Raw genomic sequence first — 72,089 nt, 5'->3', positions numbered from 1 at the left:
CGAACGAAGGGAGAGGGATTAGACATCCTGGTGGGGAATGGAGGTATAGAGGGATTGGACATCCGTGTGCGGAATGGAGGTATAAAGGGATTGGACATCCTAGTGGGGAATGGGGGTATAGCGGGATTGGAAAACCCGGTGGGGAATGGAGGGAGAGGGATTGGACATCCTGGTGGGAAATGGAGGGAGAGTGATTGGACATCCGGGTGGGGAATGGAAGGAGAGGGATTGGACACCCTGGTGGGGAACGGAGGTAGAGGGATTGGACATCCTGGAGGGGAATGGAGAGAGAGGGATTGGACATCCTGGAGGGGAATGGAGGGAGAGGGATTGGACATCCTGGTGGGGAATGGAGGGAGAGGGACTGGACATACTGGAGGGGAATGGAGGTAGAGAGGGATTGGAAATCCTGGAGGGGAATGGAGGGAGAGTGATGGACATCCTGGTGGGGAATGGAGGTATAGAGGGATTGGACATCCTGGAGGGGAATGGAGGGAGAGGGATTGGACATCCTGGTAGGGAATCGTGGTATAGAGGGATTGGACATACTGGAGGGGAATAGAGGGAGAGGGATTGGACACCCTGGAAGGCAATGGAGAAAGAGGGATTGGACATCCTGGTGGGGAACGGAGTGAAAGGGATTGGACATCCTGGTGAGCAATGGGGATGTAGAGGGATTGGACATCCTGGTGGGGGATGGAGGGAGAGGGATTGGACACCCTGGAAGTCAATGGAGGGAGAGGGATTGGACATCCTGGTGGGGAATGGGGGTATTGCGGGATTGGAAATCCTGGTGGGGAATGGAGTGAGAGAGACTGGACATATTGGTGGGGAATGGAGGTAGAGAGGGATTGGACATCCTGGAGGGGAATGGAGGGAGAGTGATTGGACATCCTGGTGGGGAATGGAGGTATAGAGGGATTGGACATACTGGAGGGGAATGTGGGTATAGAGGGTTTGGACATCCTGGAGGGGAATGGAGGGAGAGGGATTGGACATCCTGGTGGGGAATGGTGGTATAGAGGGATTGGACATCCTGGAGGGGAATGGAGGGAGAGGGATTGGACATCCTTGTGGGGAATGGAGGGAGAGGGACTGGACATCCTGGTGGGGAATGGAGGTATAGAGGGATTGGACATCCTGGTGGGGAATGGAGGTATAGAGGGATTGGACATCCTGTTGGGGAAAGGAGGGAGAGGGATTTGACATCCTGGTGGGGAATGGAGGGAGAGGGATTGGGCACCCTGGTGTGGAATGGAGGTGTCGAGGGATTGGACATCCTGGTGGGGAATGGAGGGAGAGTGATTGGACATCCTGGTGGGGAATGGAGGTATAGAGGGACTGGACATCCCGTTGGGTAATGGAGGGAGAGGGATTGGACCTCCTGGAGGGGAATGGAGGTACAGAGGGATTGGACATCCTGATGGGGAATGGGGGTATAGATGGATTTGACATCCTGGTGGGGAATGGGGGTATAGCGGCATTGGACATCGCGGTGGGGAATGGAGGGAGAGGGATAGGACATCCTGGTGGACAATGGAGGGAGGGGGATTCGACATCCTGGTGGGGAATGGAGGGTGAGGAATTGGACATCCTGGTGGGGAATGGAAGGAGAGGGATTGGACACCCTGGTGGGGAATGGAGGGAGAGGGACTGGACATCCGGGTGGGGAATGGAGGGAGAGGGAGTGGACATCCGGGTGGGGAATGGAGGGAGAGGGAGTGGACATCTGGGTGGGGAATGGAGGAAGAGGGATTGGACAGCCTGGTGGGGAATCGGGGTATGGAGGGATTGAATTTCCTGGTGGGGAATGGAGGGAGAGGGATTGGACATCCTGGTGGGGAATGGAAGGAGAGGGATTGGACATCCTGGTGGGGAATGGAGGTAAAGAGGGACTGGACATCCCGTTGGGTAATTGAGCGAGATGGATTGGACTTCCTGGTTTGGAATGGAGCTGTAGAGGGATTGGACATCCTGGTGGGGAATGGAGGGAGAGGGATTGGACACCCTGGAAGTCAATGGAGGGAGAGGGATTGGACATCCTGGTGGGCAATGGAGGGTGAGGGATTGGACATCCTGGTGGGGAATGGAGGGAGAGGGATTGGACATCCTGGTAGGGAATGGAGGGAGAGGGATTGGACATCCGGGTGGGGAATGGAGGGAGAGGGATTGGACATCCTGGTGGGCAATGGAGGGTGAGGGATTGGACATCCTGGTAGGGAATGGAGCGAGAGGGATTGGACATCCGGGTGGGGAATGGCAGGAGAGGGATTGGACATCCTGGTGGGCAATGGAGGGTGAGGGATTGGACATCCTGGTGGGGAATGGAGGGTGAGGGATTGGACATCCTGGTGGGGAATGGAGGTATAGAGGGATTGGACATCCTGGAGGGGAATGTGGGTATAGAGGGTTTGGACATCCTGGAGGGGAATGAAGGGAGGGGGATTGGACATCCTGGTGGGGAATGGAGGGAGAGGGATTGGATATCCTTGTGGGGAATGGAGGGAGAGGGACTGGACATCCTGGTGGGGAATGGAGGTATAGAGGGATTGGACATCCTGGAGGGGAATGGAGGGAGAGGGATTGGATATCCTTGTGGGGAATGGAGGGAGAGGGACTGGACATCCTGGTGGGGAATGGAGGTATAGAGGGATTGGACATCCTGTTGGGGAAAGGAGGGAGAGGGATTTGACATCCTGGTGGGGAATGGAGGGAGAGGGATTGGGCACCCTGGTGTGTAATGGAGGTGTCGAGGGATTGGACATCCTGGTGGGGATTGGAGGGAGAGTGATTGGACATACTGGTGGGGAATGGAGGGAGAGGGATTTGACATCCTGGTGGGGAATGGAGGGTGAGGGATTGGACATCCTGGTGGGGAATGGAGGGAGAGGGATTGGACATCCTGGTGGGGAACGGAGTTATAAAGGGATTGGACATCCTAGTGGGGAATGGAGGGAGAGGGATTGGACATCCTGGTGGGGAATGGAGGGTGAGGGATTGGACATCCTGGTGGGGAATGGAGGGAGAGGGATTGGACATCCTGGTGGGGAATGGAGGGAGAGGGATTGGACATCCTGGTGAGCAATGGGGATGTAGAGGGATTGGACATCCTGGTGGGGAATGGAGGTACAGAGGGATTGGACATTCTGGTGGGGAATGGAGCTTTAGAGGGATTGGACATCCTGGGGGGGGGGGGGGGGTGTGGAGGTATAGAGGGTTTGGACATGCTGGTGGGGAATGGAGGCATAGAGGAATTGGACATCCTGGTGGGGAATGGATGTATAGAGGGATTGGACATCCTGTTGGAGAAAGGAGGGAGAGGGATTTGACATCCTGGTGTGGAATGGAGGTGTCGAGGGATTGGACATCCTGGTGGGGAATGGAGGGAGAGTGATTGGACATCCTGGTGGGGAATGGAGGTATAGAGGGGCTGGACATCCCGTTGGGTAATGGAGCGAGATGGATTGGACATCCTGGTTTGGAATGGAACTGTAGAGGGATTGGACATCCTGGTGGGGAATGAAGGCATAGAGGGATTGTACATCCTGGTGGGGATTGGAGATACAGAGGAATTGGACATCCTTTGGGGTAATGGAGGGATAGAGGGATTGGACATCCTGGTGGCGAATGAAGGGAGAGGGATTAGACATCCTGGTGTGGAATGGAGGTTTAGAGGAATTTGACATCCGGGTGGGGAATGGAGGGAGAATTATTGGACATCCTGGAGGAGAATGGAGCTATAAAGGGATTGGACATCCTAGTGGGGAATGGGGGTATGGACGAATAGGACATCCTGGTGGGGAATGGAGGTAGAAGGATTGGGCATCCTGGTGGGGAACGGAGTTATAAAGGGATTGGACATCCTGGTGGGGAATGGAGGGAGAGGGATTGGACATCCTGGTGGGGAATGGAGGGAGAGGGATTGGACATCCTGGTGGGGAATGGAGGGAGAGTGATTGGACACCCTGGTGGGGAATGGAGGGAGAGGGATTGGACATCCTGGTGGGGAATGGAGGGAGAGGGATTGGACATCCTGGTGAGCAATGGGGATGTAGAGGGATTGGACATCCTGGTGGGGAATGGAGGTACAGAGGGATTGGACATCCTGGTGGGGATTGGAAGTATAGAGGGATTGGATATCCCGGGGGGGGGGGGGGGGGTGTATGGAGGTATAGAGGGATTGGACATGCTGGTGGGGAATGGAGGCATAGAGGAATTGGACATCCTGGTGGGGAATGGAGGGAGAAAGATTGGCCATCCTGGTGGGGAATGGAGGTATAAAGGGATTGGACATCCTGGAGGGGAATGTGGGTATGGAGGAATTGGACATTCTGGTGGGGAATGGAGGGAGAAGGATTGGACATCCTGGTGGGGAACGGAGTTATAAAGGGATTGAACATCCTTGTGGGGAATGGGGGTATAGAGGGATTGGACATCCTGGTGGGGGATGGAGGGAGAGGGATTGGACCTCCTGGAGGGGAATGGAGGTACAGAGGGATTGGACATCCTTGTGGGGAATGGGGCTATAGGGGGATTGGACATCATGGTGGAGGATGGAGGGAGAGGGATTGGACCTCCTGGAGGGGAATGGAGGTACAGAGGGATTGGACATCCTGATGGGGAATGGGGGTATAGCGGCATTGGACATTCCGGTGGTGAATGGAGGGAGTGGGATTGGACATCCTGGTGGGCAATGGAGGGAGGGGGATTCGACATCCTGGTGGGGAATGGAGGGTGAGGGATTGGACATCCTGGTGTGGAATGGAGGGAGAGGGACTGGACATCCGGGTGGGGAATGGAGGGAGAGGGATTGGACATCCGCGTGGGGAATGGAGGGAGAGGGAGTGGACATCTGGGTGGGGAATGGAGGAAGAGGGATTGGACAGCCTGGTGGGGAATGGGGGTATGAAGGGATTGAATATCCTGGTGGAGAATGGAGGGAGAGGGATTGGACATCCTGGTGGGGAATGGAGGAGAGGGATTGGACATCCGGGTGGGGAATGGAGGGAGAAGCATTGGACACCCTGGTGGAGAATGGAGGGAGCGGGATTGGTCATTCGGGTGCGGATTACAGGGTGAGGGATTGGACATGCTGGTGGGGAATGAAGTGAGAGGGATTAGACATCCTGGTGGGGAATGGAGGTATAGAGGGTATGGACATCCTGGTGGGGAATGGAGGGAGAGGGATTAGACATCCTGGTGGGGAATGGAGGGAGAGGGATTCGACATCCTGGTGGGGAATGGAGGTAAAGAGTGATTGGACATACTGGTGGGGAATGGGGGGTATAGAAGAATTGGACATCCTGGTGGGGAATGGATGGAGAAGGTTTGGACATCCTGGTGGGGAATGGAGGTATAGAGGGATTGGGCACCCTGGTGTGGAATGGAGGGATCGAGGGATTGGACATCCTGATGGGGAATGGAGGGAGAGTGATTGGACATACTGGTGGGGAATGGAGGGAGAGGGATTTGACATCCTGGTGGGGAATGGAGGTATAGAGGGACTGGACATCCCGTTGGGTAATGGAGCGAGATGGATTGGACATCCTGGTTTGGAATGGAACTGTAGAGGGATTGGACATCCTGGTGGGGAATGAAGGCATAGAGGGATTGTACATCCTGGTGGGGAATGGAGATACAGAGGAATTGGACATCCTTTGGGGTAATGGAGGGATAGAGGGATTGGACATCCTGGTGGCGAATGAAGGGAGAGGGATTAGACATCCTGGTGTGGAATGGAGGTTTAGAGGAATTGGACATCCGGGTGGGGAATGGAGGGAGAATTATTGGACATCCTGGAGGAGAATGGAGCTATAAAGGGATTGGACATCCTAGTGGGGAATGGGGGTATGGACGAATAGGACATCCTGGTGGGGAATGGAGGTAGAAGGATCGGACATCTTGGTGGGGAACGGAGTTATAAAGGGATTGGACATCCTGGTGTGGAATGGAGGGAGAGGAATTAGACATCCTGGTGGGGAATGGAGGGTGAGGGATTGGACATCCCGGTGAGCAATGGGGATGTAGAGGGTTTGGACATCCTGGTGGGGAATGGAGGTACAGAGGGATTGGACATCCTGGTGGGGATTGGAAGTATAGAGGGAGTGGACATCCTGGTGGGGAATGGGGCTATAGAAGGATTGGACATCCTGGGGGGGGTGGGGGTGTATGGAGGTATAGAGGGATTGGACATGCTGGTGGGGAATGGAGGCATAGAGGAATTGGACATCCTGGTGGGGAATGGAGGGAGAAAGATTGGACATCCTGGTGGGCAATGGAGGTATAAAGGGATTGGACATCCTGGAGGGGAATGTGGGTATGGAGGAATTGGACATTCTGGTGGGGAATGGAGGGAGAAGGATTGGACATCCTGGTGGGGAACGGAGTTATAAAGGGATTGAACAACCTTGTGGGGAATGGGGGTATAGAGGGATTGGACATCCTGGTGGGGGATGGAGGGAGAGGGATTGGACCTCCTGGAGGGGAATGGAGGTACAGAGGGATTGGACATCCTTGTGGGGAATGGGGCTATAGGGGGATTGGACATCCTGGTTGGGGATGGAGGTATAGAGGGTTTGGACATCCTGGTGGGGAATGGAGGGAGAGGGATTAGACATCCTGGTGGGGAATGGAGGGAGAGGGATTAGACATCCGGGTGGGGAATGGAGGGTGAGGGATTCGACATCCTGGTGGGGAATGGAGGTAAAGAGTGATTGGACATACTGGTGGGGAATGGGGGGTATAGAAGAATTGGACATCCTGGTGGGGAATGGAGGGTGAGGGATTGGACATCCTGGTGGGGAATGAAGTGAGAGGGGTTAGACATCCTGGTGGGGAATGGAGGGAGAGGGTTTGGACATCCTGGTGGGGAATGGAGGTGTCGAGGGATTGGACATCCTGGTGGGGAATGGAGGGAGAGTGATTGGACATACTGGTGGGGAATGGAGGGAGAGGGATTTGACATCCTGGTGGGGAATGGAGGTATAGAGGGACTGGACATCCCGTTGGGTAATGGAGCGAGATGGATTGGACATCCTGGTTTGGAATGGAACTGTAGAGGGATTGGACATCCTGGTGGGGAATGAAGGCATAGAGGGATTGTACATCCTGGTGGGGAATGGAGATACAGAGGAATTGTACATCCTTTGGGGTAATGGAGGGATAGAGGGATTGGACATCCTGGTGGCGAATGAAGGGAGAGGGATTAGACATCCTGGTGTGGAATGGAGGTTTAGAGGAATTGGACATCCGGGTGGGGAATGGAGGGAGAATTATTGGACATCCTGGAGGAGAATGGAGCTATAAAGGGATTGGACATCCAAGTGGGGAATGGGGGTATGGACGAATAGGACATCCTGGTGGGGAATGGAGGTAGAAGGATTGGACATCCTGGTGGGGAACGGAGTTATAAAGGGATTGGACATCCTGGTGGGGAATGGAGGGAGAGGGATTGGACATCCTGGTGGGGAATGGAGGGTGAGGGATTGGACACCCTGGTGGGGAATGGAGGGAGAGGGATTGGACACCCTGGTGGGGAATGGAGGGAGAGTGATTCGACATCCTGGTGGGGAATGGAGGGAGAGGGATTGGACATCCTGGTGGGGAATGGAGGGAGAGTGATTGGACACCCTGGTGGGGAATGGAGGGAGAGGGATTGGACATCCTGGTGGGGAATGGAGGGAGAGGGATTGGACATCCCGGTGAGCAATGGGGATGTAGAGGGATTGGACATCCTGGTGGGGAATGGAGGTACTGAGGGATTGGACATCCGGGTGGGGATTGGAAGTATAGAGGGATTGGACATCCTGGGGGGGGGGGGGGTGTATGGAGGTATAGAGGGATTGGACATGCTGGTGGGGAATGGAGGCATAGAGGAATTGGACATCCTGGTGGGGAATGGAGGGAGAAAGATTGGACATCCTGGTGGGGAATGGAGGTATAAAGGGATTGGACATCCTGGAGGGGAATGTGGGTATGGAGGAATTGGACATTCTGGTGGGGAATGGAGGGAGAAGGATTGGACATCCTGGTGGGGAACGGAGTTATAAAGGGATTGAACATCCTTGTGGGGAATGGGGGTATAGAGGGATTGGACATCCTGGTGGGGGATGGAGGGAGAGGGATTGGACCTCCTGGAGGGGAATGGAGGTACAGAGGGATTTGACATCCTTGTGGGGAATGGGGCTATAGGGGGATTGGACATCAAGGTGGGGGATGGAGGGAGACGGATTGGACCTCCTGGAGGGGTATGGAGGTACAGAGTGATTGGACATCCTGATGGGGAATGGGGGTATAGCGGCATTGGACATCCCGGTGGTGAATGGAGGGAGTGGGATTGGACATCCTGGTGGGCAATGGAGGGAGGGGCTTCGACATCCTGGTGGGGAATGGAGGGTGAGGGATTGGACATCCTGGTGTGGAATGGAGGGAGAGGGACTGGACATCCGGGTAGGGAATGGAGGGAGAGGGAGTGGACATCTGGGTGGGGAATGGAGGAAGAGGGATTGGACAGCCTGGTGAGGAATGGGGGTATGAAGGGATTGAATATCCTGTTGGAGAATGGAGGGAGAGGGATTGGACATCCCGGTGGGGAATGGAGGAGAGGGATTGGACATCCGGGTGGGGAATGGAGGGTGAGGGATTCGACATCCTGGTGGGGAATGGAGGTAAAGAGTGATTGGACATACTGGTGGGGAATGGGGGGTATAGAAGAATTGGACATCCTGGTGGGGAATGGAGGGAGAAGCATTGGACACCCTGGTGGAGAATGGAGGGAGCGGGATTGGTCATTCGGGTGCGGATTACAGGGTGAGGGATTGGACATCCTGGTGGGGAATGAAGTGAGAGGGATTGGACATCCTGGTGGGGAATGGAGGTATAGAGGGTTTGGACATCCTGGTGGTGAATGGAGAGAGAGGGATTAGACATCCTGGTGGGGAATGGAGGGAGAGGGATTAGACATCCTGGTGGGGAATGGGGGGAGAGGAATTAGACATCCGGGTGGGGAATGGAGGGTGAGGGATTCGACATCCTGGTGGGGAATGGAGGTAAAGAGTGATTGGACATACTGGTGGGGAATGGGGGGTATAGAAGAATTGGACATCCTGGTGGGGAATGGAGGGAGAGGGATTGGACATCCGGGTGGGGAATGAAGTGAGAGGGTTTGGACATCCTAGTGGGGAATGGAGGTATAGAGGGATTGGGCACCCTGGTGTGGAATGGAGGTGTCGAGGGATTGGACATTCTGGTGGGGAATGGAGGGAGAGTGATTGGACATACTGGTGGGGAATGGAGGTACAGAGGGACTGGACATCCCGTTGGGTAATGGAGCGAGATGGATTGGACATCCTGGTTTGGAATGGAACTGTAGAGGGATTGGACATCCTGGTGGCGAATGAAGGCATAGAGGGATTGGACATCCTGGTGGCGAATGGAGATACAGAGGAATTGGATATCATTTTGGGTAATGGAGGGATAGAGGGATTGGACATCCTGGTGGCGAATGAAGGGAGAGGGATTAGACATCCTGGTGTGGAATGGAGGTTTAGAGGAATTGGCATCCGGGTGGGGAATGGGGGGAGAATTATTGGACATCCTGGAGGAGAATGGAGCTATAAAGGGATTGGACATCCTTGTGGGGAATGGAGGTATGGACGAATAGGACATCCTGGTGGGGAATGGAGGTAGAAGGATTGGACATCCTGGTGGGGAATGGAGGGAGAGGGATTGGACATCCTGGTGGGGAATGGAGGGTGAGGGATTGGACATCCTGGTGGGGAATGGAGGGAGAGGGATTGGACATCCTGGTGAGCAATGGGGATGTAGAGGGATTGGACATCCTGGTGGGGAATGGAGGTACAGAGGGATTGGACATCCTGGTGGGGATTGGAAGTATAGAGGGAGTGGACATCCTGGGGGGGGGGGGGGGGGGGGTTTATGGAGGTATAGAGGGATTGGACATGCTGGTGGTGAATGGAGGCATAGAGGAATTGGACATCCTGGTGGGGAATGGAGGGAGAAAGATTGGACATCCTGGTGGGGAATGGAGGTATAAAGGGATTGGACATCCTGGAGGGGAATGTGGGTATGGAGGAATTGGACATTCTGGTGGGGAATGGAGGGAGAAGGATTGGACATCCTGGTGGGGAACGGAGTTATAAAGGGATTGAACATCCTTGTGGGGAATGAGGGTATAGAGGGATTGGACATCCTGGTGGGGGATGGAGGGAGAGGGATTGGACCTCCTGGAGGGGAATGGAGGTACAGATGGATTGGACATCCTTGTGGGGAATGGGGCTATAGGGGGATTGGACATCATGGTGGGGGAAGGAGGGAGAGGGATTGGACCTCCTGGAGGGGAATGGAGGTACAGAGGGATTGGACATCCTGATGGGGAATGGAGGTACAGAGGGATTGGACATCCTGGTGGGGATTGGAAGTATAGAGGGAGTGGACATTCTGGTGGGGAATGGAGCTATAGAGGGATTGGACATCCTGGGGCGGGGGGGGGGGTGTATGGGGGTATAGAGGGATTGGACATGCTGGTGGGGAATGGAGGCATAGAGGAATTGGACATCCTGGTGGGGAATGGAGGGAGAAAGATTGGACATCCTGGTGGGGAATGGAGGTATAAAGGGATTGGACATCCTGGAGGGGAATGTGGGTATGGAGGAATTGGACATTCTGGTGGGGAATGGAGGGAGAAGGATTGGACATCCTGGTGGGGAACGGAGTTATAAAGGGATTGAACATCCTTGTGGGGAATGGGGGTATAGAGGGATTGGACATCCTGGTGGGGGATGGAGGGAGAGGGATTGAACCTCCTGGAGGGGAATGGAGGTACAGAGGGATTGGACATCCTCGTGGGGAATGGGGCTATAGGGGGATTGGACATCATGGTGGGGGATGGAGGGAGAGGGATTGGACCTCCTGGAGGGGAATGGAGGTACAGAGGGATTGGACATCCTGATGGGGAATGGGGGTATAGCGGCATTGGACATCCCGGTGGTGAATGGAGGGAGGGGGATTCGACATCCTGGTGGGGAATGGAGGGTGAGGGACTGGACATCCTGGTGTGGAATGGAGGGAGAGGGATTGGACATCCGCGTGGGGAATGGAGGGAGAGGGAGTGGACATCTGGGTGGGGAATGGTGGAAGAGGGATTGGACAGCCTGGTGGGGAATGGAGGGAGAGTGATTGGACATCCCGGTGAGCAATGGGGATGTAGAGGGATTGGACATCCTGGTGGGGAATGGAGGTACAGAGGGATTGGACATCCTTGTGGGGAATGGGGCTATAGGGTGATTGGACATCCTGGTGGGGGATGGAGGGAGAGGGATTGGACCTCCTGGAGGGGAATGGAGGTACAGAGGGATTGGACATCCTGATGGGGAATGGGGGTATAGATGGATTTGACATCCCGGTGGGGAATGGGGGTATAGCGGCATTGGACATCGCGGTGGGGAATGGAGGGAGAGGGATTAGACATCCGGGTGGGGAATGGAGGGTGAGGGATTCGACATCCTGGTGGGGAATGGAGGGAGAGGGATTAGACATCCTGGTGGGGAATGGAGGGAGAGGGATTAGACATCCGGGTGGGGAAGGGAGGGTGAGGGATTCGACATCCTGGTGGGGAATGGAGGTAAAGAGTGATTGGACATACTGGTGGGGAATGGGGGGTATAGAAGAATTGGACATCCTGGTGGGGAATGGAGGTAAAGAGTGATTGGACATACTGGTGGGGAATGGGGGGTATAGAAGAATTGGACATCCTGGTGGGGAATGGAGGGAGAGGGATTGGACATCCTGGTGGGGAATGAAGTGAGAGGGGTTAGACATCCTGGTGGGGAATGGAGGGAGAGGGTTTGGACATCCTGGTGGGGAATGGAGGTATAGAGGGATTGGGCACCCTGGTGTGGAATGGAGGTGTCGAGGGATTGGACATCCTGGTGGGGAATGGAGGGAGAGTGATTGGACATACTGGTGGGGAATGGAGGGAGAGGGATTTGACATCCTGGTGGGGAATGGAGGTATAGAGGGACTGGTCATCCCGTTGGGTAATGGAGCGAGATGGATTGGACATCCTGGTTTGGAATGGAACTGTAGAGGGATTGGACATCCTGGTGGGGAATGAAGGCATAGGGGGATTGCACATCCTGGTGGGGAATGGAGATACAGAGGAATTGGACATCCTTTTGGGTAATGGAGGGATAGAGGGATTGGACATCCTGGTGGCGAATGAAGGGAGAGGGATTAGACATCCTGGTGTGGAATGGAGGTTTAGAGGAATTGGACATCCGGGTGGGGAATGGAGGGAGAATTATTGGACATCCTGGAGGAGAATGGAGCTATAAAGGGATTGAACATCCTAGTGGGGAATGGGGGTATGGACGAATAGGACATCCTGGTGGGGAATGGAGGTAGAAGGATTGGACATCCTGGTGGGGAACGGAGTTATAAAGGGATTGGACATCCTGGTGGGGAATGGAGGGAGAGGGATTGGACATCCTGGTGGGGAATGGAGGGTGAGGGATTGGACATCCTGGTGGGGAATGGAGGGAGAGGGATTGGACATCCTGGTGGGGAATGGAGGGAGAGTGATTGGACATCCTGGTGGGGAATGGAGGGAGAGGGATTGGACATCCTGGTGAGCAATGGGGATGTAGAGGGATTGGTCATCCTGGTGGGGAATGGAGGGAGAGGGATTGGACATCCTGGTGGGGAATGGAGGGAGAGGGATTGGACATCCTGGTGAGCAATGGGGATGTAGAGGGATTGGACATCCTGGTGGGGAATGGAGGTACAGAGGGATTGGACATCCTGGTGGGGAATGGAGCTATAGAGGGATTGGACATCCTGGGGCGGGGGGGGGGGGGTGTATGGAGGTATAGAGGGATTGGACATGCTGATGGGGAATGGAGGGAGAGGAATTGGACATCCTGGTGGGGAATGGAGGGAGAAAGATTGGACATCCTGGTGGGGAATGGAGGAATAAAGGGATTGGACATCCTGGAGGGGAATGTGGGTATGGAGGAATTGGACATTCTGGTGGGGAATGGAGGGAGAAGGATTGGACATCCTGGTGGGGAACGGAGTTATAAAGGGATTGAACATCATGTGGGGAATGGGGGTATAGAGGGATTGGACATCCTGGTGGGGGATGGAGGGAGAGGGATTGGACCTCCTGGAGGGGAATGGAGGTACAGAGGGATTGGACATCCTCGTGGGGAATGGGGCTATAGGGGGATTGGACATCATGGTGGGGGATGGAGGGAGAGGGATTGGACCTCCTGGAGGGGAATGGAGGTACAGAGGGATTGGACATCCTGATGGGGAATGGGGGTATAGCGGCATTGGACATCCCAGTGGTGAATGGAGGGAGGGGTATTCGACATCCTGGTGGGGAATGGAGGGTGAGGGATTGGACATCCTGGTGTGGAATGGAGGGAGAGGGATTGGACATCCGCGTGGGGAATGGAGGGAGAGGGAGTGGACATCTGGGTGGGGAATGGTGGAAGAGGGATTGGACAGCCTTGTGGGTAATGGGGGTATGAAGGGATTGAATATCCTGGTGGAGAATGGAGGGAGAGGGATTGGACATCCTGGTGGGGAATGGAGGAGAGGGATTGGACATCCGGGTGCGGAATGGAGGGTGAGGGATTCGACATCCTGGTGGGGAATGGAGGTAAAGAGTGATTGGACATACTGGTGGGGAATGGGGGGTATAGAAGAATTGGACATCCTGGTGGGGAATGGAGGGAGAAGCATTGGACACCCTGGTGGAGAATGGAGGGAGCGGGATTGGTCATTCGGGTGGGGAATGGAGGGAGAGGGATTGGACATCCTGGTGGGGAATGGAGGGAGAGTGATTAGACATCCTGGTGGCGAATGGAGGGAGAGGGATTAGACATCCGGGTGGGGAATGGAGGGTGAGGGATTCGACATCCTGGTGGGGAATGGAGGTAAAGAGTTATTGGACATACTGGTGGGCAATGGGGTTATAGAACAATTGGACATCCTGGTGGGGAATGGAGGGAGAGGGTTTGGACATCCTGGTGGGGAATGGAGGGAGAGGGATTGGACATCCTGGTGGGGAATGGAGGTACAGAGGGATTGGACATCCTGGTGGGGAATGGAGGTATAGAGGAATTCGACATCCTGGTGGGGAATGGAGGGAGAAAGATTGGACAACCTGGTGGGGAATGGAGGAATAAAGGGATTGGACAACCTGGAGGGGAATGTGGGTATGGAGGAATTGGACATTCTGGTGGGGAATGGAGGGAGAAGGATTGGACATCCTGGTGGGGAACGGAGTTATAAAGGGATTGGACATCCTTGTGGGGAATGGGGGTATAGAGGGATTGGACATCCTGGTGGGGGATGGAGGGAGAGGGATTGGACCTCCTGGACGGGAATGGAGGTACAGAGGGATTGGACATCCTTGTGGGGAATGGGGCTATAGGGGGATTGGACATCCTGGTGGGGGATGGAGGGAGAGGGATTGGACCTCCTGGAGGGGAATGGAGGTACAGAGGGATTGGACATCCTGATGGGGAATGGGGGTATAGATGGATTTGACATCCTGGTGGGGAATGGAGGTATAGCGGCATTGGACAGCGCGGTGGGGAATGGAGGGAGAGGGATTGCACATCCTGGTGGGCAATGGAGGGAGAGGGATTCGACATCCTGGTGGGGAATGGAGGGTGAGGAATTGGACATCCTGGTGGGGAATGGAGAGAGAGGGTTTGGACATCCTGGTGGGGAATGGAAGGAGAGGGATTGGACACCCTGGTGGGGAATGGAGGGAGAGGGACTGGACATCCGGGTGGGGAATGGAGGGAGAGGGAGTGGACATCCGGGTGGGGAATGGATGGAGAGGGAGTGGACATCTGGGTGGGGAATGGAGGAAAAGGGATTGGACAGCCTGGTGGGGAATCGGGGTATGGAGGGATTGAATATCCTGGTGGGGAATGGAGGGAGAGGGATTGGACATCCTGGTGGGGAATGGAGGGAGAGGGTTTGGACATCCGGGTGGGGAATGGAGCGTGAGGGATTGGACAACCTGGTGGGGAACGGAGGTAAAGAGGGACTGGACATCCCGTTGGGTAATTGAGCGAGATGGATTGGACTTCCCGGTTTGGAATGGAGCTGTAGAGGGATTGGACATCCAGGTGGGGAATGTGGGAATAGAGGGATTGGACATCCCGGTGGGGAATGAAGGGAGATGGATTGGACATCCTGGTGGGGAATGGAGGTGAGGGATTGGACATCCTGGTGGGGAATGGAGGGAGAAGGATTGGACATCCTGGTGAGCAATGGGGATGTAGAGGGATTGGACATCCTGGTGGGGAATGGAGGGAGAGGGATTGGACATCCTTGTGGGGAATGGAGGGAGAGGGACTGGACATCCTGGTGGGGAATGGAGATATAGAGGGATTGGACACCCTGGAAGGCAATGGAGGGAGAGGGATTGGACATCCTGGTGGGGAATGGAGGTGAGGGATTGGACATCCTGGTGGGGAATGGGGGTATAGAGGGATTGGACATCCTGGTGGGGGATGGAGGGAGAGGGATTGGACCTCCTGGAGGGGAATGGAGGTACAGAGGGATTGGACATCCTTGTGGGGAATGGGGCTATAGGGGGATTGGACATCCTGGTGGGGGATGGAGGGAGAGGGATTGGACCTCCTGGAGGGGAATGGAGGTACAGAGGGATTGGACATCCTGATGGGGAATGGGGGTATAGATGGATTTGACATCCTGGTGGGGAATGGAGGTATAGCGGCATTGGACATCGCGGAGGGGAATGGAGGGAGAGGGATTGCACATCCTGGTGGGCAATGGAGGGAGGGGGATTCGACATCCTGGTGGGGAATGGAGGGTGAGGAATTGGACATCCTGGTGGGGAATGGAGAGAGAGGGTTTGGACATCCTGGTGGGGAATGGAAGGAGAGGGATTGGACACCCTGGTGGGGAATGGAGGGAGAGGGACTGGACATCCGGGTGGGGAATGGAGGGAGAGGGAGTGGACATCCGGGTGGGGAATGGATGGAGAGGGAGTGGACATCTGGGTGGGGAATGGAGGAAAAGGGATTGGACAGCCTGGTGGGGAATCGGGGTATGGAGGGATTGAATATCCTGGTGGGGAATGGAGGGAGAGGGATTGGACATCCTGGTGGGGAATGGAGGGAGAGGGTTTGGACATCCGGGTGGGGAATGGAGCGTGAGGGATTGGACAACCTGGTGGGGAACGGAGGTAAAGAGGGACTGGACATCCCGTTGGGTAATTGAGCGAGATGGATTGGACTTCCTGGTTTGGAATGGAGCTGTAGAGGGATTGGACATCCAGGTGGGGGATGTGGGAATAGAGGGATTGGACATCCCGGTGGGGAATGAAGGGAGATGGATTGGACATCCTGGTGGGGAATGGAGGTGAGGGATTGGACATCCTGGTGGGTAATGGAGGGAGAGGGATTGGACATCCTGGTGAGCAATGGCGATGTAGAGGGATTGGACATCCTGGTGGGGAATGGAGGTAGAGGGATTGGACATCCTGGTGGGGAATGGAGGTGAGGGATTGGACATCCTGGTGGGGAATGGAGGGAGAGGGATTGGACATCCTGGTGACCAATGGGGATGTAGAGGGATTGGACATCCTGGTGGGGAATGGAGGTACAGAGGGATTGGACATCCTGGTGGGGAATGGAGGTATAGAGGAATTCGACATCCTGGTGGGGAATGGAGGAATAAAGGGATTGGACAACCTGGAAGGGAATGTGGGTATGGATGAATTGGACATTCTGGTGGGGAATGGAGGGAGAAGGATTGGACATCCTGGTGGGGAACGGAGTGATAAAGGGATTGGACAGCCTTGTGGGGAATGGGGGTATAGAGGGATTGGACATCCTGGTGGGGGATGGAGGGAGAGGGATTGGACCTCCTGGAGGGGAATGGAGGTACAGAGGGATTGGACATCCTTGTGGGGAATGGGGCTATAGGGGGATTGGACATCCTGGTGGGGGATGGAGGGAGAGGGATTGGACCTCCTGGAGGGGAATGGAGGTACAGAGGGATTGGACATCCTGATGGGGAATGGGGGTATAGATGGATTTGACATCCTGGTGGGGAATGGAGGTATAGCGGCATTGGACATCGCGGTGGGGAATGGAGGGAGAGGGATTGCACATCCTGGTGGGCAATGGAGGGAGGGGGATTCGACATCCTGGTGGGGAATGGAGGGTGAGGAATTGGACATCCTGGTGGGGAATGGAGGGAGAGGGTTTGGACATCCTGGTGGGGAATGAAAGGAGAGGGATTGGACACCCTGGTGGGGAATGGAGGGAGAGGGACTGGACATCCGGGTGGGGAATGGAGGGAGAGGGAGTGGACATCCGGGTGGGGAATGGAGGGTGAGGGATTGGACAACCTGGTGGGGAACGGAGGTAAAGAGGGACTGGACATCCCGTTCGGTAATTGAGCGAGATGGATTGGACTTCCTGGTTTGGAATGGAGCTGTAGAGGGATTGGACATCCAGGTGGGGAATGTGGGAATAGAGGGATTGGACATCCCGGTGGGGAATGAAGGGAGGAGGATTGGACATCCTGGTGGGGAATGGAGGTGAGGGATTGGACATCCTGGTGGGGAATGGAGGTACAGAGGGATTGGACATCCTGTTGAGGATTGGAAGTATAGAGGGATTGGACATCCTGGGGTGGAATGGAGCTATAGAGGGATTGGACATCCTGGGGGGCGGGGGGGGGGGGTTGTATGGAGGTATAGAGGGGTTGGACATGCTGGTGGGGAATGGAGGGAGAAAGATTGGACATCCTGGTGGGGAATGGAGGTATAAAGGGATTGGACATCCTGGAGGGGAATGTGTGTATGGAGGAATTGGACATTCTGGTGGGGAATGGAGGGAGAAGGATTGGACATCCTGGTGGGGAACGGAGTTATAAAGGGATTGGACATCCTTGTGGGGGATGGAGGGAGAGGGATTGGACCTCCTGGAGGGGAATGGAGGTACAGAGGGATTGGACATCCTTGTGGGGAATGGGGCTATAGGGGGATTGGACAGCCTGGTGGGGGATGGAGGGAGAGGGATTGGACCTCCTGGAGGGGAATGGAGGTACAGAGGGATTGGACATCCTGATGGGGAATGGGGGTATAGATGGATTTGACATCCTGGTGGGGAATGGAGGTAAAGCGGCATTGGACATCGCGGTGGGGAATGGAGGGAGAGGGATTGCACATCCTGGTGGGCAATGGAGGGAGGGGGATACGACATCCTGGTGGGGAATGGAGGGTGAGGAATTGGACATCCTGGTGGGGAATGGAGGGAGAGGGTTTGGACATCCTGGTGGGGAATGGAAGGAGAGGGATTGGACACCCTGGTGGGGAATGGAGGGAGAGGGACTGGACATCCGGGTGGGGAATGGAGGGAGAGGGAGTGGACATCCGGGTGGGGAATGGATGGAGAGGGAGTGGACATCTGGGTGGGGAATGGAGAAAAAGGGATTGGACAGCCTGGTGGGGAATCGGGGTATGGAGGGATTGAATATCCTGGTGGGGAATGGAGGGAGAGGGATTGGACATCCTGGTGGGGAATGGAGGGAGAGGGTTTGGACATCCGGGTGGGGAATGGAGGGTGAGGGATTGGACAACCTGGTGGGGAACGGAGGTAAAGAGGGACTGGACATCCCGTTGGGTAATTGAGCGAGATGGATTGGACTTCCTGGTTTGGAATGGAGCTGTAGAGGGATTGGACATCCAGGTGGGGAATGTGGGAATAGAGGGATTGGACATCCCGGTGGGGAATGAAGGGAGAGAGATTGGACATCCTGGTGGGGAATGGAGGTGAGGGATTGGACATCCTGGTGGGGAATGGAGGGAGAGGGATTGGACATCCTGGTGAGCAATGGGGATGTAGAGGGATTGGACATCCTGGTGGGGAATGGAGGGAGAGGGATTGGACATCCTTGTGGGGAATGGAGGGAGAGGGACTGGACATCCTGGTGGGGAATGGAGATATAGAGGGATTGGACACCCTGGAAGGCAATGGAGGGAGAGGAATTGGACATCCTGGTGGGGAATGGAGGTGAGGGATTGGACATCCTGGTGGGGAATGGAGGTACAGAGGGATTCGACATCCTGGTGGGGGATGGAGGGAGAAAGATTGTACATCCTGGTGGGGAATGGAGGAATAAAGGGATTGGACAACCTGGAAGGGAATGTGGGTATGGAGGAATTGGACATTCTTGTGGGGAATGGAGGGAGAAGGATTGGACATCCTGGTGGGGAAAGGAGTTATAAAGAGATTGGACATCCTTGTGGGGAATGGGGGTATAGAGGGATTGGACATCCTGGTGGGGGATGGAGGGAGAGGGATTGGACCTCCTGGAGGGGAATGGAGGTACAGAGGGATTGGACATCCTTGTGGGGAATGGGGCTATAGGGGGATTGGACATCCTGGTGGGGGATGGAGGGAGAGGGATTGGACCTCCTGGAGGGGAATGGAGGTACAGAGGGATTGGACATCCTGATGGGGAATGGGGGTATAGATGGATTTGACATCCTGGTGGGGAATGGAGGTATAGCGGCATTGGACATCGCGGTGGGGAATGGAGGGATAGGGATTGCACATCCTGGTGGGCAATGGAGGGAGGGGGATTCGACATCCTGGTGGGGAATGGAGGGTGAGGAATTGGACATCCTGGTGGGGAATGGAAAGAGAGGGTTTGGACATCCTGGTGGGGAATGGAAGGAGAGGGATTGGACACCCTGGTGGGGAGTGGAGGGAGAGGGACTGGACATCCGGGTGGGGAATGGAGGGAGAGGGAGTGGACATCCGGGTGGGGAATGGAGGGAGAGGGTTTGGACATCCGGGTGGGGAATGGAGGGTGAGGGATTGGACAACCTGGTGGGGAACGGAGGTAAAGAGGGACTGGACATCCCGTTCGGTAATTGAGCGAGATGGAATGGACTTCCTGGTTTGGAATGGAGCTGTAGAGGGATTGGACATCTAGGTGGGGAATTTAGGAATAGAGGGATTGGACATCCCGGTGGGGAATGAAGGGAGAGGGATTGGACCTCCTGGTGGGGAATGGAGGTGAGGGATTGGGCATCCTGGTGGGGAATGGAGCTATAGAGGGATTGGACATCCTGGGGGGGGGGGGGGGGGTTGTATGGAGGTATAGAGGGATTGGACATGCTGGTGGGGAATGGAGGTATAGAGGAATTGGACATGCTGGTGGGGAATGGAGGGAGAAAGATTGGACATCCTGGTGGGGAATGGAGGTATAAAGGGATTGGACATCCTGGAGGGGAATGTGTGTATGGAGGAATTGGACATTCTGGTGGGGAATGGAGGGAGAAGGATTGGACATCCTGGTGGGGAACGGAGTTATAAAGGGATTGGACATTCTTGTGGGGGATGGAGGGAGAGGGATTGGACCTCCTGGAGGGGAATGGAGGTACAGAGGGATTGGACATCCTTGTGGGGAATGGGGCTATAGGGGGATTGGACATCCTGGTGGGGGATGGAGGGAGAGGGATTGGACCTCCTGGAGGGGAATGGAGGTACAGAGGGATTGGACATCCTGATGGGGAATGGGGGTATAGATGGATTTGACTTCCTGGTGGGGAATGGGGGTATCGCGGCATTGGACATCCCCGTGGGGAATGGAGTGAGTGGGATTGGACATCCTGGTGGGGAATGGAGGGAGAGGGATTGGACATCCGGGTGGGAATGGAGGGTGAGGGATTGGACATCCTGGTGGGGAATGGAGGTAAAGAGGGACTGGACATCCCTTGGGTAATGGAGCGAGATGGATTGGACTTCCTGGTTTGGAATGGAGCTGCAGAGGGATTGGACATCCAGGTGGGGAATGTGGGAATAGAGGGATTGGACATCCCGGTGGGGAATGGAGGGAGAGGGATTGGACATCCTGGTAGGGAATGGAGGTGAGGGATTGGACATCCTGGTGGGGAATGGTGGGAGAGGGATTAGACATCCGGGTGGGGAATGGAGGGGGAGGGATTCGACATCCTGGTGGGGAATGGAGGTAAAGACTGATTGGACATACTGGTGGGGAATGGGGGGTATAGAAGAATTGGACATCCTGGTGGGGAATGGAGGGAGAGGGATTGGACATCCTGGTGGGGAATGGAGGGTGAGGGATTAGACATCCTGGTGGGGAATGGAGGGAGAGGGTTTGGACATCCTGGTGGGGAATGGAGGTACAGAGGGATTGGACATCCAGGTGAGGAATGGAGGGAGAGGGATTGGACGTCCTTGTGGGGAATGGAGGGATAGAGGGATAGGACATCCTGGTTGGGAATGTAGGGAGAGGGATTGGACATCCTGGTGGTGAATGGAGGTGAGGGATTTGACATCCTGGTGGGGAATGGAGGTATAGCGGCATTGGACATCGCGGTGGGGAATGGAGGGATAGGGATTGCACATCCTGGTGGGCAATGGAGGGAGGGGGATTCGACATCCTGGTGGGGAATGGAGGGTGAGGAATTGGACATCCTGGTGGGGAATGGAGGGAGAGGGTTTGGACATCCTGGTGGGGAATGGAAGGAGAGGGATTGGACACCCTGGTGGGGAATGGAGGGAGAGGGACTGGACATCCGGGTGGGGAATGGAGGGAGAGGGAGTGGACATCCGGGTGGGGAATGGAGGGAGAGGGTTTGGACATCCGGGTGGGGAATGGAGGGTGAGGGATTGGACAACCTGGTGGGGAACGGAGGTAAAGAGGGACTGGACATCCCGTTCGGTAATTGAGCGAGATGGAATGGACTTCCTGGTTTGGAATGGAGCTGTAGAGGGATTGGACATCTAGGTGGGGAATTTAGGAATAGAGGGATTGGACATCCCGGTGGGGAATGAAGGGAGAGGGATTGGACCTCCTGGTGGGGAATGGAGGTGAGGGATTGGACATCCTGGTGGGGAATGGAGCTATAGAGGGATTGGACATCCTGGGGGGGGGGGGGGGGGTTGTATGGAGGTATAGAGGGATTGGACATGCTGGTGGGGAATGGAGGTATAGAGGAATTGGACATGCTGGTGGGGAATGGAGGGAGAAAGATTGGACATCCTGGTGGGGAATGGAGGTATAAAGGGATTGGACATCCTGGAGGGGAATGTGTGTATGGAGGAATTGGACATTCTGTTGGGGAATGGAGGGAGAAGGATTGGACATCCTGGTGGGGAACGGAGTTATAAAGGGATTGGACATTCTTGTGGGGGATGGAGGGAGAGGGATTGGACCTCCTGGAGGGGAATGGAGGTACAGAGGGATTGGACATCCTTGTGGGGAATGGGGCTATAGGGGGATTGGACATCCTGGTGGGGGATGGAGGGAGAGGGATTGGACCTCCTGGAGGGGAATGGAGGTACAGAGGGATTGGACATCCTGATGGGGAATGGGGGTATAGATGGATTTGACTTCCTGGTGGGGAATGGGGGTATCGCGGCATTGGACATCCCCGTGGGTAATGGAGGGAGTGGGATTGGACATCCTGGTGGGGAATGGAGGGAGAGGGATTGGACATCCGGGTGGGAATGGAGGGTGAGGGATTGGACATCCTGGTGGGGAATGGAGGTAAAGAGGGACTGGACATCCCGTGGGGTAATGGAGCGAGATGGATTGGACTTCCTGGTTTGGAATGGAGCTGTAGAGGGATTGGACATCCAGGTGGGGAATGTGGGAATAGAGGGATTGGACATCCCGGTGGGGAATGGAGGGAGAGGGATTGGACATCCTGGTAGGGAATGGAGGTGAGGGATTGGACATCCTGGTGGGGAATGGTGGGAGAGGGATTAGACATCCGGGTGGGGAATGGAGGGTGAGGGATTCGACATCCTGGTGGGGAATGGAGGTAAAGACTGATTGGACATACTGGTGGGGAATGGGGGGTATAGAAGAATTGGACATCCTGGTGGGGAATGGAGGGAGAGGGATTGGACATCCTGGTGGGGAATGGAGGGTGAGGGATTAGACATCCTGGTGGGGAATGGAGGGAGAGGGTTTGGACATCCTGGTGGGGAATGGAGGTACAGAGGGATTGGACATCCAGGTGAGGAATGGAGGGAGAGGGATTGGACGTCCTTGTGGGGAATGGAGGGATAGAGGGATAGGACATCCTGGTTGGGAATGTAGGGAGAGGGATTGGACATCCTGGTGGTGAATGGAGGTGAGGGATTGGACATCCTGGAGGGGAATGGAGGGAGAGGGATTGGACATCCTGGTGGGGAATGGAGGTGAGGGATTGGACATCCTGGTGGGGAATGGGGGTATAGAGGGATTGGACATACTGGTGGGGGATGGGGGGTATAGAAGAATTGGACATCCTGGTGGGGAATGGTGGGAGAGGGATTAGACATCCGGGTGGGGAATGGAGGGTGAGGGATTCGACATCCTGGTGGGGAATGGAGGGAGAGGGATTGGACATCCTGGTGGGGAATGGAGGGAGGGGGCTTGGACATCCTGGTGGGGAATGGAGGTACAGAGGGATTGGACATCCAGGTGAGGAATGGAGGGAGAGGGATTGGACGTCCTTGTGGGGAATGGGGGTATAGAGGGATTGGACATCCTGGTGGGGACTGGAGGGAGAGGGATTGGACATCCTGGTGGGGAATGGGGGTGAGGGATTGGACATCCTGGAGGGGAATGGAGGGAGAGGGATTGGACATCCTGGTGGGGAATGGAGGGAGAGGGATTGGACATCCTGGTGGGGAATGGAGGTGTGGGATTGGACATCCTGGTGGGGAATGGAGGGAGAGGGATTGGACATCCTGGTGAGCAATGGGGATGTAGAGGGATTGGACATCCTGGTGGGGAATGGAGGTACAGAGGGATTGGACATCCTGGTGGGGAATGGAGGTATAGAGGAATTCGACACCCTGGTGGGGGATGGAGGGAGAGGGATTGGACATCCTGGTGGGGAATGGAGGAATAAAGGGATTGGACATCCTGGAGGGGAATGTGGGTATGGAGGAATTGGACATTCTGGTGGGGAATGGAGGGAGAAGGATTGGACATCCTGGTGGGGAACAGAGTTATAAAGGGATTGGACATCCTTGTGGGGAATGGGGGTATAGAGGGATTGGACATCCTGGTGGGGGATGGAGGGAGAGGGATTGGACCTCCTGGGGGGGAATGGAGGTACAGAGGGATTGGACATCCTTGTGGGGAATGGGGCTATAGGGGGATTGGACATCCTGGTGGGGGATGGAGGGAAAGGGATTGGACCTCCTGGAGGGGAATGGAGGTACAGAGGGATTGGACATCCTGATGGGGAATGGGGGTATAGATGGATTTGACATCCTGGTGGGGAATGGGGGTATAGCGGCATTGGACATCGCGGTGGGGAATGGAGGGAGAGGGATTGCACATCCTGGTGGGCAATGGAGGGAGGGGGATTCGACATCCTGGTGGGGAATGGAGGGTGAGGAATTGGACATCCTGGTGGGGAATGGAGGGAGAGGGTTTGGACATCCTGGTGGGGAATGGAAGGAGAGGTATTGGACACCCTGGTGGGGAATGGAGCGAGAGGGACTGGACATCCGGGTGGGGAATGGAGGCAGAGGGAGTGGACATCCGGGTGGGGAACGGAGGGAGAGGGAGTGGACATCTGGGTGGGGAATGGAGGAAAAGGGTTTGGACAGCCTGGTGGGGAATCGGGGTATGGAGGGATTGAATATCCTGGTGGAGAATGGAGGGAGAGGAATTGGACATCCTGGTGGGGAATGGAGGGAGAGGGATTGGACATCCGGGTGGGGAATGGAGGGTGAGGGATTGGACATCCTGGTGGGGAACGGAGGTAAAGAGGGACTGGACATCCCGTGGGGTAATGGAGCGAGATGGATTGGACTTCCTGGTTTGGAATGGAGCTGTAGAGGGATTGGACATCCAGGTGGGGAATGTGGGAATGGAGGGATTGGACATCCCGGTGGGGAATGAAGGGAGAGGGATTGGACATCCTGGTGGGGAATGGAGGGACAGAGGGATTGGACATCCTGGTGGGGAATGGAAGTGAGGGATTGGACATCCTGGTGGGGAATGGAGGGAGAGGGATTGGACACCCTGGTGGGGAGTGGAGGGAGAGGGACTGGACATCCGGGTGGGGAATGGAGGGAGAGGGAGTGGACATCCGGGTGGGGAATGGAGGGAGAGGGTTTGGACATCCGGGTGGGGAATGGAGGGTGAGGGATTGGACAACCTGGTGGGGAACGGAGGTAAAGAGGGACTGGACATCCCGTTCGGTAATTGAGCGAGATGGAATGGACTTCCTGGTTTGGAATGGAGCTGTAGAGGGATTGGACATCTAGGTGGGGAATTTAGGAATAGAGGGATTGGACATCCCGGTGGGGAATGAAGGGAGAGGGATTGGACCTCCTGGTGGGGAATGGAGGTGAGGGATTGGGCATCCTGGTGGGGAATGGAGCTATAGAGGGATTGGACATCCTGGGGGGGGGGGGGGGTTGTATGGAGGTATAGAGGGATTGGACATGCTGGTGGGGAATGGAGGTATAGAGGAATTGGACATGCTGGTGGGGAATGGAGGGAGAAAGATTGGACATCCTGGTGGGGAATGGAGGTATAAAGGGATTGGACATCCTGGAGGGGAATGTGTGTATGGAGGAATTGGACATTCTGGTGGGGAATGGAGGGAGAAGGATTGGACATCCTGGTGGGGAACGGAGTTATAAAGGGATTGGACATTCTTGTGGGGGATGGAGGGAGAGGGATTGGACCTCCTGGAGGGGAATGGAGGTACAGAGGGATTGGACATCCTTGTGGGGAATGGGGCTATAGGGGGATTGGACATCCTGGTGGGGGATGGAGGGAGAGGGATTGGACCTCCTGGAGGGGAATGGAGGTACAGAGGGATTGGACATCCTGATGGGGAATGGGGGTATAGATGGATTTGACTTCCTGGTGGGGAATGGGGGTATCGCGGCATTGGACATCCCCGTGGGGAATGGAGTGAGTGGGATTGGACATCCTGGTGGGGAATGGAGGGAGAGGGATTGGACATCCGGGTGGGAATGGAGGGTGAGGGATTGGACATCCTGGTGGGGAATGGAGGTAAAGAGGGACTGGACATCCCTTGGGTAATGGAGCGAGATGGATTGGACTTCCTGGTTTGGAATGGAGCTGCAGAGGGATTGGACATCCAGGTGGGGAATGTGGGAATAGAGGGATTGGACATCCCGGTGGGGAATGGAGGGAGAGGGATTGGACATCCTGGTAGGGAATGGAGGTGAGGGATTGGACATCCTGGTGGGGAATGGTGGGAGAGGGATTAGACATCCGGGTGGGGAATGGAGGGGGAGGGATTCGACATCCTGGTGGGGAATGGAGGTAAAGACTGATTGGACATACTGGTGGGGAATGGGGGGTATAGAAGAATTGGACATCCTGGTGGGGAATGGAGGGAGAGGGATTGGACATCCTGGTGGGGAATGGAGGGTGAGGGATTAGACATCCTGGTGGGGAATGGAGGGAGAGGGTTTGGACATCCTGGTGGGGAATGGAGGTACAGAGGGATTGGACATCCAGGTGAGGAATGGAGGGAGAGGGATTGGACGTCCTTGTGGGGAATGGAGGGATAGAGGGATAGGACATCCTGGTTGGGAATGTAGGGAGAGGGATTGGACATCCTGGTGGTGAATGGAGGTGAGGGATTTGACATCCTGGTGGGGAATGGAGGTATAGCGGCATTGGACATCGCGGTGGGGAATGGAGGGATAGGGATTGCACATCCTGGTGGGCAATGGAGGGAGGGGGATTCGACATCCTGGTGGGGAATGGAGGGTGAGGAATTGGACATCCTGGTGGGGAATGGAGGGAGAGGGTTTGGACATCCTGGTGGGGAATGGAAGGAGAGGGATTGGACACCCTGGTGGGGAATGGAGGGAGAGGGACTGGACATCCGGGTGGGGAATGGAGGGAGAGGGAGTGGACATCCGGGTGGGGAATGGAGGGAGAGGGTTTGGACATCCGGGTGGGGAATGGAGGGTGAGGGATTGGACAACCTGGTGGGGAACGGAGGTAAAGAGGGACTGGACATCCCGTTCGGTAATTGAGCGAGATGGAATGGACTTCCTGGTTTGGAATGGAGCTGTAGAGGGATTGGACATCTAGGTGGGGAATTTAGGAATAGAGGGATTGGACATCCCGGTGGGGAATGAAGGGAGAGGGATTGGACCTCCTGGTGGGGAATGGAGGTGAGGGATTGGACATCCTGGTGGGGAATGGAGCTATAGAGGGATTGGACATCCTGGGGGGGGGGGGGGGGGGTTGTATGGAGGTATAGAGGGATTGGACATGCTGGTGGGGAATGGAGGTATAGAGGAATTGGACATGCTGGTGGGGAATGGAGGGAGAAAGATTGGACATCCTGGTGGGGAATGGAGGTATAAAGGGATTGGACATCCTGGAGGGGAATGTGTGTATGGAGGAATTGGACATTCTGTTGGGGAATGGAGGGAGAAGGATTGGACATCCTGGTGGGGAACGGAGTCATAAAGGGATTGGACATTCTTGTGGGGGATGGAGGGAGAGGGATTGGACCTCCTGGAGGGGAATGGAGGTACAGAGGGATTGGACATCCTTGTGGGGAATGGGGCTATAGGGGGATTGGACATCCTGGTGGGGGATGGAGGGAGAGGGATTGGACCTCCTGGAGGGGAATGGAGGTACAGAGGGATTGGACATCCTGATGGGGAATGGGGGTATAGATGGATTTGACTTCCTGGTGGGGAATGGGGGTATCGCGGCATTGGACATCCCCGTGGGTAATGGAGGGAGTGGGATTGGACATCCTGGTGGGGAATGGAGGGAGAGGGATTGGACATCCGGGTGGGAATGGAGGGTGAGGGATTGGACATCCTGGTGGGGAATGGAGGTAAAGAGGGACTGGACATCCCTTGGGTAATGGAGCGAGATGGATTGGACTTCCTGGTTTGGAATGGAGCTGTAGAGGGATTGGACATCCAGGTGGGGAATGTGGGAATAGAGGGATTGGACATCCCGGTGGGGAATGGAGGGAGAGGGATTGGACATCCTGGTAGGGAATGGAGGTGAGGGATTGGACATCCTGGTGGGGAATGGTGGGAGAGGGATTAGACATCCGGGTGGGGAATGGAGGGTGAGGGATTCGACATCCTGGTGGGGAATGGAGGTAAAGACTGATTGGACATACTGGTGGGGAATGGGGGGTATAGAAGAATTGGACATCCTGGTGGGGAATGGAGGGAGAGGGATTGGACATCCTGGTGGGGAATGGAGGGTGAGGGATTAGACATCCTGGTGGGGAATGGAGGGAGAGGGTTTGGACATCCTGGTGGGGAATGGAGGTACAGAGGGATTGGACATCCAGGTGAGGAATGGAGGGAGAGGGATTGGACGTCCTTGTGGGGAATGGAGGGATAGAGGGATAGGACATCCTGGTTGGGAATGTAGGGAGAGGGATTGGACATCCTGGTGGTGAATGGAGGTGAGGGATTGGACATCCTGGAGGGGAATGGAGGGAGAGGGATTGGACATCCTGGTGGGGAATGGAGGTGAGGGATTGGACATCCTGGTGGGGAATGGGGGTATAGAGGGATTGGACATACTGGTGGGGGATGGGGGGTATAGAAGAATTGGACATCCTGGTGGGGAATGGTGGGAGAGGGATTAGACATCCGGGTGGGGAATGGAGGGTGAGGGATTCGACATCCTGGTGGGGAATGGAGGGAGAGGGATTGGACATCCTGGTGGGGAATGGAGGGAGGGGGCTTGGACATCCTGGTGGGGAATGGAGGTACAGAGGGATTGGACATCCAGGTGAGGAATGGAGGGAGAGGGATTGGACGTCCTTGTGGGGAATGGGGGTATAGAGGGATTGGACATCCTGGTGGGGACTGGAGGGAGAGGGATTGGACATCCTGGTGGGGAATGGGGGTGAGGGATTGGACATCCTGGAGGGGAATGGAGGGAGAGGGATTGGACATCCTGGTGGGGAATGGAGGGAGAGGGATTGGACATCCTGGTGGGGAATGGAGGTGTGGGATTGGACATCCTGGTGGGGAATGGAGGGAGAGGGATTGGACATCCTGGTGAGCAATGGGGATGTAGAGGGATTGGACATCCTGGTGGGGAATGGAGGTACAGAGGGATTGGACATCCTGGTGGGGAATGGAGGTATAGAGGAATTCGACACCCTGGTGGGGGATGGAGGGAGAGGGATTGGACATCCTGGTGGGGAATGGAGGAATAAAGGGATTGGACATCCTGGAGGGGAATGTGGGTATGGAGGAATTGGACATTCTGGTGGGGAATGGAGGGAGAAGGATTGGACATCCTGGTGGGGAACAGAGTTATAAAGGGATTGGACATCCTTGTGGGGAATGGGGGTATAGAGGGATTGGACATCCTGGTGGGGGATGGAGGGAGAGGGATTGGACCTCCTGGGGGGGAATGGAGGTACAGAGGGATTGGACATCCTTGTGGGGAATGGGGCTATAGGGGGATTGGACATCCTGGTGGGGGATGGAGGGAAAGGGATTGGACCTCCTGGAGGGGAATGGAGGTACAGAGGGATTGGACATCCTGATGGGGAATGGGGGTATAGATGGATTTGACATCCTGGTGGGGAATGGGGGTATAGCGGCATTGGACATCGCGGTGGGGAATGGAGGGAGAGGGATTGCACATCCTGGTGGGCAATGGAGGGAGGGGGATTCGACATCCTGGTGGGGAATGGAGGGTGAGGAATTGGACATCCTGGTGGGGAATGGAGGGAGAGGGTTTGGACATCCTGGTGGGGAATGGAAGGAGAGGTATTGGACACCCTGGTGGGGAATGGAGCGAGAGGGACTGGACATCCGGGTGGGGAATGGAGGCAGAGGGAGTGGACATCCGGGTGGGGAACGGAGGGAGAGGGAGTGGACATCTGGGTGGGGAATGGAGGAAAAGGGTTTGGACAGCCTGGTGGGGAATCGGGGTATGGAGGGATTGAATATCCTGGTGGAGAATGGAGGGAGAGGAATTGGACATCCTGGTGGGGAATGGAGGGAGAGGGATTGGACATCCGGGTGGGGAATGGAGGGTGAGGGATTGGACATCCTGGTGGGGAACGGAGGTAAAGAGGGACTGGACATCCCGTGGGGTAATGGAGCGAGATGGATTGGACTTCCTGGTTTGGAATGGAGCTGTAGAGGGATTGGACATCCAGGTGGGGAATGTGGGAATGGAGGGATTGGACATCCCGGTGGGGAATGAAGGGAGAGGGATTGGACATCCTGGTGGGGAATGGAGGGACAGAGGGATTGGACATCCTGGTGGGGAATGGAAGTGAGGGATTGGACATCCTGGTGGGGAATGGAGGGAGAGGGATTGGACATCCTGGTGAGCAATGGGGTTGTAGAGGGATTGGACATCCTGGTGAGCAATGGGGTTGTACAGGGATTGGACATCCTGGTGGGGAATGGAGGTACAGAGGGATTGGACATCCTGGTGGGGAATGGAGCTATAGAGGGATTGGACATCCTGGGGGGGAATGGAGGTATAGAGGAATTGGACATGCTGATGGGGAATTGAGGGAGAGGGATTGGACATCCTGGTGGGGAATGGAGGGAGAAAGATTGGACATCCTGGTGGGGAATGGAGGTATAAAGGGATTGGACATCCTGGAGGGGATTGTGGGTATGGAGGAATTGGACATTCTGGTGGGGAATGGAGGGAGAAGGATTGGACATCCTGGTGGGGACCGGAGTTATAAAGGGATTGGACATCCTTGTGGGGAATGGGGGTATAGAGGGATTGGACACCCTGGTGGGGGATGGAGGGAGAGGGATTGGACCTCCTGGAGGGGAATGGAGGTACAGAGGGATTGGACATCCTTGTGCGGAATGGGGCTATAGGGGGATTGGACATCCTGGTGGGGAATGGGGGTATAGATGGATTTGACATCCTGGTGGGGAATGGGGGTATAGCGGCATTGGACATCCCCGTGGGGAATGGAGGGAGTGGGATTGGACATCCTGGTGGGCAATGGAGGGAGAGGGATTGGACATCCGGGTGGGGAATGGAGGGTGAGGGATTGGACATCCTGGTGGGGAATGGAGGTAAAGAGGGACTGGACATCCCGTTGGGTAATGGAGCGAGATGGATTGGACTTCCTGGTTTGGAATGGAGCTGTAGAGGGATTGGACATCCAGGTGGGGAATGTGGGAATAGAGGGATTGGACATCCCGGTGGGGAATGGAGGGAGAGGGATTGGACATCCTGGTGGGGAATGGAGGTAAGGGATTGGACATCCTGGTGGGGAATGGAGTGAGAGGGATTGGACATCCTGGTGGGGAATGGAGGTACAGAGGGATTGGACATCTTGGTGGGGATTGGAAGTATAGAGGGATTGGACATCCTGGTGGGGAATGGAGCTATAGAGGGATTGGACATCCTGGGGGGGGGGGGGGGGTGTATGGAGGTATAGAGGGATTGGACATGCTGGTGGGGAATGGAGGTATAGAGGAATTGGACATCCTGGTGGGGAATGGAGGGAGAAAGATTGGACATCCTGGTGGGGAATGGAGGTATAAAGGGATTGGACATCCAGGAGGGGAATGTGGGTATGGAGGAATTGGACATTCTGGTGGGGAATGGAGGGAGAAGGATTGGACATCCTGGTGGGGAACGGAGTTATAAAGGGATTGGACATCCTTGTGGGGAATGGGGGTATAGAGGGATTGGACATCCTGGTGGGGGATGGAGGGAGAGGGATTGGACCTCCTGGAGGGGAATGGAGGTACAGAGGGATTGGACATCCTTGTGGGGAAAGGGGCTATAGGGGGATTGGACATCCTGGTGGGGGATGGAGGGACAGGGATTGGACCTCCTGGAGGGGAATGGAGCTACAGAGTGATTGGACATACTGATGGGGAATGGGGGTATAGATGGATTTGACATCCTGGTGGGGAATGGGGGTATAGCGGCATTGGACATCCCGGTGGAAAATGGAGGGAGGGGGATTGGACATCCTGGTGGGCAATGGAGGGAGGGGGATTCGACATCCTGGTGGGGAATGGAGGGTGAGGGATTGGCCATCCTGGTGGGGAATGGTGGGAGAGGGACTGGACATCCGGGTGGGGAATGGAGGTAGAGGGATTGGACATCCGGGTGGGGAATGGAGGGAGAGGGAGTGGACATCTGGGTGGGGAATGGAGGAAGAGGGATTAGACATCCTGGTGGGGAATGGAGGTATAGAGGGTTTGGACATCCTGGTGGGGAATGGAGGGACAGGGATTAGACATCCTGGTGGGGAATGGAGGGAGAGGGATTAGACATCCGGGTGGGGAATGGAGGGTAAGGAATTCGACATCCTGGTGGGGAATGGAGGTAAAGAGTGATTGGACATACTGGTGGGGAATGGGGGGTATAGAAGAATTGTACATCCTGGTGGGGAATGGAGGGAGAGGGTTTGGACATCCTGGTGGGGAATGGAGGTATAGAAGGATTGGACATCCAGGTAGGGAATGGAGGGAGAGGGATTGGACCTCCTTGTGGGGAATGGTGGGAGAGGGATTGGACATCCTGCTGGGTAATGGAGGGATAGAGGGATTGGACATCCTGGTTGGGAATGGAGTGAGAGGGATTGGACATCCTGGTGGTGAATGGAGGTGAGCGATTGGACATCCTGGAGGGGAATGGAGGGAGAGGAATTGGACATCCTTGTGGGGAATGGAGGGAGAGGGACTGGACATCCTGGTGGGGAATGGAGATATAGAGGGATTGGACATCCTGGAGGGGAATGGAGGGAGAGGGATTGGACATCCTTGTGGGGAATGGAGGGAGAGGGACTGGATATCCTGGTGGGGAATGGAGATATAGAGGGATTGGACACGCTGGAAGGCAATGGAGGGAGAGGGATTGGACATCCTGGTGGGGAATGGAGGTGAGGGATTGGACATCCTGGTGGGGAATGGAGGGAGAGGGATTGGACATCCTGGTGAGCAATGGGGATGTAGAGGGATTGGACATCCTGTTGGGGAATGGAGGTACAGAGGGATTGGACATCCTGGTGGGGGATGGCGGGAGAGGGATTGGACATCCTGGTGGGGATTGGAAGTATAGAGGGATTGGACATCATGGTGGGGAATGGAGCTATAGAGGGATTGGACATCCTGGGGGGGGGGGGGTGGGGATGGAGGTATAGAGGGATTGGACATGCTGTTGGGGAATGGAGGTATAGAGGAATTCGACATCCTGGTGGGGAATGGAGGGAGAAAGATTGGACATCCTGGTGGGGAATGGAGGTATAAAGGGATTGGACATCCTGGAGGGGAATGTGGGTATGGAGGAATTGGACATTCTGGTGGGGAATGGAGGGTGAAGGATTGGACATCCTGGTGGGGAACGGAGTTATAAAGGGATTGGACATCCTTGTGGGGAATGGGGGTATGGAGGGATTGGACATCCTGGTGGGGGATGGAGGGAGAGGGATTGGACCTCCTGGAGGGGAATGGAGGTACAGAGGGATTGGACATCCTTGCGGGGAATGGGGCTTTAGGGGGATTGGACATCCTGGTGGGGGATGGAGGGAGACGGATTGGACCTCCTGGAGAGGAATGGAGGTACAGAGGGATTGGACATCCTGATGGGGAATGGGGGTATAGATGGATTTGACATCCTGGTGGGGAATGGGGGTATAGCGGCATTGGACATCGCGGTGGGGAATGGAGGGAGAGGGATTGGACATCCTGGTCGGCAATGGAGGGATGGGGATTCGACATCCTGGTGGGGAATAGAGGGTGAGGAATTGGACATCCTGGTGGGGAATGGAAGGAGAGGGATTGGACATCCGGGTGGCGAAAGGAGGGAGTGGGAGTGGACATCCGGGTGGCGAAAGGAGGGAGTGGGAGTGGACATCTGGGTGGGGAATGGAGGAAGAGGGATTGGAAAGCCTGGTGGGGAATCGGGGTATGGAGGGATTGAATATCCTGATGGAGAATGGAGGGAGAGGGATTGGACATCCTGGTGGGGAATGGAGGGAGAGGGATTGGACATCCGGGTGGGGAATGGAGGGTGAGGGATTGGACATCCTGGTGGGGAACGGAGGTAAAGAGGGATGGACATCCCGTTGGGTAATGGAGCGAGATGGATTGGAATTCCTGGTTTGGAATGGAGCTGTAGAGGGATTGGACATCCAGGTGGGGAATGTGGGAATAGAGGGATTGTACATCCCGGTGGGGAATGGAGGGAGAGGGATTTGACATCCTGGTGGGGAATGGAGGTGAGGGATTGGACATCCTGGTGGGGAATGGAGGGAGAGGGATTGGACCTCCTGGAGGGGAATGGAGGTACAGAGGGATTGGACATGCTGGTGGGGAATGGAGGTATAGAGGAATTGGACATCCTGGTGGGGAATGGAGGGAGAAAGGGATTGGACATCCTGGAGGGGAATGTGGGTATGGAGGAATTGGACATTCTGGTGGGGAATGGAGGGAGAAGGATTGGACATCCTTGTGGGGAATGGGGCTATAGGGGGATTCGACATCCCGGTGGTGAATGGAGGGAGAGGAATTGGACATCCTGGTGGGCAATGGAGTGAGAGGGATTGGACATCCTGGTGGGGAATGGAGGGAGAGGGATTGGACACCCTGGTGGGGAATGGATGGAGATGGATTGGACATCGGGGTGGGGAATGGAAGGATAGGGATTGGACACCCTGGTGGGGAACGGAGGTAGAGGGATTGGACATCCTGGAGGGGAATGGAGGGAGAGGGATTGGACATCCTGGAGGGGAATGGATGGAGAGGGATTAGACATCCTGGTGGGAAATGGAGGGAGAGGGATTGGACATCCTGGTTGGAAATGGAGGTATAGAGGGTTTGGACATCCTGGAGGAGAATGGAGGGAGAGGGATTGGACATCCTGGTGGGGAATGGAGGGAGAGGGACTGGACATCCTGGTGGGGAATGGAGGTATAGAGGGATTGGACATCCTGGAGGAGAATGGAGGGAGAGGGATTGGACATCCTGGTGGGGAATGGAGGGAGAAAGACTGGACATCCTGGTGGGGAATGGAGGGAGAGGGATTGGACATCCTGCTGGGTAATGGAGGGAGAGGGATTGGACATCCTGGTGAGCAATGGGGATGTAGAGGGATTGGACATCCTGGTGGGGAATGGAGGGAGAGGGATTGGACATCCTGGTGGGGATTGGAAGTATAGAGGGATTGGACATCCTGTTGGGGAATGGAGCTATAGAGGGATTGGACATCCTGGGGGGGGCGGGGGGGTGGTTTATGGAGGTATAGAGGGATTGGACATGCTGGTGGGGAATGGAGGTATAGAGGAATTGGACATCCTGGTGGGGAATGGAGGGAGAAAGGGATTGGACATCCTGGAGGGGAATGGATGGAGAGGGATTGGACATCCTGGAGGGGAATGGAGGGAGAGGGATTGGACCTCCTGGAGGGTAATGGAGGTACAGAGGGATTGGACATCCTTGTGGGGAATGGAGGGAGAGGAATTGGACATCCTGGTGGGCAATGGAGTGAGAGGGATTGGACATCCTGGTGGGGAATGGAAGGTGAGGGATTGGACATCCTGGTGGGGAATGGAGGGAGAGGGATTGGACACCCTGGTGGGGAATGGATGGAGAGGGATTGGACATCCTGGAGGGGAATGGAGGGAGAGGGATTGGACATCCTGGAGGGGAATGGATGGAGAGGGATTAGACATCCTGGTGGGAAATGGAGGGAGAGGGACTGGACATACTGGTGGGGAATGGAGGTAGAGTGATTGGACATCCTGGTTGGAAATGGAGGTATAGAGGGTTTGGACATCCTGGAGGAGAATGGAGGTAGAGGGATTGGACATCCTGCTGGGTAATGGAGGGAGAGGGATTGGACATCCTGGTGAGCAATGGGGATGTAGAGGGATTGGACATCCTGGTGGGGAATGGAGGGAGAGGGATTGGACATCCTGGTGGGGATTGGAAGTATAGAGGGATTGGACATCCTGTTGGGGAATGGAGCTATAGAGGGATTGGACATCCTGGGGGGGGGGGGGGGGGGGGGGTGGTTTATGGAGGTATAGAGGGATTGGACATGCTGGTGGGGAATGGAGGTATAGAGGAATTGGACATCCTGGTGGGGAATGGAGGGAGAAAGGGATTGGACATCCTGGAGGGGAATGTGGGTATGGAGGAATTGGACATTCTGGTGGGGAATGGAGGGAGAAGGATTGGACATCCTTGTGGGGAATGGGGCTATAGGGGGATTCGACATCCCGGTGGTGAATGGAGGGAGAGGAATTGGACATCCTGGTGGGCAATGGAGTGAGAGGGATTGGACATCCTGGTGGGGAATGGAGTGAGAGGGATTGGACATCCTGGTGGGGAATGGAGGGAGAGGGATTGGACACCCTGGTGGGGAATGGATGGAGATGGATTGGACATCGGGGTGGGGAATGGAAGGATAGGGATTGGACACCCTGGTGGGGAACGGAGGTAGAGGGATTGGACATCCTGGAGGGGAATGGAGGGAGAGGGATTGGACATCCTGGAGGGGAATGGATGGAGAGGGATTAGACATCCTGGTGGGAAATGGAGGGAGAGGGATTGGACATCCTGGTTGGAAATGGAGGTATAGAGGGTTTGGACATCCTGGAGGAGAATGGAGGGAGAGGGATTGGACATCCTGGTGGGGAATGGAGGGAGAGGGACTGGACATCCTGGTGGGGAATGGAGGTATAGAGGGATTGGACATCCTGGAGGAGAATGGAGGGAGAGGGATTGGACATCCTGGTGGGGAATGGAGGGAGAAAGACTGGACATCCTGGTGGGGAATGGAGGTATAGAGGGATTGGACATCCTGCTGGGTAATGGAGGGAGAGGGATTGGACATCCTGGTGAGCAATGGGGATGTAGAGGGATTGGACTTCCTGGTGGGGAATGGAGGGAGAGGGATTGGACATCCTGGTGGGGATTGGAAGTATAGAGGGATTGGACATGCTGGTGGGGAATGGAGGTATAGAGGAATTGGACATCCTGGTGGGGAATGGAGGGAGAAAGGGATTGGACATCCTGGAGGGGAATGGAGGTACAGAGGGATTGGACATCCTTGTGGGGAATGGGGCTATAGGGGGATTGGACATCCTGGTGGGGGATGGAGGGAGAGGGATTGGACCTCCTGGAGGGGAATGGAGGTACAGAGGGATTGGACATCCTGATGGGGAATGGGGGTATATATGGGTTTGACATACTGGTGGGGAATGGGGGTATAGCGGCATTGGACATCCCGGTGGGGAATGGAGGGAGTGGGATTGGACATCCTGGTGGGCAATGGAGGGAGGGGGATTCGACATCCTGGTGGGGAATGGAGGGTGAGGGATTGGACATCCTGGTGGGGAATGGAGGGAGAGGGACTGGACATCCGGGTGGGGAATGGAGGGAGAGGGAGTGGACATCTGGTTGGGGAATAGAGGAAGAGGGATTTGACAGCCTGGTGGGGAATGGGGGTATGGAGGGATTGAATATCCTGGTGGAGAATGGAGGGAGAGGGATTCGACATCCTGGTGGGGAATGGAGGGAGACGGATTGGACATCCGGGTGGGGAATGGAGGGTGAGGGATTCAACATCCTGGTGGGGAATGGAGGTAAAGAGTGATTGGACATACTGGTGTGGAATGGGGTGTATAGAAGAATTGGACATCCTGGTGGGGAATGGAGGGTGAGGGATTGGACATCCGGGTGTGGAATGGAAGGAGAAGCATTGGACACCCTGGTGGAGAATGGAGGGAGCGGGATTGGTCATTCGGGTGCGGATTACAGGGTGAGGGTTTGGACATCCTGGTGGGGAATGGAGGTATAGAGGGTTTGGACATCCTGGTGGGGAATGGAGGGAGAGGGATTGGACATCCTGGTGGGGAATGGAGGGAGACGGATTGGACATCCGGGTGGGGAATGGAGGTATAGAGGGTTTGGACATCCTGGTGGGGAATGGAGGGAGACGGATTGGACATCCTGGTGGGGAATGGAGGAGAGGGATTGGACATCCGGGTGGGGAATGGAGGGTGAGGGATTCGACATCCTGGTGGAGAATGGAGGTAAAGAGTGATTGGACATACTGGTGTGGAATGGGGTGTATAGAAGAATTGGACATCCTGGTGGGGAATGGAAGGAGAAGCATTGGACACCCTGGTGGAGAATGGAGGGAGCGGGATTGGTCATTCGGGTGCGGATTACAGGGTGAGGGATTGGACATCCTGGTGGGGAATGAAGTGAGAGGGATTCGACATCCTGTTGGGGAATGGAGATACAGACGATTTGGACATCCTGGTGGGGAATGGAGGTACAGAGGTATTGGACATCCTGGGGGGCAATGGGGTTGTAGAGGGATTGAACATCCTGGTGGGGAATGGAGGGAGAGGGATTGGACATCCTGATGGGGAATGGGGGTATAGCGGGATTGAACATCCCGGTGGAGAATGGAGGGAGAGGGATTGGACATCCTGGTGGGGAATGGAGGGAGAGGGATTGGACATCCGTGTGGGGAATGGAGGGAGAGGGATTGGACATCCTGGTGGGGATTGGAAGTATAGAGGGATTGGACATCCTGTTGGGGAAAGGAGCTATAGAGGGATTGGACATCCTGGGGGGGCGGGGGGGTGGTTTATGGAGGTATAGAGGGATTGGACATGCTGGTGGGGAATGGAGGTATAGGGGAATTGGACATCCTGGTGGGGAATGGAGGGAGAAAGGGATTGGACATCCTGGAGGGGAATGGAGGTACAGAGGGATTGGACATCCTTGTGGGGAATGGGGCTATAGGGGGATTGGACATCCTGGTGGGGGATGGAGGGAGAGGGATTGGACCTCCTGGCGGGGAATGGAGGTTCAGAGGGATTGGACATCCTGATGGGGAATGGGGGTATATATGGGTTTGACATACTGGTGGGGAATGGGGGTATAGCGGCATTGGACATCCCGGTGGGGAATGGAGGGAGTGGGATTGGACATCCTGGTGGGCAATGGAGGGAGGGGGATTCGACATCCTGGTGGGGAATGGAGGGTGAGGGATTGGACATCCTGGTGGGGAATGGAGGGAGAGGGACTGGACATCCGGGTGGGGAATGGAGGGAGAGGGAGTGGACATCTGGTTGGGGAATGGAGGAAGAGGGATTTGACAGCCTGGTGGGGAATGGGGGTATGGAGGGATTGAATATCCTGGTGGAGAATGGAGGGAGAGGGATTCGACATCCTGGTGGGGAATGGAGGGGGACGGATTGGACATCCGGGGGTGGAATGGAGGGTGAGGGATTCAACATCCTGGTGGGGAATGGAGGTAAAGAGTGATTGGACAAACTGGTGTGGAATGGGGTGTATAGAAGAATTGGACATCCTGGTGGGGAATGGAGGGTGAGGGATTGGACATCCGGGTGTGGAATGGAAGGAGAAGCATTGGACACCCTGGTGGAGAATGGAGGGAGCGGGATTGGTCATTCGGGTGCGGATTACAGGGTGAGGGTTTGGACATCCGGGTGGGGAATGGTGGTATAGAGGGTTTGGACATCCTGGTGGGGAATGGAGGGAGACGGATTGGACATCCTGGTGGGGAATGGAGGAGAGGGATTGGACATCCGGGTGGGGAATGGAGGGTGAGGGATTCGACATCCTGGTGGGGAATGGAGGTAAAGAGTGATTGGACATACTGGTGTGGAATGGGGTGTATAGAAGAATTGGACATCCTGGTGGGGAATGGAAGGAGAAGCATTGGACACCCTGGTGGAGAATGGAGGGAGCGGGATTGGTCATTCGGGTGCGGATTACAGGGTGAGGGATTGGACATCCTGGTGGGGAATGAAGTGAGAGGGATTAGACATCCTGGTGGGGAATGGAGATACAGACGATTTGGACATCCTGGTGGGGAATGGAGGTACAGAGGTATTGGACATCCTGGTGGGCAATGGGGTTGTAGAGGGATTGAACATCCTGGTGGGGAATGGAGGGAGAGGGATTGGACATCCTGATGGGGAATGGGGGTATAGCGGGATTGAACATCCCGGTGGAGAATGGAGGGAGAGGGATTGGACATCCTGGTGGGGAATGGAGGGAGAGGGATTGGACATCCGTGTGGGGAATGGAGGGAGAGGGATTGGACATCCTGGTGGGGAATGGAGGTAAAGAGTGGAATGTGGGGTATAGAAGAATTGGACATCCTGGTGGGGAATGGAGGGAGAGGGATTGGACACTCTGGTAGGGAATGGAGGGAGAGGGATTAGACATCCTGGTGGGGAATGGAGATACAGACGATTTGGACATCCTGGTGGGGAATGGAGGTACAGAGGTATTGGACATCCTGGTGGGCAATGGGGTTGTAGAGGGATTGGACATCCTTTGGGGGAATGGAGGGAGGATGTTTGGACATCCTGCTGGGGAATGGGGGGATAGAGGGATTGGACATCCTGGTGGGGGATGGAGGGAGAGGGAATGGACATCCTGGTGGGGAATGGAGCTATAGAGGGATTGGACATCCTGGGGGGGGGGGGGGTGGATGGAGGTATATAGGGATTGGACATGCTGGTGGGGAATGGAGGGAGAAAGATTGGACATCCTGGTGGGGAATGGAGGGAGAAGGATTGGACATCCTGGTGGGGAACGGAGTTATAAAGGGATTGGACATCCTTGTGGGGAATGGGGGTATAGAGGGATTGGACATCCTGGTGGGGGATGGAGGGAGAGGGATTTGACCTCCTGGAGGGGAATGGAGGTACAGAGGGATTGGACATCCTTGTGGGGAATGGGGCTATAGGGGTTTGGACATCCTGGTGGGGGATGGAGGGAGAGGGTTTGGACCTCCTGGAGGGGAATGGAGGTACAGAGGGATTGGACATCCTGATGGGGATTGGGGGTATAGATGGATTTGACATCCTGGTGTGGAATGGGGGTATAGCGGCATTGGACATCGCGGTGGGGAATGGAGGGAGAGGGATTGGACATCCTGGTGGGCAATTGAGGGAGGTGGATTCGAAGTCCTGGTGGGGAATGGAGGGTGAGGGATTGGACATCCTGGTGGGGAATGGAGGGAGAGGGTTTGGACATCCTGGTGGGGAATGGAAGGAGAGGGATTGGACACCCGGGTGGGGAATGGAGGGAGAGGGAGTGGACATCTGGGTGGGGAATGGAGGGAGAGGGATTGGACAGCCTGGTGGGGAATGGGGGTATGGAGGGATTGAATATCCGGGTGGGGAATGGAGGGTGAGTGATTGGACATCCTGGTGGGGAATGGAGGTAAAGAGTGATTGGACATACTGGTGGGGAATGGGGGGTATAGAAGAATTGGACATCCTTGTGGGGAATGGAGGGAGAAGCATTGGACACCCTGGTGGGGAATGGAGGGAGCGGGATTGGCATTCGGGTGCGGATTACAGGGTGAGGGATTGGACATCCTGGTGGGGAATGAAGGGAGAGGGATCAGACATCCTGGTGGGGAATGGAGGTATAGAGGGTTTGGACATCCTGGTAGCGAATGGTGGGAGAGGGATTAGACATCCTGGTGGGGAATGGAGGTATAGAGGGATTGGACATCCGGGTTGGGAATGGAGGGACAGGGATCAGACTTCCTGGTGGGGTATTGAGGTACAGTCGAATTGGACATCCTGATGGGGAATGGGGTTATAGAGGGATTTGGCATCCTGGTGGGGTATGGGGGTATAGCGGGATTGAACATCCCGGTGGGGAATGGAGGGAGAGGGATTGGACATCCTGGTGGGGAATGGAGGGAGAGGGATTGGACATCCTGGTGTGGAATGGAGGGAGAGGGATTGGACACTCTGGTAGGGAATGGTGGGAGAACATAGAACATAGAACATAGAAAATACAGCACAGAACAGGCCCTTCGGCCCACGATGTTGTGCCGAACCTTTGTCCTAGATTAATCATAGATTATCATTGAATCTACAGTGCAGAAGGAGGCCATTCGGCCCCCTGAGTCTGCACCAGCTCTTGGAAAAAGCACCCTACCCAAACTCAACACCTCCACCCAACACCAAGGGCAATTTGGACATTAAGGGCAATTTATCATTGGCCAATTCACCTAACCCGCACATCTTTGGACTGTGGGAGGAAACCGGAGCACCCGGAGGAAACCCACGCAGACACGGGGAGGACGTGCAGACTCCGCACAGACAATGACCCAAGCCGAAATCGAACCTGGGACCATGGATCTGTGAAGCAATTGTGCTATCCACAATGCTACCATGCTGCCCTTAAGAACAAATAAATCTACACTATATAATTTTCCCGTAATCCATGTACCTATCCAACAGCTGCTTGAAGGTCACTAATGTTTCCGACTCAACTACTTCCACAGGCAGTGCATTCCATGCCCCCACTACTCTCTGGGTAAAGAACCTACCTCTGATATCCCTCCTATATCTTCCACCTTTCACCTTAAATTTATGTCCCCTTGTAATGGTGTGTTCCACCTGGGGAAAAAGTCTCTGACTGTCTACTCTATCTATTCCCCTGATCATCTTATAAACCTCTATCAAGTCGCCCCTCATCCTTCTCCGCTCTAATGAGAAAAGGCCTAGCACCCTCAACTTTTCCTCGTAAGACCTACTCTCCATTCCAGGCAACATCCTGGTAAATCTTCTTTGCACCTTTTCCAGAGCTTCCACATCCTTCCTAAAATGAGGCGACCAGAACTGTACACAGTACTCCAAATGTGGCCTTACCAAAGTTTTGTACAGCTGCATCATCACCTCACTGCTCTTAAATTCAATCCCTCTGTTAATGAACGCGAGCACACCATAGGCCTTCTTCACAGCTCTATCCACTTGAGTGGCAACTTTCAAAGATGTATGAACATAGACCCCAAGGTCTCTCTGCTCCTCCACAATGCCAAGAACTCTACCGTTAACCCTGTATTGCGCATTCATATTTGTCCTTCCAAAATGGACAACCTCACACTTTTCAGGGTTAAACTCCATCTGCCACTTCTCAGCCCAGCTCTGCATCCTATCTATGTCTCTTTGCAGCCGACAACAGCCCTCCTTACTATCCACAACTCCACCAATCTTCGTATCGTCTGCAAATTTACTGACCCACCCTTCAACTCCCTCATCCAAGTCATTAATGAAAATCACCAACAGCAGAGGACCCAGAACTGATCCCTGCGGTACACCACTGGTAACTGGGATCCAGGCTGAATATTTGCCATCCACCACCACTCTCTGACTTCTATCGGTTAGCCAGTTCGTTATCCAACTGGCCAAATTTCCCACTATCCCATGCCTCCTTACTTTGTGCAGAAGCCTACCATGGGGAACTTTATCAAATGCCTTACTAAAATCCATGTACACTACATCCACTGCTTTACCTTCATCCACATGCTTGGTCACCTCCTCAAAGAATTCAATAAGATTTGTAAGGCAAAACCTACCCCTCACAAATCCGTGCTGACTATCCCTAATCAAGCAGTGTCTTTCCAGATGCTCAGAAATCCTATCCTTCAGTACCCTTTCCATTACTTTGCCTACCACCGAAGTAAGACTAACTGGCCTGTAATTGCCAGAGTTATCCCTAGTTCCTTTTTTGAACAGGGGCACGACATTCGCCACTCTCCAATCCCCTGGTACCACCCCTGTTGACAGTGAGGACGAAAAGATAATTGCCAACGGCTCTGCAATTTCATCTCTTGCTTCCCATAGAATCCTTGGATATAACCCGTCAGGCCCGGGGGACTTGTCTATCCTCAAGTTTTTCAAAATGCCCAACACATCTTCCTTCCTAACAAGTATTTCCTCGAGCTTACCAATCTGTTTCACACTGTCCTCTCCAACAATATCGCCCCTCTCATTTGTAAATACAGAAGAAAAGTACTCATTCAAGACCTCGCCTATCTCTTCAGACTCAATACACAATCTCCCGCTACTGTCCTTGATCGGACCTACCCTCGCTCTAGTCATTCTCATATTTCTCACATATGTGTAAAAGGCCTTGGGGTTTTCCTTGATCCTACCCGCCAAAGATTGTTCATGCCCTCTCTTAGCTCTCCTAATCCCTTTCTTCAGTTCCCTCCTGGCTATCTTGTATCCCTCCAATGCCCTGTCTGAACCTTGTTTCCTCAGCCTTACATAAGTCACCTTTTTCCTCTTAACAAGACATTCAACCTCCCTTGTCAACCATGGTTCCCTCACTCGACCATCTCTTCCCTGCCTGACAGGGACATACATATCAAGGACACGTAGCACCTGTTCCTTGAACAAGTTCCACATTTCACTTGTGTCCTTCCCTGCCAGCCTATGTTCCCAACTTATGCACTTCAATTCTTGTCTGACAACATCGTATTTACCCTTCCCCCAATTGTAAACCTTGCCCTGTTGCACGTACCTATCCCTCTCCATTACTAAAGTGAAAGTCACAGAATTGTGGTCACTATCTCCAAAATGCTCCCCCACTAACAAATCTATCACTTGCCCTGGTTCATTACCCAGTACTAAATCCAATATTGCCCCTCCTCTGGTTGGACAATCTACATACTGTGTTAGAAAAGCTTCCTGGACACACTGCACAAACACCACCCCATCCAAACTATTTGGTCTAAAGAGTTTCCACTCAATATTTGGGAAGTTAAAGTCGCCCATGACTACCACCCTATGACTTCTGCACCTTTCCAAAATCTGTTTCCCAATCTGTTCCTCCACATCTCTGCTACTATTGGGGGGCCTATAGAAAACTCCTAACAAGGTGACTGCTCCTTTCCTATTTCTGACTTCAACCCATACTACCTCAATAGGGTGATACTCCTCGAACTGCCTTTCTGCAGCTGTTATACTATCTCTAATTAATAATGCCACCCCCCCACCTCTTTTACCACCCTCCCTAATCTTATTGAAACATCTATAACCAGGGACCTCCAACAACCATTTCTGCCCCTCTTCTATCCAAGTTTCCGTGATGGCCACCACATCGTAGTCCCAAGTACCGATCCATGCCTTAAGTTCACCCACCTTATTCCTGATGCTTCTTGCGTTGAAGTATACACACTTCAACCCATTTCCGTGCCTGCAAATACTCTCCTTTGTCAGTGTTCCCTTCCCCACTGCCTCATTACATGCTTTGGCGTTCTGAATATCGGCTACCTTAGTTGCTGGACTACAAATCCGGTTCCCATTCCCCTGCCAAATTAGTTTAAACCCTCCCGAAGAGTACTAGCAAACCTCCCTCCCAGGATATTGGTGCCCCTCTGGTTCAGATGCAACCCGTCCTGCTTGTACAGGTCCCACCTTCCCCAGAATGCGCTCCAATTATCCAAATACCTGAAGCCCTCCCTCCTACACCATTCCTGCAGCCACGTGTTCAACTGCACTCTCTCCCTATTCCTAGCCTCACTATCACGTGGCACCGGCAACAAACCAGAGATGACAACTCTGTCTGTCCTGACTTTCAACTTCCAGCCTAACTCCCTAAACTTGTTTATTACCTCCACACCCCTTTTCCTACCTATGTCGTTGGTACCAATGTGCACCACGACTTCTGGCTGCTCCCCCTCCCCCTTAAGGATCCTGAAGACACGATCCGAGACATCCCTGGCCCTGGCACCCGGGAGGCAACATACCTTCCGGGAGTCTCGCTCGCGACCACAGAATCTCCTATCTATTCCCCTAACCATTGAATCTCCTACAACTATTGCTTTTCTATTCTCCCCCCTTCCCTTCTGAGCCCCAGAGCCAGACTCAGTGCCAGAGACCTGGCCGCTAGGGCCTTCCCCCGGTAGGTCATCCCCCCCAACAGCATCCAAAACGGTATACTTGTTTTGAAGGGGAACGGCCACGAGGGATCCCTGCACTGTCTGCCTGTTTGTTTTTTTCCCCCTGACTGTAACCCAGCTATTCTTGTCCTGTACCTTGGGTGTGGTTACCTCCCTGTAACTCTTCTCAATCACCCCCTCTGCCTCCCGGATGATCCGAAGTTCATCCAGCTTCAGCTCCAGTTCCCTAACACGGTCTTTGAGGAGCTGAAGTTGGGTGCACTTCCCGCAGGTATAGTCAGTGGGGACACCGGTGGTATCCCTCACCACCCACATCCTACAGGAGGAGCATGTAACTGGCCTAGCCTCCATCCCCTCTTACCTTAAAGAATATAGCTGCTGTGTGGACTAACTAGATCTCCGCCCTCCGACTCTGCTCCCAGTCAGCTACACTTCCTGTAAACACCTGGCTCTCTTTGCACTCTTTGCGGAAATGTCGGAAACAAAATGAAAGGAGCACCTTACTCCCTCCTCACCTAACTCCCTCGGTCACCAAACTCTCACTATCGCACTCAAAAAGCACCAAATTCAGCACTCCCTCGGTCACCAAACTCTCACTATCGCACTCAAAAAGCACCAAATTCAGCACTCAGTGCAAACCTCCTGGTGGGGAATGGAGGTGAGGGATTGGACATCCTGGTGGGGAATGGAGCTATAGAGGGATTGGACATACTGGTGGGGAATGGAGGGAGAAAGATTGGACATCCTGGTGGGGAATGGAGGGAGAAGGATTGGACATCCTTGTGGGGAATGGGGCTATAGGGGGATTGGACATCCTGGTGGGGGATGGAGGGAGAGGGATTGGACCTCCTGGAGGGGAATGGAGGTACAGAGTGTTTGGACATCCTGATGGGGATTGGGGGTATAGATGGATTTGACATCCTGGTGGGGAATGGGGGTATAGCGGCATTGGACATCGCGGTGGGGAATGGGGGTCTAGAGGGATTGGACATCCTGGAGGGAGAGGGATTGGACCTCCTGGAGGGGAATGGAGGTACAGAGGGATTGGACATCCTTGTGGGGAATGGGGCTATAGGGGGATTGGACATCCTGGTGGGGGATGGAGGGAGAGGGATTGGACCTCCTGGAGGGGAATGGAGGTACAGAGTGTTTGGACATCCTGATGGGGATTGGGGGTATAGATGGATTTGACATCCTGGTGGGGAATGGGGGTATAGCGGCATTGGACATCGCGGTGGGGAATGGGGGTCTAGAGGGATTGGACATCCTGGAGGGAGAGGGATTGGACCTCCTGGAGGGGAATGGAGGTACAGAGGGATTGGACATCCTTGTGGGGAATGGGGCTATAGGGGGATTGGACATCCTGGTGGGGGATGGAGGGAGAGGGATTGGACCTCCTGGAGGGGAATGGAGGTACAGAGTGTTTGGACATCCTGATGGGGATTGGGGGTATAGATGGATTTGACATCCTGGTGGGGAATGGGGGTATAGCGGCATTGGACATCGCGGTGGGGAATAGAGGGAGAGGGATTGGATATCCTGGAGGGCAATTGAGGGAGGTGGATTCGACATCCTGGTGGGGAATGGAGGGTGAGGGATTGGACATCCTGGTGGGGAATGGAGGGAGAGGGACTGGACATTCGTGTGGGGAATGGAAGGAGAGGGAGTGGACATCCGGGTGGGGAATGGAGGGAGAGGGAGTGGACATCTGGGTGGGGAATGGAGGAAGAGGGATTGGACAGCCTGGTGGGGAATGGGGGTATGAAGGGATTGAATATCCTGGTGGAGAATGGAGGGAGAGGGATTGGACATCCTTGTGGGGAATGGAGGGAGAGGGATTGGACATCCGGGTGGGGAATGGAGGGTGAGGGATTGGAAATCCTGGTGGGGAATGGAGGTAAAGAGTGATTGGACATTCTGGTGGGGAATGGGGGGTATAGAAGAATTGGACATCCTGGTGGGGAATGGAGGGAGAGTGATTGGACATCCGGGTGTGGAATGGAAGGAGAGCCATTGGACACCCTGGTGGGGAATGGAGGGAGCGGGATTGGTCATTCGGGTGCGGATTACAGGGTGAGGGATTGGACATCCTGGTGGGGAATGAAGGGAGAGGGATTAGACATTCTGGTGGGGAATGGAGGTATAGAGGGTTTGGACATCCTGGTTTGGAATGGAGGGAGAGGGATTAGACATCCTGGTGGGGAATGGAGGTATAGAGGGATTGGACATCCTGGTTGGGAATGGAGGGAGAGGGATTAGACATCCTGGTGGGGTATGGAGGTACAGTCGAATTGGACATCCTGATGGGGAATGGGGTTATAGAGGGATTTGACATCCTGGTGGGGAATGGAGGGAGAAAGATTGGACATCCTGGTGGGGAATGGAGGGAGAAGGATTGGACATCCTGGTGGGGAATGGAGGTACAGAGGGATTGGACATCCTTGTGGGGAATGGGGCTATAGGGGGATTGGACATCCTGGTGGGGGATGGAGGGAGAGGGATTGGACCTCCTGGTGGGGAATGGAGGTACAGAGTGTTTGGACATCCTGATGGGGATTGGGGGTATAGATGGATTTGACATCCTGGTGGGGAATGGGGGTATAGCGGCATTGGACATCGCGGTGGGGAATGGGGGTATAGAGGGATTGGACATCCTGGCGGGGGATGTAGGGAGAGGGATTGGACCTCCTGGAGGGGAATGGAGGTACAGAGGGATTGGACATCCTTGTGGGGAATGGGGCTATAGGGGGATTGGAAATTCTGGTGGGGGATGGAGGGAGAGGGATTGGACCTCCTGGAGGGGAATGGAGGTACAGAGTATTTGGACATCCTGATGGGGATTGGGGGTATAGATGGATTTGACATCCTGGTGGGGAATGGGGGTATAGCGGCATTGGACATCGCGGTGGGGAATAGAGGGAGAGGGATTGGATATCCTGGAGGGCAATTGAGGGAGGTGGATTCGACATCCAGGTGGGGAATGGAGGGTGAGGGATTGGACATCCTGGTGGGGAATGGAGGGAGAGGGTTTGGTCATCCTGGTGGGGAATGGAAGGAGAGGGATTGGAAACCCTGGTGGGGAATGGAGGGAGAGGGACTGGACATTCGTGTGGGGAATGGAGGTAAAGAGTGATTGGACATTCTGGTGGGGAATGGGGGGTATAGAAGAATTGGACATCCTGGTGGGGAATGGAGGGAGAGGGATTGGACATCCGGGTGGGGAATGGAGGGAGCGGGATTGGACACCCTGGTGGGGTATGGAGGTACAGTCGAATTGGACATCCTGATGGGGAATGAGGTTATAGAGGGATTTGACATCCTGGTGGGGTATGGGGGTATAGCGGGATTGAACATCCCGGTGGGGAATGGAGGGAGAGGGATTGGACATCCTGGTGGGGAATGGAGGGAGAGGGATTGGACATCCGTGTGGGGAATGGAGGGAGAGGGATTGGACATCCTCGTGGGGAATGGGGGTATAGAGGGTTTGGACATCCTGGTGGAGAATGGAGGGAGAGGAATTGGACATCCTGGTGTGGAATGGAGGGAGAGGGATTGGACACTCTGGTAGGGAATGGAGGGAGAGGGATTGAACATTCGGGTGCGGAATACAGGGAGTGGGATTGGACATCCTCGTGGGGAATGAAGGCATAGATGGATTGGACATCCTGGTGGGGAATGGAGGTTTAAAGGAATTGGACATCCGGGTGGGGAATGGAGGGAGAATTATTGGACATCCTGGAGGAGAATGGAGCTATAAAGGGATTGGACATCCTAGTGGGGAATGGGGGTATGGACGAATAGGACATCCTGGTGGGGAATGGAGTTTTAAAGGGATTGGACATCCTGGTGTGGAATGGAGGGAGAGGGATTGGACATCCTGGTGGGGAATGGGGGTCTAGCGGGATTGGACATCCCGGCGGTAAATGGAGGGAGAGGGATTGGACATCCTGGTGGGGAATGGGGGTCTAGCGGGATTGGACATCCCGGCGGTAAATGGAGGGAGAGGGATTGGACATCCTGGTGGGTAATGGAGTGAGAGGAATTGGACATCCTGGTGGGGAATGGAGGGAGAGGGATTGGACACCCTGGTGGGGAATTGATGGAGAGGGATTGGAAATCCGGGTGGGGAATGGAAGGAGAGGGATTAGACATACTGGTGGGGAATGGAGGGAGAGGGATTGGACATCCTGGTGGGGAATTGAGGTACAGAGGAATTGGGCATCCTTGTGGGGAATGGGGCGAGAGGGGGATTGGACATCCTGGTGGGGGATGGAGGGGGAGGGATTGGACCTCCTGGAGGGGAATGGAGGTACAGAGGGATTGATCATCCTGATGGGGAATGGGGGTATAGATGGATTTGACATCCTGGTGGGGAATGGGGGTATAGCGGCATTGGACATCCCGGTGGGGAATGGAGGGAGTGGGATTGGACATCCTGGTGGGCAATGGAGGGAGGGGGATTCGACATCCTGGTGGGGAATGGAGGGTGAGGGATTGGACATCCTGGTGGGGAATGGAGGGAGAGGGACTGGACATTCGGGTGGGGAATGGAGGGAGAGGGATTGGACATCCGGGTGGGGAATGGAGGGAGAGGGAGTGGACATCTGGGTGGGGAATGGAGGAAGAGGGATTGGACAGCCTGGTGGGGAATGGGGGTATGGAGGGGTTGAATATCCTGGTGGAGAATGGAGGGAGAGGGATTGGACATCCTGGTGGGGAATGGAGGGTGAGGGATTCGACATCCTGTTGGGGAATGGAGGTAAAGAGTGATTGGACATACTGGTGGGGAATGGGGGGTATAGAAGAATTGGACATCCTGGTGGGGAATGGAGGGAGAAGCATTGGACACCCTGGTGGAGAATGGAGGGAGCGGGATTGGTCATTCGGGTGCGGATTACAGGGTGAGGGATTGGACATCCTGGTGGGGAATGGAGGTATAGAGGGTTTGGACATCCTGGTGGGGAATGGAGGGAGAGGGATTAGACATCCTGGTGGGGAATGGAGGGAGAGGGATTAGACATCCGGGTGGGGAATGGAGGGTGAGGGATTCGACATCCTGGTGGGGAATGGAGGTAAAGAGTGATTGGACATACTGGTGGGGAATTGGGGGTATAGAAGAATTGGACATCCTGGTGGGGAATGAACTGAGAGGGATTAGACATCCTGGTGGGGAATGGAGCGAGAGGGATTAGACATCCCGTTGGGTAATGGAGCTGTAGCGGGATTGGACATCCTGGTGGGGAATGGAGATACAGAGGAATTGGACATACTGGTGGGGAATGGAGGGAGAGGGAGTGGACAACCTGGTGGGCAATGGAGTGAGAGGGATTGGACATCCTGGTGGGGGATGGGGGTCTAGCGGGATTGGACATCCCGGCGGTAAATGGAGGGAGAGGGATTGGACATCCTGGTGGGCAATGGAGTGAGAGGAATTGGACATCCTGGTGGGGAATGGAGGGAGAGGGAGTGGACAACCTGGTGGGGAATGGAGGGTGAGGGATTGGACATCCTGGTGGGGAATGGAGGGAGAGGGATTGGACATCCTGGTGGGGAATGGAGGGAGAGGGATTGGACATTCTGTTGGGGAATGGGGCTATAGGGGGATTGGACATCCTGGTGGGGGATGGAGGGAGAGGGATTGGACCTCCTGGAGGGGAATGGAGGTACAGAGGGATTGGTCATCCTGATGGGGAATGGGGGTATAGATGGATTTGACATCCTGGTGGGGAATGGGGGTATAGCGGCATTGGACATCCCGGTGGGGAATGGAGGGAGTGGGATTGGACATCCTGGTGGGCAATGGAGGGAGGGGGATTCGACATCCTGGTGGGGAATGGAGGGTGAGGGATTAGACATCCTGGTGGGGAATGGAGGGAGAGGGACTGGACATTCGGGTGGGGAATGGAGGGAGAGGGAGTGGACATCTGGGTGGGGAATGGAGGAAGAGGGATTGGACAGCCTGGTGGGGAATGGGGGTATGGAGGGATTGAATATCCTGGTGGAGAATGGAGGGAGAGGGATTGGACATCCTGGTGGGGAATGGAGGTAAAGAGTGATTGGACATACTGGTGGGGAATGTGGGGTATAGAAGAATTGGACATCCTGGTGGGGAATGGAGGGAGAAGCATTGGACATCCTGGTGGAGAATGGAGGGAGCGGGATTGGTCATTCGGGTGCGGATTACAGGGTGAGGGATTGGACATCCTGGTGGGGAATGAAGTGAGAGGGATTAGACATCCTGGTGGGGAATGGAGGGAGAGGGATTAGACATCCGGGTGGGGAATGGAGGGTGAGGGATTCGACATCCTGGTGGGGAATGGGGATGTAGAGGGATTGGACATCCTGGTGGGGAATGGAGGGAGAGGAATTGGACATCCTGGTGAGCAATGGGGATGTAGAGGGATTGGACATCCTGGTGGGGAATGGAGGGAGAGGGATTGGACATCCTGGAGGGGAATGGAGGGAGAGGGATTGGTCATCCTGATGGGGAATGGGGGTATAGCGGCATTGGACATCCCGGTGGGGAATGGAGGGTGAGGGATTGGACATCCTGGTGGGGAATGGAGGGAGAGGGAGTGGACATCCGGGTGGGGAATGGAGGGAGACGGATTGGACAGCCTGGTGGGGAATGGGGGTATGGAGGGATTGAATATCCTGGTGGAGAATGGAGGGAGAGTGATTGGACATCCTGGTGGGGAATGGAGGAGAGGGATTGGACATCCGGGTGGGGAATGGAGGGTGAGGGATTCGACATCCTGTTGGGGAATGGAGGTAAAGAGTGATTGGACATACTGGTGGGGAATGGGGGGTATAGAAGAATTGGACATCCTGGTGGGGAATGGAGGGAGAAGCATTGGACACCCTGGTGGAGAATGGAGGGAGCGGGATTGGTCATTCGGGTGCGGATTACAGCGTGAGGGATTGGACATCCTGGTGGGGAATGAAGTGAGAGAGATTAGACATCCTGGTGGGGAATGGAAGTATAGAGGGTTTGGACATCCTGGTGGGGAATGGAGGGAGAGGGATTAGACATCCTGGTGGGGAATGGAGGGAGAGGGAGTGGACACACTGGTGGGGAATGGAGGGAGAGGGATTAGATATCCGGGTGGGGAATGGAGGGTGAGGGATTGGACGTCCTTGTGGGGAATGGTGGGAGAGGGATTGGACATCCTGGTGGGGAATGGAGGTGAGGGATTGGACATCCTGGTGGGGAATGGAGGGAGAGGGATTAGACATCCTGGTGGGGAATGGAGGTAGAGGGATTGGACATCCTGGTTGGGAATGGAGGGAGAGGGATTGGACATCCTGTGGGGGGGGGGGGGGGGGGGGATGGAGGTCTAGAGGGATTGGACATCCTGGTGGGGAATGGTGGGAGAGGGATTGGACATCCTGCTGGGTAATGGAGGGATAGAGGGATTGGACATCCTGGTTGGGAATGGAGGGAGAGGGATTGGACATCCTGGTAGGGAATGGAGGAAGAGGGATTGGACAGCCTGGTGGGGAATGGGGGTATGGAGGGATTGAATATCCTGGTGGAGAATGGAGGGCGTGGGATTGGACATCCTGGTGGGGAATGGAGGGAGAAGGATTGGACATCCTGGTGGGGAACGGAGTTATAAAGGGATTGGACATCCTTGTGGGGGATGGAGGGAGAGGGATTAGACCTCCTGGAGGGGAATGGAGGTACAGAGGTATTGGACATCCTTGTGGGGAATGGGGCTATAGGGGGATTGGACATCCTGGTGGGGGATGGAGGGAGAGGGATTGGACCTCCTGGAGGGGAATGGAGGTACAGAGGGATTGGACATCCTTGTGGGGAATGGGGCTATAGATGGATTTGACATCCTGGTGGGGAATGGTGGTATAGCGGCATTGGACATCGCGGTGGGGAATGGAGGGAGAGGGATTGGACATCCTGGTGGGGAATGGAGGGAGAGGGATTGGACATCCTGGTGGGGAATGGAGGGAGAGGGTTTGGACATCCTGGTGGGGAATGGAAGGAGAGGGATTGGACACCCCGGTAGGGAATGGAGGGAGAGGGATTGGACATCCGGGTGGGGAATTGAGGGAGAGGGAGTGGACCTCTGGGTGGGGAATGGAGGAAGAGGGATTGGACAGCCTGGTGGGGAATGGGGGTATGGAGGGATTGAATATCCTGGTGGAGAATGGAGGGAGAGGGATTGGACATCCGGGTGGGGAATGGAGGGAGAGGGATTGGACATCCGGGTGGGGAATGGAGGGTGAGGGATTGGACATTCTGGTGGGGAATGGGGGGTATATAGGGATTGGACATATTGGTGGGGAATGGAGTTATAGAGGGTTTGGACATCCTGGTGGGGAATGGAGGTAAAGAGTGATTGGACATATTGGTGGGGAATGGGGGGTATAGAAGTATTGGACATCCTGGTGGGGAATGGAGGGAGAGGGATTAGACATCCTGGTGGGGAATGGAGGGAGAGGGATTAGACATCCTGGTGGGGAATGGAGGTTTAGAGGAATTGGACATCCGGGTGGGGAATGGAGGTATAGAGGGATTGGATATCCTAGTGGGGAATGGGGGTATGGACGAATAGGACATCCTGGTGGGGAAAGGAGGTAGAAGGATTGGACATCCTGGTGGGGAACGGAGTTATAAAGGGATTGGACATCCTGGTGGGGAATGGAGGGAGAGGGATTGGACATCCTGGTGGGGAATGGAGGGAGAGGGATTGGACATCCTGGTGGGGAATGGAGGGAGAGGGATTGGACATCCTGGTGGGGAATGGCGGGAGAGGGATTGGACATCCTGGTGGGGAATGGAAGGATAGGGATTGGACACCCTGGTGGGGAATGGAGGGAGAGGGATTAGGCATCCTGGTGGGGAATGGAGGGAGAGGGATTAGACATCCGGGTGGGGAATGGAGGGTGAGGGATTCGACATCCTGGTGGGGAATGGAGTTAAAGAGTGATTGGACATACTGGTGGGGAATGGGGGGTATAGAAGAATTGGACATCCTGGTGGGGAATGGAGGGAGAGGGATTGGAAATCCTGGTGGGGAATGAAGTGAGAGGGATTAGACATCCGGGTGGGGAATGGAAGGATAGGGATTGGACACCCTGGTGGGGAATGGAGGGAGAGGGATTAGGCATCCTGGTGGGGAATGGAGTTAAAGAGTGATTGGACATCCTGGTGGGGAATGGGGGGTATAGAAGAATTGGACACCCTGGTGGGGAATGGAGGGAGAGGGATTGGAAATCCTGGTGGGGAATGAAGTGAGAGGGTTTGGACATCCTGGTGGGGAATGGAGGGATAGGGATTGGACAGCCTGGTGGGGAATGGAGGGAGAGGGATTGGACATCCTGGTGGGGAATGGAGGGAGAGGGATTGGACATCCGGGTGGGGAATGGAGGGAGAGGGATTTGAACATCCTGGTGGGGAATGGAGGTAGAGAGTGATTGGACATACTGGTGTGGAATGGGGTGTGTAGAAGAATTGGACATCCTGGTGGGGAATGGAGGGAGCGGGATTGGTCATTCGGGTGCGGATTACAGGGTGAGGGATTAGACATACTGGTGGGGAATGGAGGTAGAGAGTGATTGGACATACTGGTGGGGAATGGGGTGTGTAGAAGAATTGGACATCCTGGTGGGGAATGAAGGGAGAGGGATTAGACATCCTGGTGGGGTATTGAGGTACAGATCGAATTGGACATCCTGATGGGGAATGGGGTTATTGAGGGATTTGACATCCTGGTGGGGTATGGGGGTATAGCGGGATTGAACATCCCGGTGGGGAATGGAGGGAGAGGGATTGGACATCCTGGTGGGGATTGGAGCGAGAGGGATTGGACATCCGTGTGGGGAATGGAGGGAGAGGGATTGGACATCCTGGTGGGGAATGGTGGGAGAGGGATTGGACATTCGGGTGCGGAATACAGGGAGTGGGATTGGACTTCCTGGCGGGGAATGGAGGCAGAGGGATTGGACATCCTGGTGGGGAATGGAGGTGAGGGATTGGACATCCTGGTGGGGAATTGAGCTATAGAGGGATGGACATCCTGGGGGGGGGGGGGGGGGGAATGGAGGTATAGAGGGATTGGACATGCTGGTGGGGAATGGAGGGAGAAAGATTGGACATCCTGGTGGGGAATGGAGGGAGAAGGATTGGACATCCTGGTGGGGAACGGAGTTATAAAGGGATTGGACATCCTTGTGGGGAATGGGGCTATAGGGGGATTGGACATCCTGGTGGGGGATGGAGGGAGAGGGATTGGACCTCCTGGAGGGGAATGGAGGTACAGAGGGACTGGACATCCTGATGGGGATTTGGGGTATAGATGGATTTGACATCCTGGTGGGGAATGGGGGTATAGCGGCATTGGACATCGCGGTGGGGAATGGAGGGAGAGGGATTGGATATCCTGGTGGGCAATTGAGGGAGGTGGATTCGACATCCTGGTGGGGAATGGAGGGAGGGGGTTTGGACATCCTGGTGGGGAATGGAAGGAGAGGGATTGGACACCCTGGTGGGGAATGGAGGGAGAGGGATTGGACACCCTGGTGGGGAATGGAGGGAGAGGGATTGGACATCTGGGTGGGGAATGGAGGAAGAGGGATTGGACATCTGGGTGGGGAATGGAGGGAGAGGGAGTGGACATCTGGGTGGGGAATGGAGGAAGAGGGATTGGACATCCTGGTGGGGAATGGGGGGTATAGAAGAATTGGACATCCTGGTGGGGAATGGAGGGAGAGGGATTGGACACCCTGGTGGGGAATGGAGGGAGCGGGATTGGTCATTCGGGTGCGGATTACAGGGTGAGGGATTTGACATCCTGGTGGGGAATGAAGGGAGAGGGATTTGACATCCTGGTGGGGAATGGAGGTATAGAGGGTTTGGACATCCTGGTTGGGAATGGAGGGAGAGGAATTAGACATCCTGCTGGGGAATGGAGGTATAGAGGGATTGGACATCCTGGTTGGGAATGGAGGGAGAGGGATTAGACATCCTGGTGGGGTATGGAGGTACAGTCGAATTGGACATCCTGATGGGGAATGGGGTTATAGAGGGATTTGACATCCTGGTGGGGTATGGGGGTATAGCGGGATTGAACATCCCGGTGGGGAATGGAGGGAGAGGGATTGGACATCCTGGTGGGGAATGGAGGGAGAGGGATTGGACATCCGTGTGGGGAATGGAGGGAGAGGGATTGGACATCCTCGTGGGGAATGGGGGTATAGAGGTTTGGACATCCTGGTGGAGAATGGAGGGAGAGGAATTGGACATCCTGGTGTGCAATGGAGGGAGAGGGATTGGACACTCTGGTAGGGAATGGAGGGAGAGGGATTGGACATTCGGGTGCGGAATACAGGGAGTGGGATTGGACTTCCTGGTGGGGAATGAAGGGAGAGGGATTAGACATCCTGGTGGGGAATGGAGGTATAGAGAGATTGGACATATTGGCGGGGAATGGAGGGAGAGGGATTAGACATCCCGTTGGGTAATGGAGCTGTAGAGGGATTGGACATCCTCGTGGGGAATGAAGGCATAGAGGGATTGGACATCCTGGTGGGGAATGGAGGGAGAGGGATTAGACATCCTGGTGGGGAATGGAGGTTTATAGGAATTGGACATCCGGGTGGGGAATGGAGGGAGAATTATTGGACATCCTGGAGGAGAATGGAGCTATAAAGGGATTGGACATCCTAGTGGGGAATGGGGGTATGGACGAATAGGACATCCTAGTGGGGAATGGAGGTAGAAGGATTGGACATCCTGGTGGGGAACGGAGTTATAAAGGGATTGGACATCCTGGTGGTGAATGGAGGGAGAGGGATTGGACATCCTGGTGGGCAATGGAGTGAGAGGGATTGGACATCCCGGTGGTGAATGGAGGGAGACGGATTGGACATCCTGGTGGGCAATGAAGTGAGAGGGATTGGACATCCTGTTGGGGAATGGGGGTATAGCGGGATTGGACATCCTGGTGGTTAATGGAGGGAAAGGGAATGGACATCCTGGTGGGAAGTGGAGGTACAGGGGGATTGGACAATCTGATGGGGAATGGGGGGATAGAGGGATTGGACATCTTGGTAGACTGGTACAAAATGTGAAGTCACACGGGATCAGGGGTGAACTGGCAAGGTGGATACAGAACTGGCTAGGCCATAGAAGGCAGAGGGTAGCAATGGAGGGATGCTTTTCTGATTGGAGGGCTGTGACCAGTGGTGTTCCACAGGGATAAGTGCTGGGACCTTTGCTCTTTGTAGTATATATAAATGATTTGGAGGAAAATGTAACTGGTCTGATTAGTAAGTTTGCAGACGACACAAAGGTTGGTGGAATTGCGGATAGCGATGAGGACTGTCTGAGGATACAGCAGGATTTAGATTGTCTGGAGACTTGGGCGGAGAGATGGCAGATGGAGTTTAATCCGGACGAATGTGAGGTAATGCATTTTGGAAGGTCTAATGCAGGTAGGGAATATACAGTGAATGGTAGAACCCTCAAGAGTATTGCAAGTCAAAGAGATCTAGGAGTACAGGTCCACAGGTCATTGAAAGGGGCAACACAGGTGGAGAAGGTAGTCAAGAAGGCATACGGCATGCTTGCCTTCATTGGCCGGGGCATTGAGTATAAGAATTGGCAAGTCATGTTGCAGCTGTATAGAACCTTAGTTAGGCCACACTTGGAGTATAGTGTTCAATTCTGGTCGCCACACTACCAGAAGGATGTGGAGGCTTTAGAGAGGGTGCAGAAGAGATTTACCAGAATGTTGCCTGGTATGGAGGGCATAAGCTATGAGGAGCGGTTGAATAAACTCGGTTTGTTCTCACTGGAACGAAGGAGGTTGAGGGGCGACCTGATAGAGGTATACAAAATTATGAGGGGCATAGACAGAGTGGATAGTCAGAGGCTTTTCCCCAGGGTAGAGGGGTCAATTACTAGGGGGCATAGGTTTAAGGTGAGAGGGGCAAGGTTTAGAGTAGATGTACGAGGCAAGTTTTTTACGCAGAGGGTAGTGGGTACCTGGAACTCGCTACCGGAGGAGGTGGTGGAAGCAGGGATGATAGGGACATTTAAGGGGCATGTTGACAAATATATGAATAGGATGGGAATAGAAGGATACGGACCCAGGAAGTGTAGAAGATTGTAGTTTAGTCGGGCAGTATGGTCGGCACGGGTTTGAAGGGCCGAAGGGCCTGTTCCTGTGCTGTACATTTCTTTGTTCTTTGTTGTTCTTTGGTGGGGAATGGTGGTATAGAGGAATTGGACATCCCGGTGGGGAATGGAGGGAGAGGGATTGGTCATCCTGGTGGGGAATGAAGTATCGACGGATTGGACATCCCGGTGTGGAATGGAGTTCTAGAGGGATTGGAAATCTTTGTGGTGAATGGGGGAATAGAGGGATTGAACATCCTGGTGGGGAATGGCGGGAGAAGGATTAGACATCCTGGTGGGGAATGGAGGGAGAGGGATTGGACATCCTGGTGGGGAATGGAGGGAGAGGGATTGGACATCCGGGTGGGGAATGGAGGGAGAGTAATTGGACATCCTGTTGGCGAATGGAGGGTGAGGGATTTTACATCCTGGTGGGGAATGGAGGGCGAGGGATTGGACATCCTGGTGGAGAATGGAGCTACAGAGGGTTGGGACATTCGGAGGGGAATGGAGGGATAGATGAATTGGACATCCTGGTTGGGAATGGAGGGAGAGGGACTGGACATCCTGGTGGGGAATGGAGGGAGAGGGACTGGACATCCTGGTGGGGAATGGAGGTATAGAGGGATTGGACATTCTGGTGGGGAATGGAGCTATAGAGGGATTGGACATCCTGTGGGGGAATGGAGGTATAGAGGGATTGGACATCCTGGTGGGGAATGGAGGTATAAAGGGATTGGACATCCTGGTGGGGAATGGGGGGATAGAGGAATTTGACATCCTGGTGGGTGATGGAGGGAGTGGGAATTGACATCCTGGTGGGGAATGGAGGTACAGAGGGATTGGACAACCTGATGTGGAATGGGGGTATAGAGGGATTGGACATCTTGCTGGGGAATGGTGGTATAGAGGAATTGGACATCCCGGTGGGGAATGGAGGGAAAGGGATTGGTCATCCTGGTGGGGAATGAAGTATCGACGGATAGGACATCCCGGTTTGGAATGGAGTTTTAGAGGGATTGGAAATAATGGTGGGGAATGGGGGAGTAGAGGGATTGAACATCCTGGTGGGGAATTGCGGGAGAGGGATTGCACATCCGGGTGGGGAATGGAGGGAGAGGGATTGGACATCCTTGTGGGGAATGGAGGGAGAGGGATTGGACTCCAAGGTGGGAAATGGAGGGAGAGGGTCTGGACATCCTGGTGGGGAATGGAGGTATAGAGGGACTGGACATCCTGGTGGAGAATGGAGGGAGAGGGATTGGACATCCTAGTGAGGAATGGAAGGAGAGGGATTGGACACTCTGGTAGGGAATGGAGGGAGAGGGATTGGGCATCCGGGTGGGGAATGGAGGGAGAGTACAAAGAACAAACAAAGAACAAAGAAATGTACAGCACAGGAACAGGCCCTTCGGCCCTCCAAGCCCGTGCCGACCATACTGCCCGACTAAACTACAATCTTCTACACTTCCTGGGTCCGTATCCTTCTATTCCCATCCTATTCATATATTTGTCAAGATGCCCCTTAAATGTCCCTATCGTCCCTGCTTCCACTACCTCCTCCGGTAGCGAGTTCCAGGCACCCACTACCCTCTGCGTAAAAAACTTGCCTCGTACATCTACTCTAAACCTTGCCCCTCTCACCTTAAACCTATGCCCCCTAGTAATTGACCCCTCTACCCTGGGGAAAAGCCTCTGACTATCCACTCTGTCTATGCCCCTCATAATATTGTATACCTCTATCAGGTCGCCCCTCAACCTCCTTCGTTCCAGTGAGAACAAACCGAGTTTATTCAATCGCTCCTCATAGCTTATGCCCCCCATACCAGGCAACATTCTGGTAAATCTCTTCTGCACCCTCTCTAAAGCCTCCACATCCTTCTGGTAGTGTGGCGACCAGAATTGAACACTATACTCCAAGTGTGGCCTAACTAAGGTTCTATACAGCTGCAACATAACTTGCCAATTCTTATACTCAATGCCCCGGCCAATGAAGGCAAGCATGCCATATGCCTTCTTGACTACCTTCTCCACCTGTGTTGCCCCTTTCAATGACCTGTGGACCTGTACTCCTAGATCTCTTTGACTTTCAATACTCTTGAGGGTTCTACCATTCACTGTATATTCCCTACCTGCATTAGCCCTGCATTAGTAATTGGACATCCTGTTGGCGAATGGAGGGTGAGGGATTTTACATCCTGGTGGGGAATGGAGGGCGAGGGATTGGACATCCTGGTGGCGAATGGAGCTACAGAGGGTTGGGACATTCGGAGGGGAATGGAGGGAGAGGGACTGGACATCCTGGTGGGGAATGGAGGTATAGAGGGATTGGACATCCTGGAGGGGGATGGAGGGAGAGGGATTGGACATTCTGGTGGGGAATGGAGCTATAGAGGGATTGGACATCCTGTGGGGGAATGGAGGTATAGAGGGATTGGACATCCTGGTGGGTGATGGAGGGAGAGGGAATTGACATCCTTTTGGGGAATGGAGGTACAGAGGGATTGGACAATCTGATGTGGAATGGGGGTGCAGAGGGATTGGACATCTTGCTGGGGAATGGAGGTATAGAGGAATTGGACATCCCGGTGGGGAATGGAGGGAAAGGGATTGGTCATCCTGGTGGGGAATGAAGTATCGACGGATTAGACATCCCGGCTTGGAATGGAGTTTTAGAGGGATTGGAAATCATGGTGGGGAATGGGGGAGTAGAGGGATTGAACATCCTGGTGGGGAATTGCGGGAGAGGGATTGCACATCCGGGTGGGGAATGAAGGGAGAGGGATTGGACATCCTTGTGGGGAATGGAGAGAGAGGGATTGGACTCCATGGTGGGAAATGGAGGGAGAGGGTCTGGACATCCTGGTGGGGAATGGAGGTATAGAGGGACTGGACATCCTGGTGGAGAATGGAGGGAGAGGGATTGGACATCCTGGTGGGGAATGGAAGGAGAGGGATTGGACACTCTGGTAGGGAATGGAGGGAGAGGGATTGGATATCCGGGTGGGGAATGGAGCGAGAGAGATTGGACATCCTGGTGGGGAATGGGGGTAGACAGGGATTGAACATCCTGGTGGAGAATGGAGGGAGAGGGATTGGACATCCTGATGGGGAATGGAGGGAGAGGGATTGGACACTCAGGTATGGAATGGTGGTAGAGGGTTTGGACATCCTGGTGGGGACTGGAGGGAGAGTGATTGGACATCCTGATGGGGAATGGAGGGTGAAGGTTTGGACATCCTGGTGGGGAATGGAGGGAGAGGGATTGGACATCCTGGTGGGAAATGGATCTATAGAGGGTTTTGATATCCTGGTGGGGAATGGAGGTACAGAGGGATTGGACATCCTTGTGGTGAATGGAGGGAGAGGGATTGGACATCCTGGTGGGGAATGGGGGTATAGGGGGATTGGACATCCTGGTGGGGAATGGAGGTGTAGAGGGATTGGACATGGTGGGTAATGGAGGGAGAAGGATTGGACATCCTGTTGGGGAATGGAGGGAAAAGGGATTGGACATCCTGGTGGGGAACGGAGGGAGCAGGATTGGACATCCTGGTGGGGAATGGGGGGATAGAGGAATTGGACATCCTGGTGGTTGATGGAGGGAAAGGAATGGACATCCTGGTGGGGAATGGAAGGAGAGGGATTGGACATCCTGGTGGGCAATGGTGGGAGAGGAATTGGTCATCCTGGTGGGGAATGAAGCATCGACGGATTGGACATCCCGGTGTGGAATGGAGTACTAGAGGATTGGAAATCCTGGAGGGGAATGGGGGAATAGAGGGATTGGACATCCAGGTGGGGAATGGAAGTATACAGGGATTGGACATCCTGTGGGGGAATGGAGGTATAGAGGGATTGGACATGCCGGTGGGGAATGAAGAGAGAGGGATTAGACATCCTGGTGGGGAATTGAGGTATAGAGGAATTGGACATCCTGGTGGGGAATGGAGGGAGAAAGATTGGACATCCTGGTGGGGAATGGAGGGAGGGGGATTGGACATCCTTGTGGGGAATGGAGGGTGAGGGATTGGACATCCTGGTGGGGAATGGAGGGAGAGGGATTCGACCTCCTGGATGGGAATGGAGGTACAGAGGGATTGAACATCCTGATGGGGAATGGGGGTATAGAGGGATTTGACATCCTGGTGGGGAATGGGGGTATAGCGGGATTGGACATCCTGGTCGGGAATGGAGGGAGAGGGATTGGACATCCTGGTGGGCAATGGAGGGAGAGGGATTGGACATCCTGGTGGGGAATGTAAGGAGAGGGATTGGACACCCTAGTGGGGAATGGAGGGAGAGGGACTGGACATCCAGGTGGGGAATGGAGGGAGAGGGAGTGGACATCCTGGTGGGGAATGGAGGGAGAAGGAGTGGTCATCTGGGTGGGGAATGGAGGAAGAGGGATTGGACACCCTGGTGGGGAATGGGGGTATGGAGGGATTGAACATTCTGGTTGGGAATGGAGGGAGAGGGATTGGACATCCTGATGGGGAATGGAGGGAGAGGGATTGGACACTCAGGTAGGGAATGGTGGGAGAGTGTTTGGACATCCTGGTGGGGACTGGAGGGAGAGTGAGTGGATATCCTGATGGGGAATGGAGGGTGAGGGTTTGGACATCCTGGTGGGGAATGGAGGGAGAGGGATTGGACATACTGGTGGGAAATGGATCTATAGAGGGTTTTGACATCCTGGTGGGGAATGGAGGTACAGAGGGATTGGACATCCTGGTGGTGAATGGAGGGAAAAGGATTGGGCATCCTGGTGGGGAATGGAGGTATAAAGGGATTGGACATCCTGGTGGGGAATGGGGGTATAGAGGGATTGGACATCCTGGTGGGGGATGGAGGGAGAGGGATTTTACATCCTGGTGGGGAATGGAAGTATAGAGGGATTGGACATCCTGGTGGGGAATGGCGGTATAGAGGGATTGGACATCCTGGTGTGGAATGGAGGGAGAAGGATTGGACATCCTGGTGGGTAATGGAGGGAAAAGGGATTGGACATCCTGGTGGGGAGTGGAGGTACAGAGGGATTGGACAATCTGATGGGGAATGGGGGGATAGAGGGATTGGACATCTTGGTGGGGAATGAAGGGAGAGGGTTTGGACATCTTGGTGGGCAATGGTGGGAGAGGGATTGGTCATCCTGGTGGGGAATGAAGTATCGACGGATTGGACATCCCAGTGTGGAATGGAGTTCTAGAGGATTGGAAATCCTGGTGGGTAATGGAGGGAGAAGGATTGGACATCCTGTTGGGGAATGGAGGGAAAAGGGATTGGACATCCTGGTGGGGAACGGAGGGAGCAGGATTGGACATCCTGGTGGGGAATGGGGGGATAGAGGAATTGGACATCCTGGTGGTTGATGGAGGGAAAGGAATGGACATCCTGGTGGGGAATGGAAGGAGAGGGATTGGACATCCTGGTGGGCAATGGTGGGAGAGGAATTGGTCATCCTGGTGGGGAATGAAGCATCGACGGATTGGACATCCCGGTGTGGAATGGAGTACTAGAGGATTGGAAATCCTGGAGGGGAATGGAGGAATAGAGGGATTGGACATCCAGGTGGGGAATGGAAGTATACAGGGATTGGACATCCTGTGGGGGAATGGAGGTATAGAGGGATTGGACATGCCGGTGGGGAATGAAGAGAGAGGGATTAGACATCCTGGTGGGGAATTGAGGTATAGAGGAATTGGACATCCTGGTGGGGAATGGAGGGAGAAAGATTGGACATCCTGGTGGGGAATGGAGGGAGGGGGATTGGACATCCTTGTGGGGAATGGAGGGTGAGGGATTGGACATCCTGGTGGGGAATGGAGGGAGAGGGATTCGACCTCCTGGATGGGAATGGAGGTACAGAGGGATTGAACATCCTGATGGGGAATGGGGGTATAGAGGGATTTGACATCCTGGTGGGGAATGGGGGTATAGCGGGATTGGACATCCTGGTCGGGAATGGAGGGAGAGGGATTGGACATCCTGGTGGGCAATGGAGGGAGAGGGATTGGACATCCTGGTGGGGAATGTAAGGAGAGGGATTGGACACCCTAGTGGGGAATGGAGGGAGAGGGACTGGACATCCAGGTGGGGAATGGAGGGAGAGGGAGTGGACATCCTGGTGGGGAATGGAGGGAGAAGGAGTGGTCATCTGGGTGGGGAATGGAGGAAGAGGGATTGGACACCCTGGTGGGGAATGGGGGTATGGAGGGATTGAACATTCTGGTTGGGAATGGAGGGAGAGGGATTGGACATCCTGATGGGGAATGGAGGGAGAGGGATTGGACACTCAGGTAGGGAATGGTGGGAGAGTGTTTGGACATCCTGGTGGGGACTGGAGGGAGAGTGAGTGGATATCCTGATGGGGAATGGAGGGTGAGGGTTTGGACATCCTGGTGGGGAATGGAGGGAGAGGGATTGGACATACTGGTGGGAAATGGATCTATAGAGGGTTTTGACATCCTGGTGGGGAATGGAGGTACAGAGGGATTGGACATCCTGGTGGTGAATGGAGGGAAAAGGATTGGGCATCCTGGTGGGGAATGGAGGTATAAAGGGATTGGACATCCTGGTGGGGAATGGGGGTATAGAGGGATTGGACATCCTGGTGGGGGATGGAGGGAGAGGGATTTTACATCCTGGTGGGGAATGGAAGTATAGAGGGATTGGACATCCTGGTGGGGAATGGCGGTATAGAGGGATTGGACATCCTGGTGTGGAATGGAGGGAGAAGGATTGGACATCCTGGTGGGTAATGGAGGGAAAAGGGATTGGACATCCTGGTGGGGAGTGGAGGTACAGAGGGATTGGACAATCTGATGGGGAATGGGGGGATAGAGGGATTGGACATCTTGGTGGGGAATGAAGGGAGAGGGTTTGGACATCTTGGTGGGCAATGGTGGGAGAGGGATTGGTCATCCTGGTGGGGAATGAAGTATCGACGGATTGGACATCCCAGTGTGGAATGGAGTTCTAGAGGATTGGAAATCCTGGTGGGGAATGGAGGGAGAGAGATTGGACTCCCTGGTGGGGAATGGAGGGCGAGGGATTGGACATCCTGGTGGGGAATGGAGGGAGAGAGATTGGACATCCTAGTGGGGAATGGAGGGAGAGGCATTGGACTCCCTGGTGGGGAATGGAGGGCGAGGGATTGGACATCCTGGTGGGGAATGGAGCTACAGAGGTTTGGGACATTCTGAGGGGAATGGAGGTATAGAGGGATTGGACATCCTGGTTGGGAATGGAGGGAGAGGGATTGGACATCCTGGTGGGGAATGGAGGTACAGAGGGATTGGACATCCTGGTGGGCAATGGGGGTATAGAGGGATTGGACATCCTGGTGGGGAATGGAGGTACAGAGGGATTGGACATCCTGGTGGGGGATGGAGGGAGAGGGATTGGACATCCTGGTGGGGATTGGAGGGAGAGGGATTGGACATCCTGTGGGGGAATGGAGGGAGAGGGATTGGACATCCTGGTGGGGATTGGAAGTATAGAGGGATTGGACATCCTGGTGGGGAATGGAGGTATATACGGATTGGACATGCTGGTGGGGGAATGGAGGTACAGAGGGATTGGACATCCTGGTGGGGGATGGAGGGAGAGGGATTGGACATCCTGGTGGGGATTGGAAGTATAGAGGGATTGGACATCCTGGTGGGGAATGGAGGTATAGAGGAATTGGACATCCTGGTGAGGAATGGAGGTATAAAGGGATTGGACATCCTGGAGGGGAATGTGGGTATGGAGGAATTGGACATACTGGTGGGGAACGGAGGGAGAAGGATTGGACATCCTGGTGGGTAACGGAGTTATAAAGGAATTGGACATCCTTGTGGGGAATGGGGGTATAGCATGATTGGACATCCTGGTGGGGAATGGAGCTTTAGAGGGATTGGACATCCTGGTGGGGAATGGCGGTATAGAGGGATTGGACATCCTGGTGGGGAATGGAGGGAGAAAGATTGGACATCCTGGTGGGGAATGGACGTATAAAGGGTTTGGACATCCTGGTAGGGAACGGGGGTATGGAGGGATTGGACATCCAGGTGGGGGATGGAGGGAGAGGGATTGAGCATCCTGGTGGGGAATGGAAGTATAGAGGGATTGGTCATCCTGGTGGGGAATGGATCTGTATAGGGTTTGGAGATCCTGGAGGGGAATGGGGGTATAGAGGGATTGGACATCCTGGTGGGGAATGAAGGGAGAGGGATTAGACATCCTGGTGGGGAATGGAGGGAGAGGGGTTGGACATCCTGTTGGGCAATGGAGGGAGAGGGATTGGACATCCTGGTGAGGAATAGAGGCATAGAGGGATTGGACATCCTGGTACGGAATGGAGGTAGAGGGATTGGACATCCTGGTGGGGAATGGGGGTATAGAGGGATTGGACATCCTGGTGGAAAATGAAGGGAGAGGGATTAAACATCCTGGTGGGGAATGGAGGTACAGAGGGATTGGACATCCTGGTGGAAAATGAAGGGAGAGGGATTAAACATCCTGGTGGGGAATGGAGGTACAGAGGGATTGGACATCCTGGTGGGGATTGGAGGTACAGAGGGATTGGACATCCTGGTGGAAAATGAAGGGAGAGGGATTAAACATCCTGGTGGGGAATGGTGGTATAGAGGGATTGGACATCCTGGTGGAAAATGAAGGGAGATGGATTAAACATCCTGCTGGGTAATGGAGGTAAAAAGGAATTGGACATCCTGGTGAGGAATGGATGGAGAAGGATTGAACATCCTGGTGGGGAAAGGAGGTATAAAGCGATTGGACATCCTGGTGGGGAATGGGGGTATAGAGGAATTGGACATCCTGGTGGGGAATGGAGGGAGAAGGATTGGACATCCTGGTGGGGAATGGAGGTATAAAGGGATTGCACATCTTGGTGGGGAATGGGGGTATAGGGGGATTGGTCATCCTGGTGGGGGATGGAGGGAGAGGGATTGGATATCCTGGTGGGCAATGGAGGGAGAGTGATTTGTCATCCTGGTGGGGATGGAGGTATAAAGGGATTGCACATCTTGGTGGGGAATGGGGGTATAGAGGGATTGGACATCCTGGTGGGGGATGGAGGGAGAGGGATTGGACATCCTGGTGGGGAATGGAGCTATAGAGGGATTGGACATCCTGGTGGGGAATGGGGGTATAGAGGGATTGGACATCCTGGTGGGGAATGAAGGGAGAGGGATTTATCATCCTGGTGGGGAATGGAGGTACAGAGGGATTGGACATCCTGCTGGGTAATGGAGGTAAAAAGGAATTGGACATCCTGGTGAGGAATGGATGGAGAAGGATTGAACATCCTGGTGGGGAATGGAGGTATAAAGCGATTGGACATCCTGGTGGGGAATGGGGGTATAGAGGGATTGGACATCCTGGTGGGTAATGAAGCGAGAGGGATTGGACATCCTGGTGGGGAATGGAGGTATAAAGGGATTGCACATCTTGGTGGGGAATGGGGGTATAGGGGGATTGGACATCCTGGTGGGTAATGAAGCGAGAGGGATTAAACATCCTGGTGGGGAATGGAGGGAGAGGGATTGTACATCCTGGTGGGGAATGGAGGGAGAGGGATTGGACATCTTGGTGGGGAATGGAGGGATAATTTCCTAATTAATTGACGCAACGTCAGTTAGAGGGATGCAGTGCTCTGACTGTGAGATGTGGCAGGTCCGGGAGGCTTCTAGCGTCCCGGGTGGCTTCATCTGCAGAAAGTGCACCCAACTGGAGCTCCTCACACACCGCATGGTTCGGTTGGAGCAGCAATTGGATGCACTTAGGAGCATGCAGGTGGTGGAAAGCGTCATCGATAGCAGTTATATAAATGTGGTCACACCCAAGGTACAGGCAGAGAAATGGGTGACCACCAGAAAGGGCAGGCAGTCAGTGCAGGAATCCCCTGTGGTTGTCCCCCGCTTGAACAGGTATACCCCTTTGGATACTGTCGGGGGGGATAGCCTATCAGGGGAAAACAGCAGGAGCCAGAGCAGTGGCACCACTGCAGGCTCTGATGTTCAGAAAGGAGGGTCAAAGCGCAGAAGAGCAATAGTAATAGGGGACTCTATAGTCAGGGGCACAGATAGGCGCTTCTGAGGATGTGAAAGAGACTCCAGGATGGTATGTTGCCTCCCTGGTGCCAGGGTCCAGGATGTCTCCGAACGGGTAGAGGGAATCCTGAAGGGGGAGGGCAAACAGGCAGAGGACGTTGTACATATTGGTACTAACGACATAGGCAGGAAGGGGCATGAGGTCCTGCAGCAGGAGTTCAGGGAGCTAGGCAGAAAGTTAAAAGACAGGACCTCGAGGGTTGTAATCTCGGGATTACTCCCTGTGCCACGTGCCAGTGAGGCTAGAAATAGGAAGATAGAGCAGCTAAACACGTGGCTAAACAGCTGGTGTAGGAGGGAGAGTTTCAGTTATCTGGACCACTGGGTGTTCTTCCGGGGCAGGTGTGACCTTTTAAAGAAGGACGGGTTGCATCTAAACTGGAGAGGCATAAGTATCCTGGCCGCGAGGTTTGCTAGTGTCACACGGGAGGGTTTAAACTAGTATGGCGGGGGTGGGCACAGGAGCAATAGGTCAGGAGGTGAGAGCATTGAGGGAGAACTAGGGAATAGGGACAGTGGGGCTCTGAGGCAGAGCAGACAGGGAGAAGTTGCTGAACACAGCGGGTCTGGTGGCCTGAAGTGCATATGTTTTAATGCAAGAAGTATTACGGGTAAGGCAGATGAACTTAGAGCTTGCATTAGTACTTGGAACTATGATGTTGTTGCCATTACAGAGACCTGGTTGAGGGAAGGGTAGGATAGGCAGCTAAACGTTCCAGGATTTAGATTTATCAGGCGGGATAGAAGGGGATGTAAAAGGGGAGGCGGAGTTGCGCTACTGGTTAGGGAGGATATCACAGCTGTACTTCGGGAGGACACCTCAGAGGGCAGTGAGGCTGTATGGGTAGAGATCAGGAATAAGAAGGGCGCAGTCACAATGTTGGGGGTTTATTACAGGCCTCCCAACAGCCAGCGGGAGATAGAGGAGCAGATAGGTAGACAATTTTGGAAAAGAGTCAAAACAACAGGGTTGTGGTGATGGGAGACTTCAACTTCCCCAATATTGACTGGGACTCACTTAGTGCCAGCGGCTTAGACGGGGCAGAGTTTGTTAGGAGCATCCAGGAGGGCTTCTTAAAACAATATGTAGACAGTCCAACTAGGGAAGGGGCGGTACTGGACCTGGTATTGGGGAATGAGCCTGGCCAGGTGGTAGAGGTTTCAGTAGGGGAGAATTTCAGGAACAGTAACCACAATTCAGTAAGTTTTAAAGTGCTGGTGGACAAGGATAAGAGTGGTCCTAGGGTGAATGTGCTAAATTTGGGGAAGGCTAATTATTACAATATTAGGCGGGAACTAGAACAAAGAAAAAAGAACAAAGAAATGTACAGCACAGGAACAGGCCCTTCGGCCCTCCAAGCCCGTGCCGACCATACTGCCCGACTAAACTACAATCTTCTATACTTCCTGGGTCCGTATCCTTCTATTCCCATCCTATTCATATATTTGTCAAGATGCCCCTTAAATGTCCCTATCGTCCCTGCTTCCACTACCTCCTCCGGTAGTGAGTTCCAGGCACCCACTACCCTCTGCGCAAAAAACTTGCCTCGTACATCTACTCTAAACCTTGCCCCTCTCACCTTAAACCTATGCCCCCTAGTAATTGACCCCTCTACCCTGGGGAAAAGCCAGGGAACTGGAACTGATGAAATTAGATTGGGGGCGGATGTTTGAGGGCAAATCGACATCTGACATGTGGGAGGCTTTCAAGTGTCAGTTGAAAGGAATTCAGGACCGGCATGTTCCTATGAGGAAGAAGGATAAATACGGCAATTTTCGGGAACCTTGGATAACGAGAGATATTGTAGGCCTCGTCAAAAAGAAAAAGGAGGCATTTGTCAGGGCTAAAAGGCTGGGAACAGACGAAGCCTGTGTGGAATATAAGGAAAGTAGGAAGGAACTTAAGCAAGGAGTCAGGAGGGCTAGAAGGGGTCACGAAAAGTCATTGGCAAATAGGGTTAAGGAAAATCCCAAGGCTTTTTACACGTACATAAAAAGCAAGAGTGACCACAATTCTGTGACTTTCACTTTCGTAATGGAGAGGGATAGGTGCGTGCAACAGGGCAAGGTTTACAATTGGGGGAAGGGTAAATACGATGTTGTCAGACAAGAATTGAAGTGCATAAGTTGGGAACATAGGCTGTCAGGGAAGGACACAAGTGAAATGTGAGGAAAAAGGAGACTTATGTAAGGCTGAGGAAACAAGTTTCAGACAGGGCGTTGGAGGGATACAAGATAGCCAGGACGGAACTGAAGAAAGGGATTAGGAGAGCTAAGAGAGGGCATGAACAATCTTTGGCGGGTAGGATCAAGGAAAACCCCAAGGCCTTTTACACAGATGTGAGAAATATGAGAATGACTAGAGCGAGGGTAGGTCCAATCCAGGACAGTAGCGGGAGATTGTGTATTGAGTCTGAAGAGATAGGAGAGGTCTTGAACGTGTACTTTTCTTCTGTATTTACAAATGAGAGGGGCCATATTGTTGGAGAGAACAGTGTGAAACAGACTGATAAGCTTGAGGAAATACTTGTTAGGAAGGAAGATGTGTTGGGCATTTTGAAAAACATGAGGATAGACAAGTCCCCCGGGCCTGACGGGATAAATCCAAGGATTCTATGGGAAGCAAGAGATGAAATTGCAGAGCCGTTGGCAATGATATTTTCGTCCTCACTGTCAACAGGGGTGGTACCAGGGGATTGGAGAGTGCCGAATGTCGTGCCCCTGTTCAAAAAAGGGAATAGGGATAACCCTGGGAATTACAGGCCAGTTAGTCTTACTTCGGTGGTAGGCAAAGTCATGGAAAGGGTACTGAAGGATAGGATTTCTGAGCATCTGGAAAGATACTGCTTGATTAGGGATAGTCAGCACGGATTTGTGAGGGGTAGGTCTTGCCTTACAAGTCTTATTTAATTCTTTGAGGAGGTGACCAAGCATGTGGATGAAGGTAAAGCAGTGGATGTAGTGTACATGGATTTTAGTAAGGCATTTGCTAAGGTTCCCCATGGTAGGCTTCTGCAGAAAGTAAGGAGGCATGGGATAGTGGGAAATTTGGCCAGTTG

The sequence above is a fragment of the Scyliorhinus torazame genome, chromosome 14, assembly GCF_047496885.1.
Source record: "Scyliorhinus torazame isolate Kashiwa2021f chromosome 14, sScyTor2.1, whole genome shotgun sequence".
In the NCBI taxonomy this organism is placed as follows: domain Eukaryota; kingdom Metazoa; phylum Chordata; class Chondrichthyes; order Carcharhiniformes; family Scyliorhinidae; genus Scyliorhinus; species Scyliorhinus torazame.
The sequence above is the reverse complement of the archived record's forward strand: the minus strand, read 5'-3'. Positions refer to the sequence as shown.